This window comes from Nicotiana tabacum, chromosome 22 (genome assembly GCF_000715075.1).
Source record: "Nicotiana tabacum cultivar K326 chromosome 22, ASM71507v2, whole genome shotgun sequence".
NCBI classification, from domain to species: Eukaryota; Viridiplantae; Streptophyta; class Magnoliopsida; order Solanales; family Solanaceae; genus Nicotiana; species Nicotiana tabacum.
In genome coordinates, this window is record NC_134101.1 from 196,388,009 (window position 1) to 196,460,097 (window position 72,089).

At 37.5% G+C, this 72,089-nt stretch overlaps 2 protein-coding genes and 1 long non-coding RNA gene across 4 annotated transcripts; 1 reads left to right on the top strand and 2 right to left on the bottom strand.

The window, feature by feature from the left end:
- Nucleotides 1-19,522: 19,522 nt before the first annotated feature.
- On the bottom strand, nt 19,523-30,258 carry LOC107796092 (uncharacterized). 2 transcript variants are annotated; one of them, XM_016618821.2, is made up of 2 exons: nt 30,158-30,258; nt 19,523-20,405 (listed from the first exon to the last, which is right to left on the bottom strand). In XM_016618821.2, the coding sequence occupies exon 2, from the start codon at nt 20,392-20,394 to the stop codon at nt 19,648-19,650; it is 747 nt and encodes a 248-aa protein (XP_016474307.1). In that variant the 5' UTR covers nt 20,395-20,405; nt 30,158-30,258; the 3' UTR covers nt 19,523-19,647. The 2 variants fall into 2 exon arrangements, with proteins under 2 accessions (XP_016474307.1, XP_016474308.1); XM_016618822.2 differs by having other exon boundaries at nt 19,523-20,408.
- LOC107796093 (peptidyl-tRNA hydrolase, mitochondrial-like) lies at nt 28,250-29,143 on the bottom strand. The gene has a single exon (XM_075244747.1). The coding sequence runs from the start codon at nt 29,029-29,031 to the stop codon at nt 28,369-28,371; it is 663 nt and encodes a 220-aa protein (XP_075100848.1). The 5' UTR covers nt 29,032-29,143; the 3' UTR covers nt 28,250-28,368.
- Nucleotides 30,259-64,299: 34,041 nt separating the features above from the next.
- Nucleotides 64,300-67,446, top strand: LOC107791798 (uncharacterized). Its single transcript, XR_012705500.1, has 2 exons — nt 64,300-64,748; nt 67,174-67,446. It is a non-coding gene; the product is annotated as an uncharacterized LOC107791798 (long non-coding RNA).
- The last annotated feature ends 4,643 nt before the right edge of the window (nt 67,447-72,089 follow it).

Here is a 72,089-nt window from a genome sequence, read left to right on the forward strand (position 1 = left end):
TGGACCGGTGTGGGCAAAACGGGTCGGGGTTGTTTACGGGTTAGGGTTGGTCGTTAGGGACCGTTGGATTGATTTGGGTGGACGGCTGTGATTTTTGATGACGAAACGACGCAGTTTCGACATCACACTACGTCGTTTCGCCCGTCTTCATGGCTGGCTGGTCTGGATCGGGTGAAGGTGAGACTTGGGCCTGATTTTGGCCCAAATTGAAATGGCCCAGTCAGGTTTTGCCTTATATTTTCTACCCTTTTCATTTTCTTCTTTTAATTAATAATTTAACAAAATTCTAAAATAAAAATGTAAAACCAAAATTAAACTACAAAAATGTTAACTCTTATCAACAATTATCACACAAGTAAAAATATTAAAAAATAAAATCACACGATGGCACACTTTAAAGGCATATTTTTATTTTTTTTAAAACCAAATTATGGTTTAATTAATTCCTAATTGCACAATCAAATCCTAAATATGAATGCAACATATATTTTTCTATTTTTATTTTAATTAATTAAAATAAGATAAACATTCACAGAAAAACACAAATAATTATCCAAAAATACCCCGTAAATCCTAAAAATTGCACACCAAGAGAATTTTGTTTTATTTTTGATTTCTTTTGGAGTAATTTTCGTGAAGCAAAAATCACGTGCTCACAGAGACCACGTTCTTTCCATGAGTACTCGACTCCAAATGGTCTAAATCTATTCAATTCAATTGCATAATGTAAATAATACTTCAAGTAACTGATTCTACAAAGAAATTCTAAGCTAATACGCAAAATTAGGTAAAATAACCAAAACACTCCTCGCGCCCACGCTTCGGAATTGGGTAAAATTTATATTTTCAGAAACCTCGTACTCTCACGAGTCTATTTATAATAAGAACACTGAAATCGGAGTTCAATTGTCCCCTCAAATACCCATGTTAAGGTCTCTTAATCTCAAGCTCTAATTACCCATTTTTCCCAAATTGTTCACCACCAATTAGGTCTTTAATCACATATAAACAAGTTATGAAGTTAAAAATGTTACCTCCAAGTGATTTCCCTTGAATCACTCTTCAATCCTCTTCAAAGAGATCCAAAATCGCTTAAAATGGTGGAAGATAACCCCAAAATCGCGGACCAAATGACTATTTAAACATTCTGCCCAGGCATCCAATCCTTCTTCGCGAACGCGGTCAAAGCCTCGCGTTCGCGAAGCACAAATTTACTTTGACTAAAATTCCTTCATCGCAATCGTAACACACAGATCGCGAATGCGAAGGCTTAGCTCTCATACTCAACGCGAATGCGACGTCCCCTCCGCGAACGCGAAAGACAATTTGACCTTAACCCAACCGCCCAACTTTCCTCTTGGCGAATGCGACATCACCTCGTGAATGCGATGCACAAGACCCCAGCCCCTTCGCGAACACAGAGACTCCCTCGCGAATGCGAAGGCTAAATCCTCAGCCTCACCTGCTAACCCTTAGCGAACGCGAGGGCCTACTCGTGAATGCGAAGGTCATTTTTCTGCAACACCCAACAGCAGTTTTCTGCAGTTTCTCACAACTTGAAATGGTCCGATTGACCACTCGAAACACACCCGAGGTGCCCGGGACCTCAACCAAACATACCAACATATCCTCAAACATCATCCAAACTTGTTCAAATCTTCGGAACGCTCAAAACAACATCAAAACACCAATTTAGCATCGAATTCAAGCCTAAGAACATCAAAAACTCTCAATATATGCTTTCAATCAAAAAGTCTATCAAACCTCGTCTGAATGACCTGAAGTTTTGCATACCCATCACATTAAACACTACGGAGATACTCCAACTTCCGGAATTCCATTCTGACCCTCGGATCAAAATCTCACTATCGAATCAGAAACTTCAAAAAAATTCAACTTCCGGCATTTCAAGCCTAAATTAGCTACGGACCTCCAAAATACAATCTGAACACGCCCCTAAGCCCGAAATCACCCAACGGAGCTAACAGAAGCTTCAGATTCTATTCCGAGGTCGTCTTCACACTATTCTGACTACGGTCATCTTTTCAACACTTAAACTCTCGTTTAGGGACTAAGTGTCCCAAAACTCTCCGAAACTCAAAACCAAACATCCTGGCAAATCAAAATATCAGAAATAAACTCGGGGAAAGCAATTAATAAGGGATTTCAGGTTTTTATTCTTAAGACGACCGGCCGGGTCATCACATCCTCCTACATTTAAACATTCGTTCATCCTCGAACGAGCATAGAGACATACCTGAAGTAGTGAAAAGATGAGGGTAACGACTGCCCCAACACTGAACTTTTACTGATGCAATGTTCTTTGACCTCAGCTTTCTAACCTGCCTGTCCAATATTGCCCCTGGCTCCTCAACATAGGATAGATCCTTGTCCAACTGGACTGAACTGAAATCCAACATGTGCGACGGATCATCGTGATACCTCTGGAGCATCGAAACATGAAATATCGGATGAACTCCTGCCAAGCTGGGAGGTAAGACAAGCTCATAAGCAACCTCCCCAACACGCCTTAATATCTCAAAAGGGCCAATAAACCTCGGACTCAACTTCCCTTTCTTCCCAAGTCTCATAACGCCCTTCATAGGCGAAACTCGAAGCAGAAACCGCTCTCCAACCATATAAGAAACATCACAAACCTTTCAATCTGCGCAACTCTTCTGTCTTACGGAGTCTATCGTGAATCACCTTGACCTTCTCCAAAGCATCCTGAACTAAGTCTGTGCCCAATAATCTAGCCTCACCCGGCTCAACCAGCCCACCGAGAATCTACACCGCCTACCATATAAAGCCTCATACGGTGCCATCTGAATGCTGGACTGATAGCTGTTGTTGTAAGCAAACTCCGCCAATGGAAAGAACTGATCCCAAGACCCTCCAAACTCAATCACACATGCACAGAGCATATCCTCAAGAATTTGAATAGTGCGCTCGGACTGTCCGTCCATTTGAGGGTGAAATGTTGTACTCAACTCCACCCGAGTACCCAACTCATGCTGAACGGCCCTCCAGAACCGTGATGTGAACTAAGTACCTCTATCTGAAATGATGGACACTGGAATACCATGCAGACAAACAATCTCCCTGATATAAATCTCTGCCAACCGCTCCAAAGAATAAGTAGTACACACAGGAATGAAATGAGCGGACTTGGTCAGCCGATCCATAATCACCCAAATAGCATCGAACTTCCTCAAAGTTCGTGGGAGCCCAACTACAAAGTCCATGGTGATCCGCTTCCACTTCCACTCCGGAATCTCTATCTGCTGAAGCAACCCACCCGGTCTCTAGTACTCATACTTCACCTGCTGACAGTTGAGGTACCGAGCTACAAATCCAACTATATCTTTCTTCATCTGCCTCCACCAATAGTCATGTCTCAAATCCGGATACATCTTCGCGACACCCGGATGGATGGAATACCGCAAACTATGGGCCTCCTCTAGAATCAACTCTCGAAGCCCATCAATATTGGGTACACAAATCCGACCCTGCATCCTTAATACCCCATCATCACCAATAGTCACATCTCTGGAATCACCGTGCTGAACCTTGTCCTTGAGGACAAGCAAATGAGGGTCATCATACTGCCGCTCCCTGATATGATCAAATAAGGAAGACCGAGAAACCACGCAAGCTAGAACCCGACTGGGCTCCGAAAGAACCAATCTCACAAACTGGCTGGCTAAGGACTGAACATCCATCGCCATAGGCCACTCCGATGCTAGTAAATAAGCCAAGCTCCCAAACTCTCTGCTCGGCGATTCAAAGCATCGTCTACCACATTGTACTTGCCCAGGTGATACAAAATAGTGATGTCATAGTCCTTCAGCAACTCTAACCACCTCCTCAGGCACAAATTTAGATCCTTTTGCTTGAATAGGTACTACAAGCTCCGATGGTCAGTATAAATCTCACAGGGAACCCCGTATAAATAATGGCGCCAAATCTTTAGGGCATGAATAATGGCAGCTAACTCAAGGTCGTGAACAGGGTAGTTCTTCTCATGTATCTTCAACTATCTGGACGCGTAGGCAATCACCCTACCGTCCTGCATTAACACCGCTCCGAGGCCAATCCTTGAGGCATCACAATAGACCGTATAAGACCTCAAACCTGTAGGCAATATCAAAACAAGGGTTGTAGTCAAACCTGTCTTGAGCTTTTGAAAGCTCACCTCACACTCCTCCGTCCACTGAAACGGAGCACCCGTCTGGGTTAAAATGGTCATAGGGGCTGCAATCGATGAAAACCCCTCCACAAAACAACGGTAGTAACTCGCTAGGCTAAGGAAACTGCGGATCTCGGTAGCTGAGGATGGTCTGGTCCAACCCTACATGGCCTCTATCTTCTTTGGATCCACCTGAATACCCTCACTCGATACCACTTTGCCTAAGAATGCCACTGAATCCAACCAAAACTCACATTTCGAGAACTTAGCATATAACTTCTTCTCTCTCAAAGTTTGAAACACAATCCTCAGGTGTTGCTCATGATCTTCCCGACTCCGGGAATACACCAAAATATCATCAATAAAGATAATGACGAATGAGTCAAGATACGGCTGAATCACACTGTGCATCAAATGCATAAAGGTTGTTGGGGAATTGGTCAGCCCAAATGACATAACAAGGAACTCGTAATGACCATACCAAGTCCTGAAAGCAGTTTTCAGGATATCTGGCTCCCAAATCTTCAACTGATGGTAACCTGAGTGCAAATCGATCTTAGAAAACACCAGTATGCCCTGAAGCTGGTCAAACAGATCATCAATATGAGGCAAAGGATAATGGTTATTCATTATAACCTTGTTCAACTGGCGATAATCAATACACATACGCATAGAACCATTCTTTTTCTTCACAAATAAAACAGGAGCACCCCAAGGTGATACACTAGGCCGAATAAAACCCTTATCAAGCAATTCTTGTAACTGATCCTTCAACTCCTTCAACTCAAGAGGAGCCATACGATACGGAGGAATATAAATGGGCTGAGTGCCCGGCAATAGATCAATGCCAAAATCAATGTCTCTATCAGGAGGCATGCCTGAAAGATCAGCTGGAAACATATCAGGAAAATCTCGTACTACTGAGACTGAATCAATTGAAGGGGTATCAATACTGACATCTCTCACATAAGCTAAATACGTGTCACACCCTTTCTCAACCATACACTGAGCTTTAAGAAAAGAAATAACTCTACTGGGAGTGTGACCTAAAGTACCCCTCCACTCAACACGCGGTATACCTAGCATAGCCAGCGTCACAGTTTTGGAATGACAATCAAGAATATCATAATGGGGCGATAACCAGTCCATGCCCAAGATAATATCAAAGTCAACCATGCTGAGCAACAATAAATCGGCTCTGGTCTCAAAACTACTAAGAGCAACCAAACACGACCGATGAACGCGGTCCACAACAAGAGAATCTCCCACAGGAGTAGAAACATAAATAGGGGAACTCAAAGAATCCCAAGGTACACCCAAATACATAGCAAAATAAGAAGACACATAAGAGTAAGTGGAGCCTGGATTGAATAGAACCAATGCATATCTGTGACAAACCAGTATAATACCTGTGATGATAGAATTGGAGGCAACAACCTCAGTACGGGCAGGAAGGGCATAGTATCTGTCCTGGCCTCCCCCTCTAAGGCGACCTCTACCTCCCCTACCTCCACCTCTACCTGGCTGAGCAGGTGGGGTAGCAACTGGAGCTGTAACTATAGCTTGGGAATCTCTGCGGGGCACGCTGTGGCTGAGAAGTCTGTGGAGGTGCACCCCTCCCAAGTCTGGGGAAATCCCTCACCATATGGTGTGTGTCACCACACTCAAAACAAGCTCTGGGAGGACATGGTAGTGAGAATTGTGCGGTACGGGTATTCCAAGGCCCCTGAACACCTAAAATACTATGTGAATCTGAGATGCAAACTAAGCTGGCTGACCCACAAAACCTCTACCATGCCGTACTCTTCCTCCAAAATAAGGACCAATGGATCTCTCCAGTCTACGAGGTCTCCTTACTTCCCTATACTCTCTCTGTTGACCTCGTCTGTCCTCTTTCTCCTGGACCTACCTGTCCTCTACTCGGCGAGGTCCTCACCACCCGCTGAACTGGTACCACAAGTTGTGCCGCCATGACACCTGGAACCTAAACAATAAGAACTCGCTGCTCTGGAGAGCGGGCGGCGGGAGTCTGTGCTCCTCCCCTGCCCTGAGATGTAGTTGCAACAAGGGGAAGCAACCCTGTCTGAGCCAAAGTGGTGTACATGCTCATAAACTGTGCCAGAGCCTCCTGAAGTGCTGGAATAGTAGTAGCAGTAGGCGTATCAGGTGCCTGGACTCCGCTTGGAACTGCTGGCGGCACTTCGGTGGCAGCTCACATAAGTGCTCTGGCTGCACCACGTGCGCGTCCTCGGCCTCTACTCCGGCCCCGACTTCTAGCAACTCTCGCAAGGGCACGGATGCCTGATAATCTCTGGTAGTGCGTGTCCTCACCATCGGTGAGAGAATAGAAGATAGAAGTTTAGAATTGTGATATCAAAAAGCTCGCACGACAAGGAATTCAAATGAAGTAGAAATTTTTCTAACAGTTACATAGCCTCTCATAGATAAGTACAGACGTCTCCGTACCGACCAGCGAGACTCTAACAAACCGTCTTGTGATCCATGACTCCTATGAACCTAGAGCTCTGATACCAACTTGTCACGACCTCAATTCGCCCTCCGTGAACTGTCGTGACAGCACCTAGTCTCTACGACTAGGTAAGCCTAACAAATGCGGAACATAAACGAAATTTTCGAAAGAAATAATCAAAAGCCAAAATAACCGAATGAAAACAATAGTTAAAATGTCGCTCGGCATATACAACATAACATTCTTAGAATGAAGTACACTATCCCAAAACCCGGAAACTCACGCAACCACAAGCCTTTGAATATCCAACAATGTCTAATTCTAGAATATCTAACAAGAAAAGAAATACAGAAGGGCAAATGTTTAAATGCTAGAATGGAAAGGGACTCTTCAATCTGCGGACGCGACAGATGTACCTCGAAGTCTCTAGAGCAGTTGCCTCGCCTCACGGGTGGTAGGACTGAGTCGATGTACCTGTTTATGCACATGAAAAAAACATGCGCAGAAAGGGCATGAGTACACCACAGCGGTACTCAGTAAGTGCCAACCCTAACTTGGTCAGGTAGTGTCGAGGAAGGTCAGGGCCTTACTGAGTTTAAATAAGATATAAGGATTGACAGTGTAGAATAAAATAGTATAAATAAGTGCAACAGTAAGAAATAACATAGAATTGAAAGAACAACAACAACTAGAGCAGAGACAAAATAAATCACGGGAAAGAAATACAGCTCAACAGAGAGATAACAACAGGGGCATCTTCTAGGATAACGTCATGTAGTCCCAATTACAAATCTACTGGATCTCCCGAGATACCGTCCCGTAGTCCATCATATATATCCGAAGGATCTCCCAGGATCACGTCCCGTAGTCCAACTATTGGTGCGTGAGGATCTACCGGAATCCCGATTCGTAGTCCCAAATATAAATACCCAGTACTGGGAAAATCTACCAGGTGCAGTCCCATAGTTCCATATAAATGTGCAGGGGGATCTACCGAAATCCCACATCCGTAGTCCCAAATAAATAGACAAGGGGGATTTACCGAAATCCCACATCCATAGTCCCAAATAAACAGACAAGGGGGCGGGGGAGGGGGAGCTACCGGAATCCCACATCCGTGGTCCCAATTTAAATACACAGTAGCAACAGGAAAATATTCAGAAATGGCAAATTTCATATTAAGGCAAACAAGTAATTCTAGCCTAACATGCTGCACAGAATTCAGGTAAGACAGTTTGAGCAAATAAAGTAATTAAATCACTTAGACATGTTTTCCTAAGCTAACAACATGCTTAATAGTGCAAGTAATAAAAATAGGAAAGGAAACATACTAATAATTACTTAATGAAAACCGAATTTCCAACAACTAGCACAAGTACACACTCGTCACCTCACGTACAAGGCATTTCAATTACCAAATATACCAAATCCTAAGGGGAAGGTCCCCCACACAAGGTTAGGCAAACCACTTACCTCGAACCGACTCAATAATTAACCTGAGACCACGTTCTTGCAATGTTAAATACCCATGTTAAGGTCTCTTAATCTCAAGCCCTAATTACCTATTTTTCCCAAATTGTTCACCACCAATTAGGTCTTCAATCACATATAAACGAGTTATGAAGTCAAAAATATTACCTCCAAGTGATTCCCCTTGAATCCCTCTTCAATCCTCTTCAAAGAGCTCCAAAATTGCTCAAAATTGGTGGAAGATAACACCAAAATCGCGGACCAAATGACTATTTAAACATTCTGCCCAGGCATCCAATCCTTCTTCGCGAACGCGGTCAAAGCCTCGCGTTCGCGAAGCACAAATTTACTTTGACTAAAATTCCTTCATCGCAATCGTGACACACAACTCGCGAACGCGAAGGCTTAGCTCTCATACTCAACGCGAATGCGACGTCCCCTCCGCGAACGCGAAAGACAAATTGACCTCAACCCAGCCGCCCAACTTTCCTCTTGGCGAATGCGACATCACCTCGTGAATGCGATGCACAAGACCCCAGCCCCTTCGCGAACATAGAGACTCCCTCGCGAATACGAAGGCTAAATCCTCAGCCTCACCTGCTAACCCTTCGCGAACGCGAGGGCCTACTCGTGAACGCGAAGGTCATTTTTCTGTAACACCCAACAGCAGTTTTCTGCAGTTTCTCACAACTTGAAATGGTCCGATTGACCACTCGAAACACACCCGAGGCGCCCGGGACCTCAACCAAACATACCAACATATCCTCAAACATCATCCAAACTTGTTCAAATCTTCGGAACGCTCAAAACAACATCAAAACACCAATTTAGCATCGGATCCAAGCCTAAGAACATCAAAAACTCTCAAAATACGCTTTGGATCAAAAAATCTATCAAACCTCGTCCGAATGACCTGAAGTTTTGCACACATATCACATTAAATACTACGGAGCTACTCCAACTTCTGTAATTCCATTCCGACCCTCGGATCAAAATCTCACTATCGAACCGAAAACTTCAAAAAAATTCAACTTTCGGCATTTCAAGCCTAAATTAGCTACGGACCTCCAAAATATAATCCGAACATGAACCTAACCCCAAAATCACCCAACGGAGCTAACGGTACCATCAGATTTCCATTCCGAGGCCATCTTCATACTATTCCGACTACGGTCAATTTTCCAACACTTAAGCTCTCATTTAGGGACTAAGTGTCCCAAAACCCTCCGAAACTCAAAACCGAACATCTCGACAAATCAAAATATCAGAAATAAACTCAGGAAAAATAGTTAATAGGGGATCAGAGCGTTAATTCTTAAGACGACTGGCCGGGTCGTCACATCTATAACGATTGAGGCAATAATAGCAAATCATGTGTAATAAAAGATTTGACTGATCTTTTCCATATTCGTAGCTATTAATGACCTTAATTTTCAATCAAGTGGTTATTCTGTTATGTTCAACCTCGAGATTAATAGGTACGGTATCTGCACAAGCGATCTAAGGGTGTTGCTCACATCTTTGTTACACGTTATTCTTCACTGTCATTTTAACTCCCATGACACTAGTCATTGCGGTATTAGTCCATGTGGTGGATTTATTTTCCACTAATACAAATAGTCCTCTCACTTTTTGGATATTCTCAATTGAATATTCGAAAAGTGGAGAGTAACTAGCACTAATCCTGCAAGTAATTTTGTCAACTAGTATTCCATTTTGCTCCACTTATTTGAAGATAATAGAAGCCCAAGGTACCTGATTGGACATTTCCTATAGAGAAACCAGTCCTAGTTAGTAGAGGTTCCTTTGTAAGATCATCCACTCTAACTAGAAATATACTTGATTTATCAAGGTTTGCCACCATTCTTGTAACGTCACTGAAATCACTCAATATTTTCATTACTCTGTTTATAAAATCAACAGTACATTTACAGAATATCATTAGGTCATTAGCAAATATAAGATGAGCAAGCTTATTAGTTTTATACATGGGATGGAATTTGAAGTCCAGGCACACATTCATTTTAGGAATCTGGATAAGTATTCTATCACAAGAACAAGTAGCAGAGGTGAGATATGATTTTCTTATCTGAGCGCTCTTACCTACAAAGTAACCATAGCCTACTCCATTGACTTTCACTGAGAATTTAGGAGTAGAGATGCGGGTAGTTACCAAATGTCTAGATTTTCCAAGAAAACCAAAGCATGTCGGAGCTTTCCTTAAAATATCATAAGCTTTCCTTAAAATATCATAAATTTTCCAACAAATTGGCTGACATTTGTTGGAACATCCACCTTAGGAATCAGAGATGTTATTATGGAATGGAGTTATGTTAGTAGTTTTCCATTACTAAAGAAATCCAGGATTAATTTAGCTATATCATTTCCTGCATTAGCTCAGATTGCTCTAAAAAAATCCACTCTCATATTCATTTGTCCCTGGACTCCTGTTACTGCTAATATTGTTGCTTTGACATCTTTAACAGTATAAAATTGCAATAGATCTATTTGTAGTTTAACTAAAACGATAGTACCATTATTGAGAAAACCTTCATGAGCCTTCACCCTTGATCCTCCCCTATTACCCAGCAAGTCTACATAGTACCCATAAATATGTCTGCTATAGTTGCAGGGTCAATCTGCTACACATTATGTTTATCATGTAACTGAGTAATAGCCTACTTTAGTTTTCTGTGTTTGATTACTGAAAATATATATTTGGTATTGTCATCCCCAAGTGTGATCTATATTGCCTTACTCCTCTGCTGCAAAAATATTTCGGCTAAGCATGAAGACTGTTTAAACTTGTGATATTTCACCTTCTCGACCTGTTCATGTATTGGATCCAAAGTATTGCCTCTCTGTGCATGAAACAAAGTCTCTCTGTCTTCATCGGCTTCTGTGACTATGTTTCTGAAATGCTGACCATTTAGTTTCCTCAAGCTATTCATTAGTAATTTCAGCTTCTTTACCACTTGTAGCATCTGACATCGTACAATTTGAGTTCCCAAACCTGGTAAAAGTCTTGCCTCCAAGTGACCCATATCCTCACATTATAGTAATGCTCCAAATTTGTGGTATATTGCCAATCCCCAAACACAGCTTAAGCTATAGATTCTATCTTATTTACTTTAGTCTTAGTTTTCAACAGTCCTATCAAATCAACATTCTGAAGTGCAAATGAGCTTAACCTCTTTTGCTTATTAGGGCCATTAAGGCCCCTAACATTCCATCTAATGAGACTAACTATTTATCGAGAAAGGCATAGGTTGTCCTCCCTCATTCCTGACTGAACTTTTTTGATTCTGCATAATTGTCCCTGCTTTGTCCAACACTTGAAAAGAATTTTGAGCTATCACTTGCTGTTGTTGTTTAATTTGGTTTCTTGCTAGCGTTTAACGGAGTGACCCATCCTGTACTCAATGTAATTGACTTCCATCTTGTGTAACTGCATCCTATTGCTTGCTGAAGACTACATTAGTATCCCTTTGGCTTTGTCCGTGAGTCGGTCCTTCTGTACATCTATGATTTATGGTTTTCCCTAGACTATTAGTTGGTTTACTAGTACCTTCCTGTTTTCTTTTCTGTGTTGCCTCAGGCTGAGTATCTTGATTTTTTGGTGATTTGAGTTTTTGGCAGAGGTGGACCGAGGATTTGAGCACGACAGAGGCAACATTATATACTAATTACTAGTGATAAAATTTGACGGGCAACTCTTTAAAAACTCAATGATTATGATTCTTATCATCCAAGTACAAATAAAAAGAAGTTCTAAAGAAATAGAAATCATAGAACAAAGAGAGAGATTTTTTTCGCAAAATAGGTGTTACGGAAGGGGAAGGTATTTGATTTAAGACTGTTTCAAACTTTAAAATTTCTAGCTTTTTGTCAATTAAAAAAGGGGTCTATGATCAAAAGGGTGTTCAAACTTCAAAAATTATTAACAAAAAACTTACTAAACAAATCAAGATTAGCGGTGTGTTAATAGTTAAAAAACTGAAGAAAAGCCTCAAACTCTTAATTAGTTGTCATTGCCGAGTTAGAGTTGACGAATATCCGCTACTTTGTCAAAGTGATTGTTGAAGAAAATTGTGGAAGAAGGATTTACATTTTTCTACTTCTGAAGCGTGATAAATTGGATTTGAGGCTTTTAATTTTAAGGGAGGGATTTGGAAAAGAATAAAATTAAGTAAGTTGACTATTATGTATTAAAACTAAACTAGGATTTGCATTTTTCTACTTCTGAAGCGCGATAAATTGCAATTTGAGGCTTTCAATTTTAAGGGAGGGATTTGAAAAGAATAAAATTAAGTAAGCTGACTATTATATATTAAAGCTAAATTAGGAGTTGCATTTTTCTACTTTTGAAGCGTGATAAATTGCAATTTGAGGCTTTTAATTTTAAGAGAGGGATTTGAAAAAGAACAAAATTAAGTAAGTTGACTATTATATATTAAAACTAAACTATAATTGAATTCAAAAAAAGATAAAAGTAAAAAAGTGAAGCAGGAGAAAGTGGTGAAATTGGGTTTTGAACCCACGACCTCCAGCAGCTGGAAACTTAAACGCCTCCTCAAAACCACCCTTCAAGTTCGCATGTTTTTGTTTGGAGACACACGAAAAATATTTAAGGGGTCCCAGATATATGCAGAGATATATATAAAATATATATACAGGGGTTTTGCCAAGGCTAACGGGGTCCCGTGGCCCCTCAACCATCAACGTAAGTCTGCCTCTGGTTTTTGGGGTCTCTTCTTCCTACCGTCCTCAAAATGACCTTACCTTTGGCAAAATTTTCATAAAGTAGGCATCCAATCATATTGTACCTTCTGCTCTATCAGTGCTCCCTTTTCATTCATGAACAAAACTGTATCAGGTAGCCTTATTTCACTATGTGTCAATTCAAATCAAAATATATTCACACTTAAGTACATGTTTCTTCTTTTGCCCAAAATTGTTCTTATTCTAATTTTGTTTTTGCATTAGTGGGGGATTGTTGATATTATAATATTTAAATGCAAACTCAAAGATTTTTTTTGTAGTCCCTTTTTCTTCTTTATTTCTTTGTCTTTTGTGAAAGACAAAGTGTCCCTCATTGGTTGTGGAAAGTCTTTTTCTTCTCTTTATATTGAATTGCTCTTTGTTGGGCTTGTAAAGAGCTAGTAAAAGGGAGTGGCTTCGCGCACATGAGAATTTAGTCTTGAAGGAAAAACGGGTCGATTTGCCCCCTGCACAGGAGATATGCATGAGGCCTAATCCAAATCTGGTTTTTATAACGGGTTTCTTCTTGTAACGTCTAATACAGCCATGATTTAACTCTTGTAACAGCTGCAGTTAATTGGGTAACGACTCCATTTTAATTTTTATAAGAACTACAGATTACTTTCTCCATCTGTAATTGTTCAACAGTTTTGCCTACAAAAGGCAGTCTTTTTTGTGAATAATCTCACATAGAAAAAAAACACCTTCATTCTCTTTTCTACTTCATCCGAATTCTGGGCAATAGTTTTGTGCAAATTCCAAACTTCCAGCCACGAGTGCACGTATTTGGAGGTACTGTGGAACCTTGGGGAACGATCGGTCTTAACGATTTGCACACAGTCGGGCCGAAAATTGCTTTTAAGGTTGTGACTTGCCATGACACAATATTTTTGATAAGTTGTTCTTGTTTCCTTCTTGTTCTTAGTCAATATTATCTACTCACACCCACCTCAACCTCTACCAGCAATCTTACAAAATTAAGCCCCGCTTTCTTCTCTGTATCATGATCAACTATTAGTGATTTTCTCACCAAACTACCAATTTTACTTAGCCCTTTGGGACTCCAATATTTGAAGTCGAGACCTGGAAGTTTGATCCAAATACACAGTATACAATTCCTCCCTTGTGAATTTCATGTTAGGAGACCAAGCAAGGACTATGAATCACTTGTTGTCAAAGTGATATATCCCCTCTTGTGTGACTTCATTCTGCACTACCGCAGAGTCAAAAGCGCTAGAATAATTTCATGATCGTTTCTACCTATATAACCATGATGATGCTCAAAATATTGTGGATCTTAGGTTTTATTTTTATTAAGCATGCTCCTAATAACATATAGCCATCCAATCACAGCAATTTTGGGCATTTATGTCAAATATTGACGTAATATATGCGATAAGATATTAACTTGAATTAGATACAGGGCCGGCTCAATGGTAAAGTCACTCAAGCAATTGCTTGAGGCCCCCTATCTAGGGGGCCCAAAATTTTCTGATATTAATAAATTTTCTTATCTATATTATATTAAAAGTGAGAAGCTCATAGTTAAAAAGTTAGATTACCAAAATACCCCTCTAAATAATTTAAATATCCTATAAATGGCTATAAACAGCTACAAAAACTCACGCCTACGATGAAGTCATTTAATGAAACGGTGGCAACTTTTTGTTTTGAAGAAAGCAACTCTTTAACCTACATCAGAGGGGCATGAGGGATCGAGACCTAGATGAGTATCATCCGTCTAACAGAACAAAGTAACAAGTATGATTTTTACCTTCTTTATGTTATTATTTGCAAAAACAAAAAAAAAATGTCCTCATACTAGATATGTAATTTCATGTATCTTGCATTGGAAATCAAAGAGATAATTTAATCCGCGCAAGAAGAGTTATCATAATTCCATTTCTCTATGACCAAACAGTATTGATGGGTATAAGTTCGCGTACTTACAAATTTGAAATATATCAAGTCATGAGGAGCATAAATATTAGATCAAATTTCAAGTTTCTTCATTCACATTTAATTATTTATTGTTATTTTTCTCTCTTCCAATCCACCATGAATTACGTGTCACAATTCCCTTTTGCATTCCTTCCATATAATCGTGTTAGAAATTTATAGAATAAAGATATAATATTACTACATAAAAGAAAAAATAATTAAACAATTAATGTGTTTGCCTGAATAAATTTATACAGGCGATTCTATTCATATGATATGAACTACATATTCCACGGACTAACTTCCTTCATTTTTTTCCTTAAAGTAATTGATGTTAACAACCATTGTTGATAATGTTATATGGATATCTTGTCAATCTTGTGAAACATAAATTTAAAGGACATGCATATTCTTCTAAATATCGAATTATCCTCATTGCTTCTCTTTCTCCTTCTTTTTATAGTATAAGCATATACTTTTATGGTAACACATACTGATATAATTTTAGTATTAATTTTAAATAACTTATTTGAAAAGTGTCTTTTTAGTTGTGTCCTTAATTTCATAAATTAGCAAATTTTTGGAATATATAAATATAGATTTACTATTAATTTTAAATAACTTATTTGAAAAATGTATTGTTAGATAAGTTGATGAATTTGTCTTATTATGTTTTATTTTCTAAATTGATTGATTAGTTATTCAGTATTGGATGCCTTTTTGTTGAATTGTAGTTGTTGCAGTTTAGTTTAGTTAATCATGTATGCGATATGTCTTAATGCTTGTAAATATTTCGGGAATAACTATTAGCGAAGCTTTTGCACAGATGGAGAAACAATCTAATATTTATGATGTCGTACATGTTAAGTCTTATGACAAGGTATTTTCAGCAAATCTATTCTAAGATAATATTGAATTGGCAACTGAAACATCATGTGTTTGGTTCATTGAATTAATGGATAAGAGGGTAGAGGCGAGCAACTGATAGTGTTTATAAATGCACTGGGTGGTGGGTGCTATGTTCTTCCTGAGTCTTTATCCATTAGGACAATATATCAAAATGGATGAAAGAAACATATATCAGGTATATCATCTATTTGTGAGATACGCAAACACAACTTTTAGGTTCTAAATTTTTTCAATTTAAAATTGAAGTTGAAGTAATAGATAAAATTACCAATAAATACTTGAATTGCAAATAATGTGTGCTCAAATACCCTTAAAAATTCTTAAAGCATGTATATGATAATTATTCAATAATTTGCAATACAAACTTTATAATAATGATACAAGATAACGTGCAACGCACGTTGAGAGAGACTAGTCTTAATAAATACCTGTATTTGTATTTGATGAATTTTTAAAAAAATATTTAGTATATAAAAAAGTATATCTTTCATAAATAAGGAAACTATGGAACCGATAAATATAATTTGGGAATAGGAATAGTAACTTACTTGCCTTTATATATTATCATTATTATCATAGGGCCCACATTACTTTTATTAATTTCTCTTTAAACTAATTTTTACTTAATCTTTTATATTCCTTTTAGCCTTTCCAGACTTATAAGTCCACTGTCTCATAAAATATTCTGTCAAATATGATAGCAGAAAGCAATTACGAACTCTTTTTTTGTCAATCTTTCCCGATATTGCACCAAAAATATTGAAACAACAAAAGTAATATCAAGTTATCTATGACAATATGTTAAACCAGGTTCAATTGTTCTATACTTTTCTTATTACTTTACTTTGTTTGTAAGTATATGTATTATCTTTTTTTAATTTATTAGAATTTTAATATGTCAACAAGAAAATATGAATCCGCATATTAAAAATGCCAAAAAAGAGAGAGAAGAATTGGAACTTTAATACAATCCCCAAAAATAGGAAGAATTTATGGTAGATAAACAAACCACTAATATAATTGAGCTAGAAGAGAATGGAATCCAAGAAGAAGAAGAAGAAAGTTTGTGAGAATTTAACATAGATCTTTTAGAAAATCAGAAAATCCTACAAAAATTGAATAATAATCCTAAAAAGTAAAAATATATATAATCCTAGTTAAGAAATCGATTATAAATAAATTATTAAAAAATTTACATCTCAAAAGGCTAGAAAAATAAACTTCAAAATAAAATTTTATTAAATGAGTTTTTAAATATGAAAAAACTTAGGGCCCCTCGTTGAAGTTTGGTTTTAGGCCCCGGATACCGTTGAGCCGCCCTGATTAGATAGTCAGTTTCACATAACACTACGGGGAAAAAAGTTCTTCTTAGTATGTGCAAAATCTTGTTCAAATAATCGTGGTCAAATTTTAATATAATGTACTCTGGAAAAGGGGGGAAAATGGTGGGGGTACGATGAGGATATTCATTTTCTTGAAATGCTTGAAAGCATAAAATTTCTTCCCTTCTTCTCCCCTTACCAAAAATTAGCTTCAGCCTGGTTAATCCTTATAAAGTAGCAGATCTTTTCAATGTTCCTGAACTCACTTGCATTAAAGTAGGTTCTAGGATTTCTAGAACATGGTGCACCATTAAAGAAAGCAGAAAAAAGAAAGAAAGTATAAAGTAGGAAGTGATCCATGTTCGTCTAGTTAAATAACTAAACCTTCAACCAGTTACACCATTCAACATTTTGAGAGCATGGATGCCAAAAGATAATATTAGATCAATTTTAGAAAATATTTACATAAAATAACCTAATTTGACGGAGATACCATGGGTTCACATACACCATAAACTAAAAAATAAATCAGCCCATGCATTAAAGTATTGTGCTTCACCTTGAAACACCTCATTGCGACATGTGGTATTAACAGTAATGTTGCATAATGGGACAAAATAACATTCTAGTGTACACCTGAGTTTCATAGGGAGAGCATAGAAGAAAACACAATTATGTTCAACTTTTCTGGTACTACAGTGTATGGTGAATAATGAATTGTGGAAGGCGGATTTTCTCTGATGCGGGGCGGTGTGGGTTTGCTCTTATGCGGTTGTGGGATGGTGCGGGGCGGGTTGACTGTTTTTTGTAAAAATTTCAAGCGGAGCGGTGCGGGTTGCGGGTTGAAACCATTAAAGCAATCTACTACCTTTCTTGCTCTTCCCCAGTTTTGACATAAGCTTAAACACTTCATCCAGTTTTGTTTGTCTATTAAACTCTTTTCTTTATCTTTATTTTTGTATGTTACTTGGTGAGATTATCAACTCAATTTCTGCATGACCCAATTGCACTAGTTTAGTTTATGACAATTCTTTTTTCAGTTTGTGACAATTGAATTGATAAATTCTTGGCCTAACAGAATCGTCTTTTTATTTTCCTTTTAATTAAAAATGACCAAAAAAACAACTGAAAAGGTGTATTATCGAAAAGAATTTGAAAAGGTAACAAGAAGAGAGTTATTGACTTTGTAAATACAACTGGGTCAATAAAAACGACAAGGAGGATTGAGTACATTTGATAATATTTGAACATTCTTCTTTCGAATTCAAGTAGGGTCTTTTCTCGAGTCCCCAACACAAAGGGAAAAAAAAAGTACTAAGTTGCTCGAGTAACATAATTGATAAGCTCTTCATTTAAAAGAACAATGAAATGTTTAACCGAATTGTTTTAGTTAAATAAAAAAAATGGAAGAAGAAAAAAACTTATGCGGGTGCGGGGCGGGTGCTGGGGGTGGGGATTTCAAATTTTTGTGGGTTCAATCCAAACCCGCTCTACCCCGCCCCACTGCCATCCCTAATTCTAATATTTAGAAACATTCAGAAGGTTCGACAATATTTTATTATCATTCATAATAGTACTCGCGATCCGTAAAAATAGCACGGTATAGCCAGTTTTCGGACCGGTCATTCAAAAATAGCCAGCGTTTACGAAGTCAATGAAAAATAGCCATTATTTTGCTGCAACAGAGACCGGTCCAGCATAATATACTGGAGTTCGGTGCACCTGTGTATGAACTCCAGCATATTATGCTGGACCAGTATACTTTGCTGACTCCAGTATAATATACTTGAGATTGGAGCACCGGTGCTCCAAATTCTAGTATATTATACTGGACAATTATACTTGCTGGAACTCCAGTATATTATGCTGGAGTTCCAGCATAGTTATCCTGGAACTCCAGTATAATATGCTGGAGTTCAAGCATATTTATGCTGGAACTCCAATATAATTTACTGGCATATTTTCCGGGTTTTGAATAGTGTTTTCGCTCAGATTTATCTTTACATGAAAAGCGGCTAAATTTCGATTACTTTTGAAAACGGGGCTATTTTTGAACGACCAATTGAAAATCTGGCTATTTTTGAATTTCACCATTGCGATCCCGATCAAGATTCACGGGCCTGCCTTGTTGAGGGTCAACACTTAGGGTTCAAAATGCAAGAGGAGTTCATGAAAATGTTCAAGTAGAATAGCCATCAAATGAGAATTGATGTTGAGATGAAGTCTTTATAAATACTACTTCATTATCCAATATTTCATCAATTTGCCCAAAATAGCCATCAAATGAGAATGGGCGTTGGGATGGAGTCCTTATAAAGGTACTTCATTATCCAAAATTTTATCCATTTGCCTAATGTTCAACAACATTCTATTTTCTTTTTTGTTAATCTTTCTGTTAAGTGGTTCAATAGCATTCTGTTCCGTTATACTTCTACAGGCAAGAGGCACCAAAAAAGATCTGAGAATTTACAAAAGATATCGACAACTTCTGTTACACATGCCTGATCAGTTTGGAACTAACTTTTAGGGTTGAAGCAATCCATGTAGTAGCATCTCACTGACAATGGTCATCGCATCTCATGAGATCACATATGCTCAAAACAGAATGGATGACAAAGGCAGTCAATAGCATGTATCAGCTTTCTCCGAGGACCAACAGCATGTGAACCCATCTCCTTGAGCTTTTCCATGGTCAGATTTGCCAACTGATACTTGTTGATGCTCTTGCTCTGAAAGATGCTCACAAAATGATCAAGGCCCCTCGAAACCAACCAACTTCTCAATCCTCCAGCACTTTGAAGCTTGCGCTCAAGATTAATTGCTCTCATTCTTTTATTTATCATCGCACTCCTATCAGCAGTGATAATTGATCGCTTGGCAATCTTTGAGGCAGAGCAAACACCAGCCGTTCTATTAGTTCTGAAACTAGGCATTGGCCGGGTTTCTACGCGCTCTCTTTCAATTAGCCTAGATGGTCTTGGCAACTGAGAAATTGATTGAGGAACTACTTTGGCAACTGTTGGTATAGCAAGTTTAGGTGCCAAAGACATTGGCTCCTCCATTTTACAAACTACGTCTCCTTCAGTATGCATCTCAACTTGATATGTTTGAGTATCAGTAGGTTTAATTGTTGGTACATGTAGCAGGGTTTCTCCAGCGTCATGCACCACGGACTGCTTAAGTACAGGTAGGGGAGGGATCAAAATGGTGACTTTCTGCTTCTTGACTATTATCCAGCTATCTTCACTCAGCTGGTCCACCAATGAGGTACCCGAACTACCTTTCTTAGTTTTCGGAACAGGCACAGCTTGTTGATGTTTTTGCCTTGCCATTAGTTGCTGACCTGCTGAATGAATATGGAATGAATAAAAAATAATTCTGGACACTGAAAATGAGCATGTATTGACTTGTTGTACCAAGAGCAACCAAATAGAAAACTATGGAGGGGCAGAAATATGTCAACGACCTCAATTCCAAATACAATCCCCCTTCCCCACCCTGTTAACAAAAAGGAAGGTAGAGAGAACAGGCAAACCTAAGAAATTACTTGAAACAGGATCTGGAACAAGGCTGTCTGAGAAAACTAGCACAAATCAAAGACGTGTAGGACCTAGTACTACGTCTAAACCCACCAAAAGCACATTATAAACTACATTGCTTCGACACGGCAATTTAGGCGCCGCACCTGTGTCGAGACGACACTAGTATGGGTGTGGGTATGGAATCCGTATCGGATATGGTCAAACAATTTTGAGTACTTTGACCACGATAGACGGAAAAATTCTAGATGAGATACAATTTGATTCCCGAAATCAGAACGAAAACTAGGGTAAATTTGAAAAAAATATCATACCTTATCTAGGAAGTCAATCATTTACTTATCTATAACTTGAGAATAAAAAAGAAATTCACACTTTACAATCTATACGCAAGTAATCCAAAATATTTCTCCTAATTTAGAGATATTTTTATATTTTTGAATTATTTTTAGCCGGATCACTGCACTGTAACCGTACTAGGATCCATATCCCGAATTTTAGAATTTACATCTCGAAGGATCCAACCTCTAGATCCGCACCCTTGTCCGAGCAACTTAGATTATAAATATATCGGAAAAGGGCCAAAACTATCCCTGATCTATTGGACAAGGTATACAAATGTCTTTCATTCACCTATTGAGCCCTAAATTCCCTCACTGTTATCTTCTGGTTCAAATATAACTTTGAACAATTAAAAAGGTCCAAATATGCCCCTCGTACTAACGAATGAAGCCACATGAGGGTATAGTTGGACCTTTCTAATTGCATAGGGAAATATTTGGACCATTTTAATTGTTCAGGGGTATGCTTCAAATTATTACATATATTGCTAAATATATATATACTTTATTCAATTGGCATAAGACACAAAGAAATATCAAGAAGTATATGTTAAGAAAATAATAATAGCATATCATATCTCTCTAAAAGATTGTCTCCGATAAAACTAAAGTAAAAAGTGGAATGTATTAGTTGTATGCTCTTAGGATTAATTGACCTAACTCCAACGATTAGAAGCTAATGAAGAATAATGAATGAAGTAATTAATAAGAACACTATAATTGAAAAAATTAGTTTATAAAAAGAGCTAAACACAGTCCAAGTTATCACATATTGGTAAGTTTTGTTGTCTTCTAATTAAATTTATCGTTTTTCCTTATTTATTAGAAAAACTTTATCTCTCTCGAATGAGTATTTGTAGTACTAGTCATTTGCTTATACAACGAGTGAATTGTCAAAAATAATTTTTTTTCAATCTTCTAATAAAATTAATTTTTGTTTTATAGAGCGGTGGTCAATTGGGTCAATTGGGGCATCGTGTTAGGGCAATTGGGGCACTCCGAGAGTCACCGCAACTTTAGGTATTGTAGGCGCATCAAGGTTGAGGAGGTCGTGGGTGCGATGGGTAAGATGAATCAGGGCAAAGCGACCGAACCAGACGAGATTCCAATAGAATTTTGGAGATATGCGGGTAGAGCAGGTTTGGAGTGGTTGACTGGGTTGTATAATATTATCTTCAGAACGAAGAGGATGCATGATGAGTGGCGGTGGAGTACAATGGTTCCGGTGTACAAGAACAAAGGTGATATCCAGAATTGTAACAACTATAAGGGTATCAAGTTACTAAGTCATACTATGAAAGTTTGGGACAGGGTGGTGGAAGGGAGGATAAGGAGGGCGGTGTCTATATCGGAAAACCAGTTCGGGTTCATGCCGGGTCGTTCTACTACGGAAGCTATCCACCTTATCAGGAGGTTGGTGGAACAATACAGGGATAGGAAGGGATTTGCATATAGGCGTATGACAAGGTCCCCAGGGACGTCCTTTGGAGATGTCTGGAGGTGAAAGGTGTGCCGGTGGCTTACATTAGGGCGATAAAGGATATGTATGATGGAGCTATGACTCCGTTAGAACTGTGGGAGGTGACTCAGAACCTTTCCCTGTGGTTATGGGGTTACACCAAGGATCTGCGCTCAGCCCGTTCTTATTTGCCCTGGCGACGGACGCACTGACAAACCATATCCAAGGAGAGGTGTCATGGTGTGTGTTGTTCGCTGATGATATAGTCCTGATTGATGAGACACGAGGCAGTGTTAATGGGAGACTGGAGGTATGGAGGCAGGCCCTGGAGTCTAAAGGTTTCAAGTTGAGTAGGACTAAGACGGAATATATGGAATGTAAGTTCAGCGACGTGACAGGGGAAGAAGATGTGGAAGTCACGCTTGACTCACAGGTTATCCTCAAGAGAGAAAGTTTTAAGTACTTAGGGTCAATTATCCAGGGAGATGGAGAGATCGACAGAGATGTAATGCACCGTATTGGGGTGGGGTGGATGAAATGGAGGTTAGCGTCTGGAGTCCTGTGTGACAAGAATGTCCACCGAAACTCAAAGGTAAGCTCTATAGAGTGGTGATCAGACCGGCCATGTTGTATGGGGCTGAGTGTTGGCCAGTCAAGAATTCACATATCCAGAAGATGAAAGTAGCAGAAATGAGGATGTTGAGATGGATGTATGGGTAGACTAGGATGGATAAGATTAGGAATTAAGATATTCGGGAGAGGGTGGGCGTGGCTCTGATGGATGACAAGATGCAGGAAACGCGGCTTAGATGGTTCGAACACGTGCAGAGGAGAAGCCTAGATGTCCCGGTTAGGAGGTGTGAGCGGTTGGCTTTGGCAGGTACGAGAAGAGGTAGAGGGCGGCCTAAGAAGTATTGGGGCGACGTAATCAGACAGGACATGGCGCCACTCTAGATTTCTGAGGACATGGCTCTTGATAGGAAGGTGTGGAGGTCGAGCATTAGGGTTGTAGGTTAAAGGGTAGTCGAGCGATTTTCCTCTTTGACCCGGTTTCCCCTCTTTGTACCGACGAGTATGATAGTATTTTGTCTAGCACTGCTAGTGATTTATATTGTGTTTCATACTTTTGCATAATATTTGTGTTACTGCTTTTTCATTTATTCGCCGTCTCTCATGTTGCTGATATTATTTTTCAGGTTTTGTTGTCATAGATCGATTGTCTCTGAGCCGAGGGTCTCCCGGAAACAGCCTTTCTACCCTCTCTGGGGTAGGCGTAAGGTCTGCGTACACTCTACCCTCCCCAGACCCCACTGGTGGGATGCTATTGGGTTGTGTTGCGTGTTGATAGAGCGGTGGTCAGACCGGCTATGTTGCATGGGCCTGAGTGTTGGCCAGTCAAGAGCTCTCACGTCCAGAAGATGAAGGCAGCAGAGATGGATGTGCCGGCACACCAGATTAGATAGGATTCGAAATGAAGTTATTCCGGACAAGGTGGGTGTGGCCCCTATTGAGGACAAGATGCAGGAAGTACCGCTTAGATGATTTGGACATGTTAAGAGGAGAAGCACAGACGCTCCGGTAAGGAGGTGTGAGAGGTTAACATTGGAGGGCCTTAGGAGAGGTAGAGGTAGATCGAAGAAGAGTTGGGTGAGGTGATTAGGCATGACATGGCGCAACTACAGCTGACCGAGGACATGACCCGTGATAGGAAGGTGTGGAGGTCAAAGATTAGGATAGTAGGTTAGGTAGTCTAGATTATTCATAGGTAGTGTCAGTACGTACTCTCGCATTTGGTTGGTAGTAGGCTTATTTGAATACCTTTCTTTTTTTTTTTTTTTTTTTTACATTTCGGTCATATCTTGTTGTGTATGTTGCTTTTACATGATTTTTCGGTGTTGTCCTGTCTTGTTTTCTTGTTATTATTATGGTATCTATGCTTGCCTAAGCCGAGGGTTTATTGGAAACAGCCTCTCTACCTCCACAAAGGTAGGGGTAAGGTCTGTGTACACACTACCCTCCCAGACCCCATTATGTGGGATTATACTAGGTATGTTGTTGTTGTTGTTGTTAGCTTCATGTGTTATATTTTCTTGAATAATAATTTTAATTTTGTGGTCTCTGTTTTCTCGTCAAAGGAGATATCTAAGCTCTATATATATACATATGCATCTTTGCTGAAAAATAAAATGTACATATTCAGTAGCACATGAAACAATTTGAAACATATCCCTAAACAATTAAAAATGGTCCAAATATACCCCTAAGAAACTAAAAAGGTCTAGATATACCCCCACATGGCTTCCGCTGTTAGTGCGAGGAGCATATTTAGACCTTTTTAATTGTTCAGGGCTATATTTGAAGGTATTTAAGGCTAAATAGGTAAAAACGAAGAGCAATTTTAGATCTTGTCCAATAGATTATGGGCAGTTTTGGCCCTGTCAGTGAATATAATTTAAAGCAACAATCAACAAAATGTATTCTAAAGCACAAGCTTCATAGTGTCTCTAGGTTAAGAACTTCTACGGGTCGTGGTCAATCAAAAGGATGCTCATATCAAACTAAAAAATAAAAATTATGCATGGGTAGTAGGATGATTCCTGATTCTGGATGCCTGGACCTAATGAAAAAGGGCTGTCCCCTCACATTTCCAAGAGTACTGTCAAATAAAATTATGGATCCTTTCTATTACTTTTGCACCACTAGAGATATAGAAAACATTGAAAGAATTTATTGATGGGATTTTACTACTATACTAATGCTTAGAGGTTTGGAACGTATTTCCAACATTTCGCTTGAATTGTTGAAGAAGACAGCATCACAATGATGATTGATGTTGTGTAAATACTGAAACAGCAGACAAACCATATCTGCAGCTATTGCTACTATTAGTCTAATTCACTTTATTTTACCATAATCACAGGCTGCACCACTCAAATTATGAAGTTTGACCGTATGGCTCCTCAGAGCTGCCGAGCCTACCTCAGAAAATTAGTGTACTCCATCATGTACCAACACATTTTAAATGTTTTCTGATACTAAAGCATCAAAAGACTACAGTGCAAGAGGTAATTGCATTGAGCATTCTCCCAGTAGTCAGTACTCTGCGGAATGACAGTCAAAAATCTTCCTCAGAAGCAAAAAGTAGGAAGATCAAACTTATAATGCCAGATCCTTCCTCAAACATTTAAAATGCCAAACCACAGGAAGTTGATGGCTGCATTATAGGCTAGATACATCAGGTACAGGATGTTGGTATCCACAATTCATATATTCCAAATAGCAACTCCGGTACCACAATCTACGAAACCAACAATGCACAGACTCCATCCACAACTTCAACACTTAATTTGTTTAGTAGCTCGTACGAAAGGAAACCAAAATCATACAACAATCATGTCTCTTGTGGCTCTATCCATAGAGGCCATGATTAACAGAAGAAAACCCTTGGTACATATTCAATAAACAACTTGTAGTCAGATTTCCAATTCATCAAGCATTGCACCAAACTGGGATAGATAGTTGCATCTGTGCCACTTGGCCTCTTGTTCTTAAAATGAATCAGAATTTACCTTCAGCAGATGTAATGTTTTAGTTTGGGTGCTTGCTTTTTTCTTCAGTCTTGACATAATTTTCCTTTGACAATTGACATAATGTTCAGTGTAGCTTCAAAAAAACAGACGGTTAGTCCACTGATAAGATGTGTTTGTCTTCTACTTATCCTAAACCTTTACTCTGTAGAGCACTTTTTCATAGTTCCAACTTTTTAGTTGACTACCTCATTTAATTTCTTCAATTAATACATAAGTAGCATGTACCATGGAACATCAGTGTATACTATTGGTTTGTTCATCCAAAGGTAAGCATGTCCAGACTCTAAGACCTATTCCTGTATAACTACTGCTGTGAGAACTCCCATTATATCTCCTCCAACCATTCTCACACTTGTGATCGCTCCTTCAAATATATCATTTATGTCATTTATATATGAATTTATGTCTTCTTAATTACACCCCTTGGGATGTGACCTTTCCCCGGACCCTGCATGAACGCGGGATGCGTTGTGCACTGAGCTGCCCTTTTAATTACCCACTAAAAGACTTCTCTTGCTACACTTATCATCTACCCTTTATTAGTCCATGAATATCATAAGGAGATCCTTCATCCCTAGTAAGAGCCTGTTTGGATTGGCTTATTATAAGTGCTTTTAAGCCAAAATAGCTTTAAGTTATTTTGTAGTGTTTGGATAAAGTAAAACAAGTGTTTTTAAGCACTTGTTTTTTAGTTAAAATAACAAAAATAAGCCAAAAGCCAAAAGCTAGAATTCCTAACTTATTGGCTTATGCTTAAAAGTCACTTAAAAAAAAAGCCCATCCAAATGGGCTCTAATTTCCATCAACCTTCATTATAAAATATAACCTCTATAATAAACCTGCCTGCGATCCAATCCAAGTTGGCTCTCTACCCTTATAATATCCCTACGTCAAATGTATATCACTCTTTCCAAGAGCTTTGATGTATACCATCTAAGTTTAATACCACGATTTTGCAATATCTCCTTTGGTTTATGAATTGGAATCAACTCTTTATCCACTTATTTAGCATCTTTGCACACCATAATAGAGCATTGAGTAGTTTGGTAAGACATACGTCTCCAAGCTTTACAAGGGAATCCTGAACCTCGCTATAGATTCCATCTCGACGACATGCTTTTCTACCTCCAATGTTGTTCATGGCATGATTTACTTCACTCTATCTAATTCTACAAGTTTGGTCAAGGTTTCTATTTGTACCGAATGTACGAATATTTGTAAAGTTATCCTCGTAACTTGTATTGAATAATTGCTCAAAATAGCATTTTCATCTTTCTTTGAACTTTTTGTCTCCTGTCAAAACTTGTTGAAATCATCTTTACTATACTTAACTTGGTCCATGTCTTTACCCCTTTTTTGTGTCATCGTGTTAGCTTATACATTTCTTTCCTACCTTCGTACATCCGTTACTTTTGGTTTAACTCATCTAAGGATTTACCTAACTTCGTTAATCACCTCTTTAGACTCTTTCTTTATTCTTTTATACTCTTCCAGGCTTCTCCATTTTTTTTTAATCTCTCTTTTTACCTCCTCACTCTGCCACATGATTCTTGCAGTCAATGCCCTAAGCCTTTAAACCCACCTTGAACTCACTTGTTACCGTTTTAGTACATATGTATTGTTTCTTCACTTGCTATATTTGTTTTTTGATAGGGTTGTATTAGCTATAACATTTCCTTTATTTTCCTTCATTACCTTCAATTCGCCTGGTTACCTTGGTTACCTTCATTGGGTAGGGCCGTAGGGGTAAGGCCTGCGTACACACTATCCAGACCCCACATGTGGGAATATACAGGGTATGTTGTTGTTGTTGTACCTTCAATTTGCCTGGAGGAATCTTTTTTTAAGTCAATAATATATCCTTTTTGCTTACTTCTAATCCACGTATGAGAGTAGGCAAGGGGAGATATCAATAAACCAGATATAGGTACAGACATCTTCTCTAATAAAGAGACACAACGGTTTCTTCTAGGAGCGTCAGGGGATGCAGGAGGGAAGTATTTGGTACTAGGGAGAATAAGCTTGCAATTTCAATTTTACAAAAGGAAAACATCCAGACCATATTCGAGAATCAGGGAATTAAAAGAGTGGGTATTCATGCATCCTAGCAATCACTATGGACTAGGTCAACTTTGAACTTCCAGCTTGACCAAAATCATCTTCCATCTGTTTCAAACCCAAAACAGTTGCCTAAACAAGGGTAGTAACATTCACAAATAGATTTTCAGCCAGTGGTGCTTAGGCAAAAAGATCTGGCCATGGATTTTGGTATGTGATTACACCTGACTTCTCGTTTGATGTGGTAAAGAGGAAACGCTGGCCAGTCCAAGTAAAGAGATGCATGGAGGCTATTGAACACCTAGCTTGAAGCATGATGTCATCTTGGCAGTGACTGCAATCTTATGTGCTTGTACTTCTGCTCTATATTGAAGCATTTAGAACTTTCGGAGAAGCCTTTGGATAAGACCTGCTTCAATGCATGTACTCCTTCAAGTAATGCAGCATCAATTCGTTCTCTAGCAGTTGCGTTAAATTTTTGAAGCATGAATGCTTTGGTGTCCATTTGACCAGGAGGTCTTCCAACACCTATCCTTAACCGAGGAAATTCTCGATTTCCACAAAAATGATAAATCATGCTCTTCAATCCATTATGGCTGTGATGACCTCCCTTAGGGTGAAGACAAAGAACTCCACATGGTAAATCCATATCATCATGAAACACAACCACACGAGTGAGAAGGATGTTGTAATATGCTGCAAGTGGGCCTGCAGATTCACCACTCAAATTCATGCAAGTTTCTGGCTTTGCTAGGAGAACTAGAACGCCACTGATAAAACCTTTTCCAAACATAGCTTTACAATGTGCTGTCTCCATATGAATCCCCAGCGACTCTGCAAATGAATCAAGCATTTCAAAACAAACATTGTGTCTCGTTCCCCTGTATTTATCACCAGGATCGCCCAACCCAAAAAAGAGCCATGGCCGAGGAGAACAAGTGCAGAAGTTGCGCCTACAAATCCTTCTAAGCATTTCATTCATCGGAAGTTCACAAGAAGTTACTGTTGTCGGCAACTATTGTAGAGTTCGCGGTGGATCTCTGAGCCTCTATTTCACCTGGAGGAATCTAACCTTAGGTCTCGTACACCACTAATGAATATTCATGCCAGAATTTTTTCAATCTCCTTGGCTCGAGAATATAGAAACATTTCCACGAAATTCTTGAATATTCATGATTAAAATATTCTTGCTTCGCATTTGATCACTTTTTTCTGATCAAAACATTTCTTGTGCTATTAAGTACTTCCTATCTCCCAATAAATCTCTCTTTCCTTTCTGCACTATCAGAAAAAAAAAAAAAAAAAAGCATACTTGACCATACTGGGCTTGTCTAACATGGTTTGTGGAATGGGGGTTTAGTCTCTTTATATGGTTTTGGGCAATTCTCACCACATGAGTTAGCTTTTAGGGTTGAATTAGCCCTAAGGTCCATCCCTTTACATGGTATCACAGACATCAGACAGATCATAATTTTTGGTTTATCTGATATTGGGGCCACCTTATTATTTGTCTATGCTCTAGTTGGTGCGGGGGCTGAGTTTGTCCCACATCTATCGTGGAACGGGAAATTGGTCTCCTTAGGTAATTCTCACCTCATGAGCTAGCCTTTGGGATTGAGTTAGCCCTAAAGTCCACTTTCCTTTAATGAAAAAAATTCTACCTCTAATAATTTGTTAGGACAAACAAATACGACTTTACATCAACATGAATTTGGCATTATACCAACTAACTATTCCACTTTTTACATTTCAAATCATTATTTAAAACAGTACTACTAAATCCATTAGAATGATATATTCAAAAGTTTAACTCTTTAATAAGTGTTAAAGTTTTTAGTGCTTGGCATTGTTTAAACTACCACAAGCATGGGGCATCACTTTTCACCCTAAGTCTGCATTTGATTCAAGAAAGTTCATACACCTCCACAGATCAACAAATTAGAAATAATAACAATAACTAATGAGAAGTGCTCTAATCTTTTCAAAGTTCAATCTGGATAAACCCATTTTAATGGGACTATTTCAGATTTGCCAAAAGTCAGAGCAATGTTCTAAAAGCAATCTACGACTAAAAGGAAAAAGAAAAAGGAGATTTTAATGGGACTGACCTTACGAAGAGGTCGGCGATTAGTGCTGGTAGAGAAGGAGGGAAGTGTCACCGGAACTCTATTTGGTACGCACAAAAGAATTTTGATATCAAAACAAAAAATCTCAATATGTTTGGGTTAGGTTTTAAATAGTCTCTTAAGAATACCGCGGAGATTTACAAATGGTCATTCAAAAATAGCCACGGTTTTTTAAAAAAAAGACAGTTCGGTGTATTAAGCTCCCGCTATGCGCGGGGTCCAAGAAAGGGCGGGAGAAATTCAAAAATAGCCAGATTTACAACTGGTCATTCAAAAATAGTCCAGTTTCAAAAGTAATCGAAATTTAGCCACTTTTCATGTAAAGATAAATCTGAGCGAAAACACTGTTCAAAACCCGGTACGCCAGTATATTATACTGGAGTTTCAGCATAAGTATGTTTGAATTTCAGCATATTATACTGGAATTTCAGGATAAGTATGTTGGAACTCTAGCATAATATGATGGAGTTCCAGCATAAGTACACTAGAACTCCAGCATAATATACTGGAGTTCCAGCAAGTATAATTGTCCAGTATAATATACTGGAGTCAACAAAGTATACCGATCTAGCATAATATGCTGGAGTTCATACACAAGTGCACGAACTCCAGTATATTATACTGGATCGGTTTCTGTTGCAGCAAAATAGTGGTTATTTTTCATTGACTTTGTAAACGCTGGCTATTTTTGAATGACCAGTCCAAAAACTGCCTATACCTTGCTATTTTTACAGAAGGGCCGGACCACAAGGGCCTATCGTACGCAATCTTACCCTACATTTCTGCAAGAAGTTGTTTCCAAGGTTTTAAAAGTAATTGAAATTTAGCCACTGTTCATGTAAAGATAAATCTGAACGAAAACACTGTTCAAAATCTGAAAAATACTCCAGTATAATATATTGGAGTTCCAGTATAATATACCAGTCCAACATAATATATTAGAGATTGGAGCACCGATGCTCCAATCTCTAGTATATTATACTGGAACTTTCCGCATGTTGGAGTTCCAGCATAATATGCTGGAAATTCATACACAGTTGCACGGATCCCTAGTATATTATGCTGAAACTTTCCATATTGCAGCAAAATAGTGACTATTTTTAATGACTTTGCAAATGGTAGCTATTTTTGAATGACCAGTCCGAAAACTGGCTAGCCCGTGCTATTTTTACAAATATTCCCATCAATTTTGGAGCCCATTTAGATGGGCTTAAAAAAGTGATTTTTCATAATAAGTTGGGGTTGTTCAACTTATTGCTTTTGACTTTGTTTTAAGTAGTTTAAAACTTATTTTAAGCATTTTTTGACTTTAACAAATACTGAAAGAAGCTAAAAAAGCTTATAAGCTGATTTGAACAGCTTAAAAGTCAATCCAAACACCCTCTTGGTCAGTTAAGTTTGTCAAAATTGAGTATTTTTTATATTTGTCAAATATTTAATAAACTTTATCAGTTAAATTTAAGAAAAATTATAAATAAAAAAAGAATTCGACGAGAATTTGCATTTGGATATAATTTTATCTATTATTTCAACCTTAACCTGAAATATAAATTTTGAAGGGAAAAAACTAGTTAGAGATGCATTTCAAGTGAAATATTTTTCTCCCAAAATAACAATTATTTTCTTTGTAAAATTCAAATCTCAACATAATTTTCACTTCCAAATATCCTTTTAAATTGCCCCAAATACTTTATTTTTTTATTTCAACCAAATGTTATCCAAACGACGTAATATATAGTAGATGAAATAGTAATGTTTGGTTTTCTTAATTTCCTTTCCATTCCAATCTACCAAATTGACTCCAATTTTTTTGAAAAGGGTAAATACATATAAGTTAAAAAATAAACTATTTGAAGTTTGAAGTCTTACTACTAAAGACTTTTGGTTTAACTAGTTTAGCTAATTATAAATAGAGTTTTTTTTTGAAAAAATATGTAATGGAGGAAGAATTTTTTGGAATAAGAAAGATAGCTTTAGTAACGACCCGATTGGTCGTTTTGAGCATTTATACTCCGCTCGATTGTTTGAGGGCATGAGTAGCTCCATATTATGTATTGTGACTTATATGAATCGTCGGCTTTGATTTTCAGAATTGATTTGGAAAAATGATTATTAGCTAGAAGCTTTAAATTTGAAAGGGTTGACCAAGTTTGACTTTTTAGTATTTGACCTCGGATTGAATTTTTGATGGTTTCATTAACTCCTTTGAGTGATTTTGGACTTAGGAGCGCGTCTGGATTGTGATTTGGAGGTCCATAGTAGAAATAGGCTTGAATGGAGAAAGTTGAAATTTTAGAAAGTGTGACCGGGAGTGAACATTTTGATATCGAGGTTAGATTCTGATTTTGAAAGTTGAAATAGGTCTGTAATGTCAAATGTGACTTGCGTGCAAAATTTGAGGTCAATCAGACGTGGTTTGATAGGTTTCGGCATCGGTTGTGGAAGTTTAAAGTTTCAAAGTTCATTGATTTCGAAGTGAGGTGTGATTCATCGTTTCGATGTTGTTATGTATGTTTTGAGGCTTCGAGTAGGTCTCTGTTATGTTATGGGACTTGTCGGTATGGTTGAACGGGGTCCCGAGGGGCTCAGGTATATTTTAGTATGATTTCAGAGTATTTTTCCTTCATTTTTCACTGTTGTATTCTGCTAATATCTGGTGTCGCATTTCTTCATCACGATCGCGAGACTTAGTAGTGCGATTGTGTATGGGAAAAATGGAGCAGACTAATTCTCCCTCAACACGTTCACAAGTGTTGGTTCGCGTTCTTATATGTTATGGCAGTCAAGCATCGCGTTTGCGATGTTGAGAACGCGTTCGCATTATGTTTGGGTCCAAGCTAAGGCAGTGTTGGTTATCTCTTCGCGTTCGCGAGGTTTCTTCCGCGAACGCATAGTTCTGTCAGTTGTGTATACCGCGATCGCGAGCTGACTTATGCGATCGCATAGGGCAATTTACAGGAGCATTGTTTTTCTTCTTCGCAAACGCGATGGTGCTTTCGCGATCGCGATGCATTAAGTTGACCAGTGGTTATAAAGTACTCTATTTCGAGGTTTTTGGCCATTTTTACATTTTTAGAGCTTTGAAGCTCGGATTGAGGCGATTCTTAAAGCAATTTTCACCATATGAATGGGGGCAAGTGTTCTCTACTCGGTTTTAGTTATATTTCATGAATCTATCTTCGATTTTAGCTTTTGGTTGATGAATTTTAAAGAGAAAATTAGGGGTTTTGGCCTAAAGTTTCATAATATGAATTTTTGAGTTTTGAACATTTATTTGGAGTCGGAATTGAGTGAAACTAGTATGGTTGGACTCGTAATTGAATGGGTTATCGGAATTTTGTGAGTTTTGTCGAGTTTCGAGGCGCAGGCCCCGGTGTGATTTTGGCTAGTTTTGGGTTTTGATTTAAGGATTCGATCTTTATCATGGTAAATTGTTTCTTTGGACTTTATTTGATGTATTTGAGTTGCTTTTGGCTAGTTCTGAGCCGTTCAGACGTCGTTACGTGCGAGATGGTATTTTTGGAGCATCACTTGGCTTGCTCGGTATTTGAATTATCTTGTTCGAGGTAAGTAACTCTTCTAAACTTAGTGCTGAGGGTATGAAACCCCGAATTACATGCTATGTGACTGGTGTTGAGGTGATGCACATGCTAGGTGATAGGTGTGTAAGCGTGCACCATGTAAGTTGTGACTCTGTTATTTCTGTGGTACTGCGTAGTTACCTGATCTTACTTGTAACCATGAAATTCCTACGTACTTGAGCTATTGAGCTGTGATACATGTTAGAAATCATGCCTAGGCTACATGCTTATCCTATTGGGGCCCACTAAGGTCATTTTTGCTGTTGAGATATCTGCTTTCATTACTTTACATACTCAGTCATACTCATTCATATGCATATCATATCTCAGTCTCTGTTATCATTTATTGATACATCACATTATCATTTTGGGCTAGTTTTATGGCATTGTGAGCCCGAGAGACTGAAGAGTCTGATGACTGAGTGAGGCTGAGGCCTGAGTGAGAGTGATATTATGGGATCGGGCTACACGCCGCATCATATTATATTGATTACATTTTATGGGATCGAGCTGCACGCCACATCGAAACGGTGCTTGGGCTGAAGGAGCCCCTCCGGAGTCTGCACACACCCAAGTGAGCGCAATTGATTATCATGTTATATTGATTATATTTTATGGGATCGAGCTGCACGCCGCAACGATATGGCGCCTGGGCTGAAGGAGCCCCTCCGGAGTCTGCACATACCCCAGTGAGCGCAATTGATGTGTGTGTGTGTGTGTGTGTGTATATATATATATATATATATATATATATATATATATATATATATATATATATATATATATATATATCGGGTTGCACGCCGCAACGAGTATTGTACAGTGCTGAGTGATTGAGTGTGCTGAGTATTGAGCACGGTAAGAGAGAAATGCGAGACATTGAGATTGAGTACTCTGAGAGTGTGAGTACATGAGTCATCACTGAGAGGCATTGCATTTGACATGCGTACTTGAGATACATGCATAGAGATGCATCTCCTTCTGCTGCCCAGTTTTGATGACATTCATGATTTTACTTGTATCTTGACATGTAGGCATAGAGATGTACTTTCCTCATGCTATCTGAAAAATGAAACATTTACCTATTGAAAGGTTTTTGGAAAAAACTACAATTTTCAAACTTACTCATATTTTCGACAATTTCGGTAAAGGATTTGGGTTTTCACTGATATACTTGAAAAACGGAACTATTTTCGGGAATTATGAATAAGCTGCGCAATTTGAATTCCGAGTTACTTCTTTTATTGTTTGCTTTACATTGTTATGAACTGTTGTTGGTTATTGGTGTTGGACCCGACCTATGTTCCAACTCGTCACTACTTTCAACCCAATGTTATGTTTATTACTTATTGAGTACATGAGATCGGTTGCACTCATACTACGCTTTTGCACCTTGCGTGCAGGTGTTGACTGATGATGTTGCTATGTTTGACGGGAGCTGGACTTGAAGACATACCTGCGTTCCAGTTGTAGCTGCCTCTTGTTCATGGTTGCCTTAGATTCATAGAACTTTGTTTATGTACTTTTCAAACAGATGATGTAATTATTTCATACCAGCTTTGTAAACTCTATTATTAGAAGCTCATGATTTGTGCTACTAGTTCTTGGGGAATGTATGGTTTAGATATCTCCTTTTACGTAATTGCTTCATTAATATTATTGAAATTGGATAATTATTAGTTGGCTTACTTAGCAGGTTGGGTCAGGTGCCATCACGACTAGTGGATTTTGGGTCGTGACAGATTCGTATCAGAGCTCTAGGTTCATAAGTTCTACAAGTCATGAGCAAGTGTCTAGTAAAGTTTTGCGGATCGGTATGATGACGTCCATACCTATCTTTGAGAGGCAATAGGATATATTTCCCATCTTTCTTTCCTTATCGTGTGACATTGATTCAGCTTGAAGCGTAACTCTTTGAATTCTTTCCACGCATTCGTAAGCGCACATGAGCGCTCGGTATCTGTTGTGCATCGACGGCTTATGATTCTATAGATGAGGTGTGAGATGTGATTTCAGTATGGTGATGATGGGTCAGTTTGGAGGACTTGAGGTCGGGTTTTGGCTGTAGCTTGAGCACAAAGATGTTGATTGTGTGAGCATATGCTTTTGGATTTATATGTCCGGTAGTGTCCCTATTAGTGGAATTTGTGGCAGGATGGCTACGTGATGAGTATGATGTGACTGCAAGATGTGTTCATATGGTTTGAATGTGACGAGAAGTGTTTTCTTGAGGTGTAGAAAGGACTATTGGGTGCTTGATATCCATCTTGATTTGATGTATAACCTCGAGTTACGAGTATATTGGAGGATCTTTCATGTTGTTTAACTGTGAAATGAATTAGGTTCTCATGCCTTGTTGGTGAGTTTAGACTCAAGAAGATTAAGTAATTGCGTAGTAGTTGTGCGGTGAAAGGGTATAAAGAGATATTAGTTTGAGGCGAAGTAGGTAGGTTATAACCTGCAAGGTAATCTACGGATGTGTGATTTTATGATGTTGGGTGGAGGCTTTCTTTTCTACCGGTGGGTTATATTTGTGGAATTTGAAGTATTATATAGTCTGTGTTACACAAGCTTATGAAGGATTTAGTTGAATTTCAATGCGGGATTTTGGCAGCAATAGAGTTTGGGTATTGTAAGTTATCAAATGCTTTATTCCTTGGCTTTGAGCCAAGTGGGGGAGTCTGTTATCGACGGGTTGATTGCACGGTTATATTTTGTATTGGTTTCAGTTTGAGGTATATTGGTGAATCAGTTATGACTTGCAGAGGTTCAGTTCGAGAATGACTCGAGTAAGGAAATTTTTGGATATAGGATGTATTACACTCAATGGGTATATGGGAATCATGGAATGAATCGAGTTTGTTATTTGTGACGGATGTAGTGTGCTGGGAGTAGGGGTCTACTCAGTTGCTTAGGGTTGTGAATTACTTCTTAGGGTGTTGGTGTGTAAATGGGGTACAGGTTGTTCGGTCCGTTTGGGCGGTGCAATTGAGATTTGAGTAGAGTGGACGACTCTCAATAATGGTTCTAATGAATTCAAGATTTATATGTGACAATTGAGAATTTTACGGATTTGTATATGGCTAGAATCAGAGAGTTATATTGGATGGTGTCGGGGAATTGTGGCATTTCTGTATCCTTATGGATTCTACATTTCAGGATCAGGAAGGTAAAAGGAACAACTTTAAATTCACGGAAGGTCTCTTCAGAGTGGGTATCTTGATTGTGGTACTTTTGGGTGCTTAAGAGAGCATTCAACGGCTTATAGGCTTTAAGGCATGTGGTTTTATGCTAGGGTCTCGTGTGGTGAGTGTCACACCTCCTCTTTCCGGCCCCGCGAGGGTGCGAAAGGAGTTTTCTCCAATTAAAGGACAGTCGAAACGGGATTTGTTTTTCAGAGTCGCCACCTGGGAATTTTAAGGCGTCCCAAGTCACCAGTTTTAATCCCTGAATCGAGGAGAATATGACTCCATTTGTTATTCTGCGAACCAGAAATCTGAGTAAGGAATTCTGTTAATCCGGGAGAAGGTGTTAGGCATTCCCGAATTCCGTGGTTCTAGCACGGTCGCTTAACCATTTTTATATTTTGGCTTAATTATCTTGATTTGTTAAATACATTTTTATTTGTTGCCCAATTTTATTACCGCTTTTGTTTAGATTGTTTACAATTATGTAAACGAATCACGCGTACGTATATTCGTATTATATACCCTTTGTAGAGAATCGTGTCACGCATACGTGTACACAGAAAGGTTGATAATATTATTTCTTGTTTATTTTTATTATAAAAATAGACTTATGTTCGAAATTGTGCTTAAAATTAAGAACGTTCGTCGCTCTTGTATGATTAAATAATGGACTGCACATCTCGGGTTATATGAAATTAATATTGATATTCTCCGAAGAACCCCCTTTTTATTAAATGTTCGTTCGAAGTTGCGCGAACGCATAATCTGAATCGCTTTTAGAAATATAATTAGGTTACGCGAACGCATCCCTAATCACGCAAAATATTCTTAATAGTAGTATAGATTTTTCACAAATTGTTTATTACTTCCATGCATTTTATGTGAAAGTCATGAGAAATCCCTATTTGAAATGCCTCTAAATTTCTTGAAAAGAATTCTCAATTTATTAAGTGTTAACCACAAATTCTATTTTTTTTTTGCGTGTGAATTATATTCCTCCAAACCATTCGAATTTAACGAGTAGAACAAGAATAAACAACGTGTGGCTAGTACTACCATTTTTTATTGTGAATACAACGTTAGTATATCCAAAAATCGAATCACATATAAAACAAGAATTAATTTGATAAACGAATTAATAATTTTCGAAGAATTTTCAATATTTATATTTAGTGCAAACACTATTTCTACATATCCTTGACATAAAATGTTGCAATTCATGCTTATACATCCCATCTCATTCTCATATACTTGTTTTTAGTCCAAAGTTATAATTATTTGGTTAATTTGTTTACAATGGTAGATAAGAATCAAATTGATAAGAAAGAGAATTATTATACAAATTAATTCAATAAAATTGCATTACATGCAACATAGTTGTATGTCTGAACTATTCATAATATTCTAACATCGCAGCGAACTATATCAACTCACCTTTCACTGATGGTTATACACATAACCGCTCTTACGCCATATGCGAATAAAATGCAGCCAACATCATCTAACCTTAAACAATAAATGAAATTTTTACAAAATAGGCTAATAATGTATTTTCTTGATATTTCCATACTACTCTATACCTTACGAACATTATCGCAAGAGTTAATTAATGGCCAACCTTCTGCCATGTTCCACATCTCGGCCATTCAAATAATAAATGTCATCTTTAAACTTCAAAATAAAATTATTGTAGAAGCTACTACCACACGAATTCAATTGGCTAATGGTTTATCCTATCAAGTATAATACTATGTTAACCAACTAAAAAAAAAACTGAAACTTAAAATAGTACACTTAATGAATAAGAAATATAATTGTAATTCCAAAACTTCATTTTTCTTCTAATGTTGAAGCTTTTCACAACAAGAGTCTCAAAAATATGTACCTGGAAATGAGAGCAGAAGGGGTAAATTTCAGCAGTATCAGTAGCAACAAAACCAGCAGAATATACAGGACCCGTGAAACCCAGACACACAGTAGCAGGACTTTTTAAGAAAATTCAGATTTTGAACCAACAATAAGATCAAACAAATCCGAATGGATTCAAGGGAAACAGTATTTCTGATTTTTAAGACTTAGGACAAGGAAGACTGAAAAGCTCTCAATTTCAAAACACAGAATCAGCTTCAATACTAGTTTCCGATGTAGAATTCTGTTCTACTGTTTCTGTTTTTCTTTCTTTCTATCTTCTTCTTATTTCAGATTTTTGTTCTCTGGTCCTCTGTTCAAAGTCCCAGCTCTTCTATCTTATACAGGTCTGTCCCCCTTCTCTTAAGTACTGCCTGGACCACTTCTTTCTTTTTTTTAAATCAGAAAATCCTACTAAAATTCTGTTTTATTACTTTAAATCCCATTAAGTAAAACTTTTCCTGGTTTTCAGCACTTCCATTACCCTTTGTTTCCCATTATTTCATTAAGTAATAGTCATTATCACTCCACTATCAGCACATTACTATTATCATATTACCCTACTGTTTCTATCCCAGAAATACCCCTGAAATCCTACTGTTATTACTGCCCTTAATACAAAAATCAAAATCTGATACAAAATAGATTTTAAAAATTGTTTAAGCTTAAATATCAACCTGGTTTCTGATTAAACAGCTATAACCAATTCCCTTAAGTCCTGGACTGAATCTTAAATGAGAATGCAACCTTCTAACACAATTATATCTAATCAACCTTTGTAGAATTAAATTTAAACCCAACATCACAATAACATCACACAGAATTCAACAGAATATTTTAAACTGTATTTGAAATAAGTATGAATGCAGGGGCATTGTCAGTATATTGACAATGCCCTGAAACTTACTGCCCAGAAACCAACATACACAACATCTATTTGACGAACTTATTGAATTACAAACAAGCATGATTTAACTGACAAATACTAATCAACTGACTATCTACAACAATTGTCAACAAACAAATTATAGATAGATAAACATATTATTTCAAACAGCATTTTCAGAAACGGCGATTCATAATATAATTAATCGACTAACTTAATCGAGTCGTTTATATACATTGTAAATAATCATAACCAATATAAACAATTCCCTTATTTGATCAAATAGACGGGTATGAGACAGAATCAAATAAACAAACAGGAAAATTACATAGACTACTGAAACAAACAACAATATACACATAGAATACAAAAAGAAATAGGAAAAATACCTCTGAATCTTCAAATTTATTCGGACACAGACTCAACTTGGATTCGGACATTTTTGAGGCTGAACAGACTTTATTCGAAGTATTCTCAATTGAGAATACCTCGATTAAAGTCTCTTAGACCTCAATCCCTCATTTAATTCAGGCAAATTCCATGTTTTGAAATTTTTAGGGTTTCTGATTTTTGGATCTTAAATTCGAACACTTCTGGATATATTCGAACCCAGCCAATGGTATTTTAGGCATGAGGAAGGTCAGGTGGATAACTGGTGTGAATTTGAGGTAGGTTGGGGTAGGGTTAGGTTTCACTCGAATCTTCAAATGAAGATTCGAGCAGTTCCAGGAGGATTCGAACCATGCTATTAACAGATCCGTGATGAGGATGGACAGGGGAGACTGTGGTGTTAATTTGGAGGCCATCGGAGAAAATTGGATTTTCAGACCAACCTTCAATCGAAGATTCGAGACTATGTGATCTGATTCGAAGGAAACTAATACCAGATCCGTAAAGAGGGGGTTGTGAGGAGTCGAGGGTGTTAAGGTGGGGTTGTTTGGACCACCGGAACCGCCGTGAGGCGATTTCCGGTGGGCGGTGCACGGTGGTGGATGGTGGAATTCATCTGACCTCTTTGAAAGAGATGATGAACAGGACACAGGGGGTGGGGTATTTGGTTTGGGGGCTGGGGTAGGATTTAGGCTTTTATAGGGGTGGGGTGGATTGATCTTGACCGTCAGATCAAACACGATCCACGGTCAAGATCAATTAACTTAAACAAACGATGTCGTTTGATTTAAGTTGGGGGAAAAGGGTCGGCCCGGGCAATGGATCGGGTAGGGGTTATGGGTAAGGGGTGTGAAATATCAACCGTTGGATTGATTTAATCCAACGGCCCTTGATGAAATATGACCAAACGTCGTCATTTGGTATGATTGAATTGGACCGGACATGGGTGTTTGGATTGGGCTGTGGGGAAGTTGATTCGTTTGGGCCTGGACTTCAGCCCAGGTCCAAAATTTTTACCTATTTTCCATTTCATAATTTTACTCCTAATTATTAAATTCCTACTTTTAATTATAAAAACAAAATTACCCTTACAAAAAATATTAATTACCTTTTAACAACTATTAACATATAGACAAAACATTAATCACACAATGACATAATTAAATGACCAACATAAGGTAAATGCATATTTTTGTGATTTTCTTTTAATTATCTTTTAAATGCATAATTAAATCCTAGATATGCACGTAGCATGTATTTTTATTTTATTTTCGTTTAATTATAACAAAACAAATATTTACGGACAAAACACAAACAATTAATAAACGCCACATAAATTCTAAAAATTGCATACTGAGAGAATTTTGTTTTATTTTTGATTTATTTTAGAGTATTTTTCGTGAGGCAAAAATCACGTGCTCACAGCTGCCCCTCTTTGTGCGGAAACTCGAAGAGTTTTCGTGCAAAGATAAAGTGAGCGGATACGAGCTATTTTTGCCTGTTCGAATACTCTGTGGGAAGCATTTTTTGAAAGATTTGACCGAACCTCTGCTTCAAAGGTTTCCTACATATCCTTGGCTATAAAGGAATCAAATCAATATAGTTCGGAAAGTTTTGGGTAGCTGGGACTACCATGGGACTGTGATGCTACTGATGTTTTGTGCTGCTTTTACTGCTTGCTGACCTCCTTATTACCCCCTGCTTTAAAGGTAAAACAAAAGCTAAACTAGACTATGGTATATGAATTACAAAATCTTATCTAGATCCTGCCCTTGCGTTTCTTGTTGTCTTGATGTCTCGGTGACTCTCGGGCATCTTTTGCTTCTGACTTGTTCCGCATTTCCTTTCATTGTGTCTCGTATTTCCTTTATTTGTTTGGGACTCTTGTTGTTTCTTACTGGGGATTTGGTTGGGCTCCTCTGCTTTATTGATTTTACGTGTGCTTCTTTCTCATGTGGGCGGGCTTTTGACTTCTGATACTTCAACCGTATTCCCTTATTCTCCAGGTGGGCGCCTAACTGCTGATACTTCAATTGTGTTCCCTTATTCTCCAGGTGGGCGCCTGACTGCTGATACTTCAATTGTATTCCCTTATTCTCCAGGTGGACGCCTGATTACTGATACTTCAATTGTATTCCCTTATTCTCCAGGTGGGCGCCTGACTGCTGATCCTTCAATTGTATTCCCTTATTCTCCAGGTGGACGCCTGATTTCTTCTTCAATTCTTCATCCTCATTCTCCAGGTGGACGCCTGATTTCTTCTTCAATTCTTCATCCTCATTCTCCAGGTGGACGCCTGATTTCTTCTTCAATTCTTCATCCTCATTCTCCAGGTGGACGCCTGATTTCTTCTTCAATTCTTCATCCTCATTCTCCAGGTGGACGCCTGATTTCTTCTTCAATTCTTCATCCTCATTCTCCAGGTGGACGCCTGATTTCTTCTTCAATTCTTCATCCTCATTCTCCAGGTGGACGCCTGATTTCTTCTTCAATTCTTCATCCTCATTCTCCAGGTGGACGCCTGATTTCTTCTTCAATTCTTCATCCTCATTCTCCAGGTGGACGCCTGATTTCTTCTTCAATTCTTCATCCTCATTCTCCAGGTGGACGCCTGATTTCTTCTTCAATTCTTCATCCTCATTCTCCAGGTGGACGCCTGATTTCTAATACTTCAACTGCTCATCCTCATTCTCCAGGTGGACGCCTGATTTCTAATACTTCAACTGCTCATCCTCATTCTCCAGGTGGACGCCTGATTTCTATTTCCTTCAACTGCTCATCCTCATTCTCCAGGTGGACGCCTGATTTCTAATATTTTAACTGCTCATCCTCATTCTCCAGGTGGACGCCTGATTTCTGATATTTCAACTATTCATCCTCATTCTCCAGGTGGACGCCTGATTTCTAATACTTCAACTCTTCCTTATTCTCCAGGTGGATGCCTGACTTCTAACACTTCCATTGCTCTCCCTTATTCTCCAGGTGGATGCCTGACTTCTAACACTTCCATTGTTCTTCCTTATTCTTCAGGTGGACGCCTGATTTCTTCTATTTCCTTCACCGGGTGTTTCCTGACACAAATGTTGTTTTTGCCCCTGTTTCAAATCAAAGAAAACTTTGTTAGTTTAAAGCAGGGTGGTTAGCTGGGGCATTCTTGCCGATGGTGAGGTTTCTCTTTGTCTGGTTTTACTGCCTTGGAATGGTTGAGAGGACTGTTTTGTCCTTGTAATTGATCCTTAACTTATAGGATCCCAACTGTTGTTTTCACTTCAAACCCTTTCAATTGTAATCATATGTCTCTCCTGACATTGCTGAACCACTTTTTGATTCCACTTTTCTTACACCTATGTCTTATTTTTAACCTATTACCTCCTGCCTATCATGGCCGTATTTTATCCTACGCAATCTTGAATCTTGGTAGTATACCTTGACATTCCTTCTTATTTGTTTGGAACAAAACTCATCTCAAAAGCTTTAGAAGAGTAAGATTATTAGTGACGAAAACATGACGATTTCGACAATCTAGAATGAAAAGAAAAATCCAAATTTGGATGACTGTTGGAGAAAGAATAAAGGACTTATCTGATTGGAGTCACTGGCACCAATGATCATGGTATGCATTTTGGATTAATCAACCCAGTCTTTTTAACCAATCTCCTTTCAATTGTTTCATTTTGTTTTCCCAAAATTTCTACAACCCAATTTTCTTTTGCCAATTTACAAACCTTATTCGGATTGCAGTATCTAAAAGAGTTTTCACCGGCAAACCTTCCTCATTTGTTTATTTCTTTATTCCTTTTCGCCTTATGGTGCCTGCGAATGTTTTCACCAATAAGACTCTCTCATTTCACTTTCTCTCAATTCCGTCGTCTTATGGTGCCCGTGGGTTTTCACCTATAAGACTCTCTCATTTTCATCGCTTTTCTTGCTTGGACCAGGGTGTTATCAACCATCTTCATTTGCTCGACTCGACATTTTTCTAAGATTGATCGAATGGTCTTTTTGGTATGTGGTTGGAATCAAAAGTTAAACAATTTTGATATGGGTTTACAATTACAACTCCTAGAATCTTTTTCTTATTACCAATACAATTCCTGCCCCAGTTTCTTGATTGGGGTCTCTTGATGTTTCTTTTTCTGCACATTATGCATATCGTGCATAAGGCTGCTTGGTGGGCCGGGCCTGAACCGGACCGGACCGGGCCCGCGGTCCTAACGGGCCTGGTGGGCCTGGTGGGCCGGTCCTGGTGGGCCGGTCCTGGTGGGCCTGAGAAGCCCGTGACGGGCCGGTCTTCATAGATTAGCCCACGAGCCCGGGACCGTTTAGCCCGGGACCGTTAGCCGGGCCTGGGCCGGGCCTGGCGGGCCTAACGGGCCCAACGGATTTTTTTTAAAAAAACAAAATTGTATACACATAACATACAAAATATATAAGGTAATATATACACCTAACATACAATATATACTACAAGAAAATATATAAGTAATAAGTTATAATATATATACATAAGATACAATATATATACTACAAGAAAATATATAAGAGAATATATATACATAACATACAATATATACTACAAGAAAATATATAAGAGGATATATATATACATAACATACAATATATACTACAAGACAATATACAAGAGAATATATATACATAACATACAATATATACTACAACAACATATATAAGAGGATATATATATACATAACATACAATATATATTACAAGAAAATATACAAGAGAATATATATACATAACATACAATACTACAAGACAATATATAAGAGAATATATATACATAACATACAATATATACAACAACAACATATACAAGAGAATATATATACATAACATACAATATACTACAACAACATATATAAGAGGATATATATATATACATAACATACAATATATACTACAACAACATATATAATATACAAGAGAATATATATACATAACATACAATATATACTACAACAACATATATAAGAGGATATATATATACATAACATACAATATATATTACAAGAAAATATACAAGAGAATATATATACATAACATACAATACTACAAGACAATATATAAGAGAATATATATACATAACATACAATATATACTACAAGACAATATATAAGAGAATATATATACATAACATACAATATATACTACAAGATAATATACAAGAGAATATATATACATAACATACAATATATACTACAAGAAAATATACAAGAGAATATATATACATAACATACAATATATACTACAAGACAATATATAAGAGAATATATATACATAACATACAATATATACTACAAGATAATATACAAGAGAATATATATACATAACATACAATATATACTACAAGACAATATATAAGAGAATATATATACATAACATACAATATATACTACAACAACATATATAAGAGAATATATATACATAACATACAATATATACTACAACAACATATATAAGAGGATATATATATACATAACATACAATATATATTACAAGAAAATATACAAGAGAATATATATACATAACATACAATACTACAAGACAATATATAAGAGAATATATATACATAACATACAATATATACTACAAGATAATATACAAGAGAATATATATACATAACATACAATATATACTACAAGACAATATACAAGAGAATATATATACATAACATACAATATATACTACAACAAAATATACAAGAGAATATATATACATAACATACAATATATACTACAAGACAATATACAAGAGAATATATATACATAACATACAATATATACTACAACAACATATATAAGAGGATATATATATACATAACATACAATATATACTACAAGACAATATACAAGAGAATATATATACATAACATACAATATATACTACAAGAAAATATACAAGAGAATATAAGAAGGCCAAAAATTAAAGTGCAAGAATTGTGGAAGAGTCTTAAATTTTAGTACTGTTCAAACCACAAGCACTTTAAGGAGGCATATAAAGCATTGTGTTGAGGGTATTTATCCAAGAATTCGTCTTTAAGGTTTTTTCAACAATTTGTGTTATTTCAAAATTATTAGACGTATTTATGCTTCATGTTGTACTTTGTTATTAATTTATTATGCATGACAATTTAGTGTTTTACTATTGTTTTGTTATTTTTCTTTTTCGTCAAGCACTTTAATAATTAGATTTCTACATATATACTACATATATATTTTTAATATAGCCATGATACTACAAGAAATTGCCTTAAAAAAAAACCCGCTAGGCCCGCGAAGCCCACGAGCCCGGCCCGTTAAGCACAGGACCATGTGGGCTTAGGCCCGTCACGGGCCGGTTCCACCCATTGAGCCCACGAAGACCGGGACCGCCAGGCCCGGGACCGCCAGAGCCCAGGACCGCGAAGCCCGGCCCGTTAGGCCCACTAAGGCCCGGGCCAAAATACAGCATTAATCGTGCACCCTATGACCGAGCCGTGAGGCGCCTACGTATCCTCTTTGAGGAATCAGGTCAAACGTAGTTCACTTCAATAATAGTGATTTTCTATTTTTCTTCTTTTTTGTTTTCTTATAGACTCTCTCTTTTTTTTTATTTGACTTTCATTGATTCCAAGAGAGGGTAAGAAAGAAATGAATGTGGCTCAAAGGGGAAACAAAAGGTATAGTGTTTGGATAACAGAATAAATTGCCTTTGTCATTCCAATCTTCGAAATAATGCTGAATACAAACATTTAATAACTATACCAAAGAAAAATCATGCATAATATCTCTTTACCGCGTCAGAATTGATAGCCATGTCTATGCATTTTCCTTCAATATCTGCTAAACATAGTGCACCATTGGACAATACTCTGATCACAATGAATGGTCCTTGTCAATTCGGGGCAAATTTGCCCTTTGCTTCAACCTGATGTGGAAGAATGCGTTTCAGCACATGTTGACCCACTTCAAACTTTCGGGGTCGCACCTTTTTGTTGTATGCCCTTGCTATTCTTCTTTGATATAATTGGCCATGACATACTGCTGCCAATCATTTTTCATCAATCAAGTTTAACTGTTCCAGACGGGTTTTGACCCATTCATCATCATCAATCTTAGCTTCGGCGATGATCCGAAGGGAAGGAATTTCAACTTCTGCAGGAATTACTGCCTCAGTGCCATATACCATCAGATAAGGAGTTGCTCCTACTGAAGTGCGAACAGTAGTGCGATATCCCAATAACGCAAATGGTAGTTTTTCGTGCCATTGTCTTGAACCTTCTACCATTTTCCGAAGTATCTTCTTTATGTTTTTGTTGGCTGCCTCGACTGCTCCATTCGCCTTGGGCCGATATGGAGTAGAGTTGTGATGTGTAATCTTAAACTGTTGACATACTTCCTTCATTAAGTTACTATTAAGATTAGCACCGTTATCTGTGATGATCACCTTTGGGACTCCGAATCGACATATGATATTTGAGTGAACAAAATCGACCACAGCTTTCTTGGTCACTGATTTGAATGTTTTGGCCTCGACCCATTTGGTAAAATAATCAATGGCTACCAGAATGAACATGTGCCCATTGGATGCTGCCGGCTCAATTGGTCCAATCACATCCATGCCCCAGGCGACGAAGGGCCATGGTGCCGACATTGTGTGCAACTCGGATGGTGGAGAATGAATTAAATCCCCGTGTATCTGGCATTGATGACACTTGCGCACAAAACTGATACAATCTCGCTCCATGGTAAGCCAATAGTAACCAGCTCGGAGAATTTTCTTTGCCAACACATATCCGCTCATGTGGGGTCCGCAAACTCCCGAATGTACTTTAGACATGACAACCGTGGCTTGTTTAGTATCTACGCATCTTAATAATCCAAGGTCTGATGTTCTTTTATACAAAACTCCTCCGCTTAAGAAGAATCCATTTGCCAATCGCCTAATGGTTCTCTTTTGATCCCCTGTGGCTTGTGCTGGATATATCCCCATTCTGATATATTCCTTGATATCGTGGAACCATGGTTCACCGTCAAATTCCTCTTCAACCATGTTGCAGTAAGCGTGCTGATCGTGGACTTGGATATGCAGTGGATCCACATAAGCTTTGTCCGGATGGTGCAACATTGATGCCAGGGTAGCCAATGCATCGACAACCTCATTATGGATCCTTGGAATATGCCGGAACTCCACTGATTGAAACCGCTGACAAAGATCATGTAGACATTGTCGGTATGGTATGAGCTTCAAGTCTCGGGTTTCCCATTCTCCTTGAATTTGATGTACCAGAAGATCCGAATCTCCCATGACTAAGATTTCCTGGATACCCATGTCTGCGGCTAGCCTTAACCCCAAAATACAAGCTTCATATTCAGCCATATTATTGGTACAATAAAATCGAAGTTGAGCCGTAACAGGATAGTGATGCCCTGTTTCAGAAATAATTACGGCTCCTATCCCGACTCCTTTCATGTTAGCGGCCCCATCAAAGAAAAGTTTCCAGCCAGGTTTTTCAATTTGTTCCATCTCATCGATATGCATTATTTCTTCATCGGGAAAATAGGTTTTCAATGGCTCGTACTCCTCGTCGACCGGGTTTTCGGCTAAATGATCGGCCAATGCTTGGGCTTTCATCGCAGTCCGAGTCACATAGATGATGTCGAATTCTGTGAGCAATATCTACCACTTTGCCAGTCTCCCTGTTGGCATAGGCTTTTGAAAAATATATTTCAACGGATCCAGACGCGAAATGAGGTAAGTAGTGTAGGATGTCAAATAGTATTTCAACTTCTGAGCTACCCACGTTAGGGCGCAACATGTCTTTTCTAGATGAGTATACTTAACCTCATAAGCTGTGAATTTCTTGCTAAGGTAGTAGATGGCCTGTTCTTTTCTGCCGGTGAGGTCATGTTGCCCCAATACATAATCAAATGAATTTTCCAAGACCGTCAAGTAAAGAATCAGAGGTCTTCCTGGCTCTGGGGGGACCAGCACGGGCGGGTTCGACAAGTATCCTTTTATCTTATCAAACGCTTCTTGACACTCATCGGTCCATTTGACTGCGGCATCCTTTTTCAACAATTTGAAAATAGGCTCGCAGGTTGTCGTGAGCTGAGCAATAAACCTGCTGATGTAATTCAACCTCCCCAACAAACTCAAGACTTCAGTTTTGTTCCTTGGAGGTGGCAATTCTTAGATGGCTTTGATTTTTGATGGGTCTAGCTCGATGCCTCGCCGACTGACTATGAATCCCAGCAACTTTCCAGATGGAACTCCAAATGTGCATTTGGTAGGGTTAAGCTTGAGGTTGTACCTGCGAAGTCTTAAGAAGAATTTCCTCAAATCCCCAACGTGGTCGGCCTGATGCTTTGATTTTATGATCACATCGTCCACGTATACCTCAATCTCCTTGTGTATCATATCATGAAACACCGTGGTCATTGCTCTCATGTAAGTTGCCCTGGCGTTCTTCAAACCGAATGGCATTACCCGGTAGCAATAAGTTCCCCATGGTGTGATGAATGCCGTCTTTTCTGCATCTTCTTCATCCATTAGAATTTGATGATACCCGGCATAACAATCCACGAAAGATCCTATCTCATGCTTGGCACAATTATCGATCAAAATATAGATATTGGGTAATGGGAAATTATCCTTCGGACTTGCTTTGTTGAGATTGCGGTAGTCAACGCATACTCTAATTTTGCCGTCTTTCTTTGGTACAGGAACGATATTAGCTAACCAAACAGGATATCGAGTGGCTCGAATGACCTTTGCTTCCAACTGTTTGGTGATTTCTTCTTTAATTCTCACACTCATATCAGGCTTGAATTTTCTCAACCTTTGCTTGACAGGAGGCACCATTGGATTAGTGGGCAATTTGTGAACCACTAAATCAATGCTCAAACCTGGCATGTCGTCATATGACCATGCGAAAACATCTTTGAATTCTATGAGTGCTTTAATTAACTCTTCTCGGATACTTGGTTCGAGATGGACACTTATTTTAGTTTCTCGGATATTATTCATGTCCCCTATGTTGATGTCTTCGGTATCACTCAGGTTAGGTTTGGTTTTTTCCTCAAAGTGAATTAACTCTTTACTAATCTCTTCAAAAGCCTCATCCTCATTATATTCTGATTCATAATCACAATATATTTCTTGAATTATTATTTCGGAACCAGATTGATTTTTAAGACTGGGCTGAGGATTCCTCATGCATGCCATATCACTAGAGCCAGCGTAAAAAGAACTGTACAGAAAAAAGAAGAAAAAGAAAGAAAACTATCAGGAATGATAATGAAAAAGGAAACTGTATTTTATTAGATGATGAAAGATAACAAGGTTTGCATACTTCAAACAAACTGTAAGATAAGCATTGGGATTACAACCCTGAGATAACCCAAACAAACTGAAGGAAAATCAAAAATAAACTACCAAGACTCCTTTCGAATGGGGAGAGGAGTGGCTTTCCAATTATTAAGATTTGTTTCTGGCCCAACGAATTGAACTTCTGCGTTGCTACAACCTTCCCCGCTTTCCACCATATTCACATCGTCAAACAATTTCTCGAATCTTTCAATTAATTCCTCCTCAGGATTGACCAGGGATTTAGGAATTGTTGTTATCGGGTGATTTTTAGCACCGGTCTTGACAAAAGACTTTGATAGATGTGGGACTGGTTTTGGAAGAACCCATGCCTTTTGTTTCAGCTTTCTGGCCTTTCTCACGTCTGTGACAGTGGGTATGAATCCCAAACCAAATGTTCCCCAGTTCTCGGGGAGAGATACTGGTTGTATAATTCCTTGCAAAGATGAGCCCAAACCTTTGCTGGGTATAAAACCATTTTTTAACATTTCATAGGCTACCATGACTGATGCAGAGGTTATCTTTGGATTCGGAAGGTACTTCCCCTCTGGAATTTTCTCTACCGACACTGTGTCGGACACTTGGTATACCCATGGTCCCTGGTCATTTTCTATTCCTTCGACCGGTACAATGGCACTGCTGTGAGCATTTAAACTTTCTTCCCCATGCACAACTATTTCTTGTTGATCCCATTCAAACTTGACCGCCTAGTGTAGTGTTGACGGGACTGCTTTAGCAGCATGGATCCATGGTCGACCCAATAGCAAATTATAAGAAACAGTTATATCCAATACTTGAAACTCCATTGTGAATTCAACTGGCCCTATTGTCAGCTCCAGCACTATGTCACCAAATGAATCTCTGCTTCCACCGTCAAACCCCCGTACGCAAATACTATTCTTCTGGATCCTCTCCTTTTTTATTTTCAATTTGCTTAAAGTGGAGAGAGGGCAGATGTTTGCACTTGACCCGTTGTCAACCAATACCCGGGTTACTACGGAGTTTTCACATTTCACAGTGAGGTAAAGAGCTCTGTTGTGCTCAGTACCTTCCACAGGCAATTCATCATCAGAAAATGTAATTCTGTTTGCCTCAAAGATTCTGTTGGCTATTCTTCCCAAATGATTTACAGAGATTTTATCAGGAACGTGAGCCTCATTTAGGATTTTCATCAAAGCTAGACGGTGCTCCTCTGAATGGATCAGTAATGACAATAATGAAATTTGAGCGGGCGTCTTTTTCAGTTGATCCACAACAGAATAGTCATGGAGCTTCATTTTTCTTAAAAATTCTTCCGCTTCTTCTTCCGTCACAGCTTTCTTTATTGGTGTTGGATTATTTTTAGTTTTTCTTAACTCTTCGGGAGAAAAACATCTTCCCGAACGAGTCAAGCCTTGCACCTCACAGACTTCTTCATTGACTTCTTTTCCCTTGTACATTACTGTCACCCATTCATAGTTCCATGGAATGGACTTGTTGTTGATCACCGGTAACTGGGTTATAGGTTTGATAATAACCCGATCTATACGGGCTCCTTCCACGACTACAATGGGTTTGCTGGCGACCCCTGGTACTATCACTTTCGACCTTTCTTGCTTTGTGGCAACTTTGCTCGAAGATCCCTCCTTGACTACCACAGATGGTTCATCACCATTTCTGTTCTGCTTAGGTACCGACTTCTCCTATGTTAACTGCTTATCTGGCTTGGCTTCATGAGACCTGATCATCATGATGGTTTGTGACGACTTCTTTGTCTCCCCATCAGCCTGTACTATTTCTATCATATTGGCCTCCTGATGGGCTGGCATTGGATTTCTGTTGATATTGGGAGCTTTGGGGGTTTGAACCTCAATTTTATTAGTATCAATCAACTCTTGTATTGCATTCTTTAAATGCCAGCATTTTTCCGTATCATGGCCTGGTGTACCAGAACAATACTCATAGCTAATGGTGTAGTCCAGATTTTTTGGAGGAGGATTGGGTAGCTTGGATTGTATTGGTCTTAGCATGTCCAGCTGTCTCAGCCTGTGGAACAGACTAGTGTAGGACTCTCCTAATGGAGTGTAGGTTTTCTTTTTCTGCCCCCTTTCACCCCTGAATACTGGACTAGGCCTGAAACCTGGTCCGGAGTGGGCTCGCGGATAAGGGTAGGTACTTGGTATGACAGGACCACGCCAATTAGCGTGAGTAGGTGGCTGATTGTATGCTTGCACATGGTTGATGGAAAAATGAGGTTCCGAAGGGTGATAGTAGTGTTGAGGTGAATTGTGGTGGTAAGTTGATTGGTGAGGTCGATGTTGATTATAGTAAGGAGGTGAACCTCTGGATCCCGACCAAGTTCCTGAATCAACTACCGCTGCTTCCTCCCTTTTCTTTCTTCCGATTCCTCCTACCCCGCCTTGAATAGCTTGAGTAGTCGCCTTAATAGCCAAATAGCTCATGATTTTATTTGTCTTGAGGCCTTCTTCCACCATACCTCCCATCTTCACTACTTCGTTGAATGATTTACCTACCGCTGAAACCAAATGGGCATAGTAAGTTGGTTCCAAGGCTTGAAGAAAGTAGTCTACCATTTTACTCTCCTTCATAGGAGGATCCACTATTGCGGCTTGTTCTCTCCACCGGAAGCCATACTCTCTAAAACTTTCATTGTGTTTTTTCTCGAATTTTGTCAAAGATAGTCGATCTGGGATGATTTCCAGATTGTATTGGAAGTGGTATGCAAATGCTTGTGCCAGGTCATCCCAGGTGTACCATCTTCCATGGTCCTGGCGTGTATACCACTCCAAAGCTGATCCGCTTAAACTTTGACTGAAGTAAGCCATCAATAATTCGTCTCTTCCCCCGGCTCCTCGCATCTTGCTGCAGAAACCCCTTAAATGGGCTACTGGGTCGCCATGCCCATTGTATAGGTCAAATTTGGGCATCTTGAAGCCAACTGGTAATTGTACATTTGGGAACAAACACAAATCCTTGTAGGCTACACTGACTTGCCCACCTAACCCTCGCATGTCTCGGAACGATTGTTCTAGGCTTTTGACCTTCCTGAACATCTCTTCTTGTTCAGCATTTTTGGCTGGCTTGTCAATTTCGGTTGGGAGGTCAAAACGAGGAGTAGTTGAATGGATTTCGGAGGCTTTGAGGGTGGGCTCCGGGGGGTAATATTGGTTGTCCTAGGCCTGGAATGTAGGCTCACTAGGAGATTTGTGGAGTGTAGCTGTGGGAGGTGTCACAAAGACAGGAGTTACAGGTGGAGGAAAGTATGGAACTGGTTTAGGAGGGGGAGACTGCGGTATCTGAGAGGTGGTGCCTCGGTAGTGTTGGTAGATGGGGAAATTTGGGGATAATTCTGTGGTAAGATTATCCTGAGTTTGGGCTAGTGATGGAGCAGGGTTAGTTTGGTAAGATGGGGGTGACTGCCCTGTAGACCATGCCCGGTACATCTCAGCCATTTGCTGCTTGAGTTTAAACATCTCTTCTTTCATTTTACCGACATCCATCTCCTCTATCTCAATACCTGTGTCGACATCGGGGATAGACATACTTTCGGGTATTGGTCCTTTTGATCTCGTGTGATAATGATAATATGCCAGTATACTCTTTAGAGAAACTAACTGCTTGAATTCTGGAAATGAGCAAACTTGTTAGTTTTGAGAGTTTAACACATATATAATTACACGTTGAGATGCAATGCTCCTAGACAAATAACTCATTTCTATTATGCATTTGCTCGGCTGCTTGTGTCATCCCAGATTTTCTTGGGTTTTTTATTGTTACTCATTCTCATTTTATTTCTTATATTATTTTTTTTATTGTGGTCGAATCTTATAGAGATTGCCTACGTATCATGCCCCCGCATGAATCAGACCTTGCGTAGTTCGGACGTAAGGCAAACAATTTTATTTATTCTTAAAAATAATACAAAGATGGAACAGACATTACATTTGGAAAACATTATAAGAAAATGGTTTGAAAACACACAGACCCAAATCAAAATAAAAGACACAACTCTTAACATCTCTGAACATGCTCCACTTTCCACTGTTGTTGTTAATCATTGGATCATCTGCTCAATGTGGGGCTTGACCTGGATGACCTCCCAGCGTACAATACATTCTTTCTAACTCCGTTGCCAGATGACGGGAAAAAATAGGTGCATGCTCTATAAACCTTTCATAATCCATCCCTTGGCAGTTCACATAACTTTGAGAAGTGTAAACTGCTAAATCATGGATTTTTGCCCTGAAGTCTTGGAGACGTTGGTCTTGGTTTTGCAGTTGCTGTTGGCGAGTTGTGGCTATATCTCTAATACGGTCTTCACAATCTAAAGCTGACTCTAATTGAGCTCGGAGTCTGGCCTGATCGAGTCTTGCTTGTGCTCTTTCTCTGTCGATGTCTGCATGTTGATGCTCTCTGTTGTATCTTCTCGCCTCTTCCAGTTGTGCATGAAGTTGGGCTTCTGAATGTATCCAACGGTCTTTTCCCTTCTTGAATTGTGCCTTGTCTTCTTCGGACTGCCTTACTTGGCGTTCCTTATTAGATCTGGCTTCTTCGTTTAATTGTTGGATTCTTTCTTTAGCTTTGCTCAACGCCTTTTCGGTTTTTGCAAAAATGGAATCATAATCTTGCATTTTTTCAAAAAGATTGGCGATGATTTTTTGATCCTTCCAACTCCTCATTGGTGTTTCAGAAGCTTTCTTCATTTTTTGAAATTGAGTGTGAAGATTTTTATTCTCACAAGCCAGACTCTTCTTCTCGCCTTCTGCTTCTTGTGCTTGCAAATCTTTCTCCAAACTGAGGCTCCTCAAATTTTCTTTTAAGGCATGGATGGTTGCTTTATACCCCTTTTCCTTTTCTCCCCAAATCAACCGCTCTTGGATTTTATCGTTAAAGGTTTGAACATGGGGTCTTTTTGTTGGCCTTCTTTGATCGGGTTCTGGTACATCATCCACGCGGGACCGTTTCTCAAACCACCTTGCATATCCTGGATTTATCTCGCCCTTTGTAGTGTCTGGGACTTGAGTATCATCTTTTAAGTATCGATATCCATTCCACATCTGCTGAATTAAAGCCTTGGGAAGAGTGGTTTCAGGGTGTAACTCGATTACTTGCATACTCAAATCTTCATCATCAGGAACTACTTGGTATCTCCCTAGTTGTCTTAGAACTCTTTGTGGCGCATATGGCTGGATGCTTCTCAATCCTAATAGTAGTAAATAACTATTCGAGGTTGACATGTGTATCACTTCCCTCACCGGGAGCCATCCAAAAGTCCACTCAATTTGACTTGTCGTTAATGATCTTAGATGAGATACCCAGGCTTCGACCCCTTCTGGAGACTTATAATCTTTTACTCTTTCTTCATAAATCTCGATGAAATTATCATGGCTTGGACCATACTGTATGAACTTGGGGTGATGTTGGAGATGTTCAATCATCCACATTTGCAACAAAATTTTGCACCCTTCGAAGATCTTTGCCCCTGATTTACATAAGGTTAACGCCCGATAAATGTCTGAGAGAATGATCGGGACAAGGGTGTGATTTTCCTTGGTAGTGAGGACCTGTACGACTTTCGCTGTGCAAATATCAATTGTTCGTTCTTTGTTTGGGAAGACCATGATTCCTAGAAAAGCCACCATGAAGGCGAATCGACGGTGAATTTGCCAGGTGTCTTTGTTCTGTTTGTTAGTAAGGCCCTTTTCATGAATTTCAAACCCGTCCGGCTTTCCGAATCTTGAATATAGGAAGTTGAAAGAACAACACCCGTTGACAACATTGCTTTTTCTAATTTGATTACTGATGTTTAGAAGACCAAAGAATCGATGCACTGAGGGAGCTTTTGGGAATATAAGACTTTGGTTTCTTAATTCTCCGTCAAAACCGGCATATCCAGCTATTTCTTCTAATGTAGGAGTAAGCTCGAAATCAGAGAAGCGAAAGACATTGTGAACAGGGTCCCAAAAAGTTACTAATGCCGCAATCAAATCATCACGTGGTTTAACTTTCATAATATCTGTGAGAGTTCCCAAATGCTTAACGACCCATTTTTGACCATCTTCTCCTAACTCATGCCACCATATCTGAAGCCGAAATAGAAACTCATTTGTATTTGCGGATGGAGGGTTTTGGGTGGTGCTCATTCTGTATCTGAAATTAATTTTAACAAAATCAAGACTCATTTTGAAAACAGACACTAAAAAAAAATCAATTTGTCTATTTATTTAGCACTTTTTATTTTTTTTCAAAACAGACACTCGTAAAAAAAATCATTTTTTTTTATTTAACACTTTTTTTTCAAAACTTAAAACTATTTTTGGGAATTTTCTAAAACAACCTATTTTATTCCTCGGTTCTCACAATGATTTTTTTTTCAATTAAGCTGGTCAACAAGCAAATCCGAGGCAAATGAATGCACAAGTAGCAAGTAGGATGCATCAGGATGGTCTTTTCATTTCGGGTTCACCTGTCCTAGACAGACCCAACCCCTGTGTTGAGTCTCCAAGGCCAAATGTACATGATGCAAATAGACGTTCCTACTAGGGATCCGATACATGGCTGAGTTATTCTAAGTGAAAAACCTGAAGTAGATTGTTCTAAACCTGGCTCACCCAAACGGGCAGTTTGAGCCGAAGTGGGGGCAACGTACCGGGAGCACGAAAGTCTACCCGGCCTAGTTACTTGTCCCAACTTCGTCTTATTTGGTATGACTTTTAACAGAAAGGTGGGCCACGCGCACGTGTGCACCATAAATTTAGAAGACTCAGAAAGAAGGTGGGTTTCGTAACAGTTTTATATTCACAATTCAAATAATATTAAAGCGATAAAAAGCAATATTTAGCATATTAAGCATAAACATGTAAAAATCATATAATAAATAAAGCCAACTATAATAGTTATTTTAATCTCGAATTCTTGAACCCTGAACCAGTGGTTCTGGGTCACACTTAAATCCCCAGCAGAGTCGCCAGAGCTGTCACACCTCCTCTTTCCGGCCCCGCGAGGGTGCGAAGGAGTTTTCTCCAATTAAAGGACAGTCAAAACGGGATTTGTTTTTCAGAGTCGCCACCTGGGAATTTTAAGGCGTCCCAAGTCACCAGTTTTAATCCCTGAATCGAGGAGAATATGACTCCATTTGTTATTCTGCGAACCAGAAATCTGAGTAAGGAATTCTGTTAATCCGGGAGAAGGTGTTAGGCATTCCCGAATTCCGTGGTTCTAGCACGGTCGCTTAACCATTTTTATATTTTGGCTTAATTATCTTGATTTGTTAAATACATTTTTATTTGTTGCCCAATTTTATTACCGCTTTTGTTTAGATTGTTTACAATTATATAAACAAATCACGCGTACATATATTCGTATTATATACCCTTTGTAGAGAATCGTGTCACGCATACGTGTACACAGAAAGGTTGATAATATTATTTCTTGTTTATTTTTATTATAAAAATAGACTTATGTTCGAAATTGTGCTTAAAATTAAGAACGTTCGTCGCTCTTGTATGATTAAATAATGGACTGCACATCTCGGGTTATATGAAATTAATATTGATATTCTCCGAAGAACCCCCCCTTTTTATTAAATGTTCGTTCGAAGTTGCGCGAACGCATAATCCGAATCGCTTTTAGAAATATAATTAGGTTACGCGAACGCATCCCTAATCACGCAAAATATTCTTAATAGTAGTATAGATTTTCCATAAATTGTTTATTACTTCCATGCATTTTATGTGAAAGTAATGAGAAATCCCTATTTGAAATGCCTCTAAATTTCTTGAAAAGAATTCTCAATTTATTAAGTGTTAACCACAAATTCTATTTTTTTTTTGCGTGTGAATTATATTCCTCCAAACCATTCGAATTTAACGAGTAGAACAAGAATAAACAACGTGTGGCTAGTACTACCATTTTTTATTGTGAATACAACGTTAGTATATCCAAAAATCGAATCACATATAAAACAAGAATTAATTTGATAAACGAATTAATAATTTCCGAAGAATTTTCATTATTTATATTTAGTGCAAACTCTATTTCTACATATCCTTGACATAAAATGTTGCAATTCATGCTTATACATCCCATCTCATTCTCATATACTTGTTTTTAGTCCAAAGTTATAATTATTTGGTTAATTTGTTTACAATGGTAGATAAGAATCAAATTGATAAGAAAGAGAATTATTATACAAATTAATTCAATAAAATTGCATTACATGCAACATAGTTGTATGTATGAACTATTCATAATATTCTAACATCGCAGCGAACTATATCAACTCACCTTTCACTGATGGTTATACACATAACCGCTCTTACGCCATATGCAAATAAAATGCAGCCAACATCATCTAACCTTAAACAATAAATGAAATTTTAACAAAATAGGCTAATAATGTATTTTCTTGATATTTCCATACTACTCTATACCTTACGAACATTATCGCAAGAGTTAATTAATGGCCAACCTTCTGCCATGTTCCACATCTCGGCCATTCAAATAATAAATGTCATCTTTAAACTTCAAAATAAAATTATTGTAGAAGCTACTACCACACGAATTCAATTGGCTAATGGTTTATCCTATCAAGTATAATACTATGTTAACCAACTAAAAAAAAAACTGAAACTTAAAATAGTACACTTAATGAATAAGAAATATAATTGTAATTCCAAAACTTCATTTTTCTTCTAATGTTGAAGCTTTTCACAACAAGAGTCTCAAAAATATGTACCTGGAAATGAGAGCAGAAGGGGTAAATTTCAGCAGTATCAGTAGCAACAAAACCAGCAGAATATACAGGACCCGTGAAACCCAGACACACAGTAGCAGGACTTTTTAAGAAAATTCAGATTTTGAACCAACAATAAGATCAAACAAATCCGAATGGATTCATGGGAAACATTATTTCTGATTTTTAAGACTTAGGACAAGGCAGACTGAAAAGCTCTCAATTTCAAAACGCAGAATCAGCTTCAATACTAGTTTCCGATGTAGAATTCTGTTCTACTGTTTCTATTTTTCTTTCTTTCTATCGTCTTCTTATTTCAGATTTTTGTTCTCTGGTCCTCTGTTCAAAGTCCCAGCTCTTCTATCTTATACAGGTCTGCCCCCCTTCTCTTAAGTGTTGCCTGGACCACTTCTTTCTTTTTTTAAAATCAGAAAATCCCACTAAAATTCTGTTTTATTACTTTAAATCCCATTAAGTAAAACTTTTCCTGGTTTTCAGCACTTCCATTGCCCTTTGTTTCCCATTATTTCATTAAGTAATAGCCATTATCACTCCTATCAGCACACTACTATTATCATATTACCCTACTGTTTCTATGCCAGAAATACCCCTGAAATCCTACTGTTATTACTGCCCTTAATACAAAAATCAAAATCTGATACAAAATAGATTTTAAAAACTGTTCAAGCTTAAATATCAACCTGGTTTCTGATTAAACAGCTATAACCAATTCTCTTAAGTCCTGGACTGAATCTTAACTGAGAATGCAACCTTCTAACACAATTATATCTAATCAACCTTTGTAGAATTGAATTTAAACCCAACATCACAATAACATCACACAAAATTCAACAGAATATTTTAAACTGTATTTGAAATAAGTATGAATGCAGGGGCATTGTCAGTATATTGACAATTTACTGCCCAGAAACCAACATACACAACATCTATTTGACGAACTTATTGAATTACAAACAAGCATGATTTAACTGACAAATACTAATCAACTGACTATCTACAACAATTGTCAACAAACAAATTATAGATAGATAAACAGATTATTTCAAACAACATTTTCAGAAACGGGGATTCATAATATAACTAATCGACTAACTTAATCGAGTCGTTTATATACATTGTAAATAATCATAACCAACAGAAATAATTCCCTTATTTGATCAAATAGACGGGTATGAGACAGAATCAAATAAACAAACAGGAAAATTACATAGACTACTGAAACAAACAACAATATACACATAAAATACAAAAAGAAATAGGAAAAATACCTCTGAATATTCAAATTTATTCGGACATAGACTCAACTTGGATTCAGACATTTTTGAGGCTGAACAGACTTTATTCGAAGTATTCTCAATTTAGAATACCTCGATTAAAGTCTCTTAGACCTCAATCCCTCATTTAATTCGGGCAAATTCCATGTTTTGAAATTTTTAGGGTTTCTGATTTTTGGATCTTAAATTCGAACACTTCTGGATATATTCGAACCCAACCAATGGTATTTTAGGCATGAGGGAGGTCAGGTGGATAACTGGTGTGAATTTGAGGCAGGTTGGGGTAGGGTTAGGTTTCACTCGAATCTTCAAATGAAGATTCGAGCAGTTCCAGGAGGATTCGAACCATGCTATTAACAGATCCGTGATGAGGATGGACAGGGGAGACTGTGGTGTTAATTTGGAGGCCATCGGAGAAAGTTGGATTTTCAGACCAACCTTCAATTGAAGATTCGAGACTATGTGATCTGATTCGAAGGAAACTAATACCAGATCCGTAAAGAGGGGGTTGTGAGGAGTCGAGGGTGTTAAGGTGGGGTTGTTTGGACCACCGGAACCGCCGTGAGGCGATTTCCGGTGGGCGGTGCACGGTGGTGGACGGTGGAATTCATCTGACCTCTTTGAAAGAGATGATGAACAGGACACAGGGGGTGGGGTATTTGATTTGGGGGGTTGGGTCAGGATTTAGGCTTTTATAGGGGTGGGGTGGATTGATCTTGACCGTCAGATCAAACACGATCCACGGTCAAGATCAATTCACTTAACCAAACGATGTCATTTGATTTAAGTTGGGGGAAAAGGGTCGGCCCGGGCAATGGATCGGGTAGGGGTTACGGGTAAGGGGTGTGAAATATCAACTATTGGATTGATTTAATCCAACGGCCCTTGATGAAATATGACCAAACGTCGTCGTTTGGTATGATTGAATTGGACCGGACATGGGTGTTTGGATTGGGCTGTGGGGAAGTTGATTTGTTTGGGCCTGGACTTCAGCCTAGGTCCGAAATTTTTACCTATTTTCCATTTCCTAATTTTACTCCTAATTATTAAATTCCTACTTTTAATTATAAAAACAAAATTACCCTTACAAAAAATATTAATTACCTTTTAACAACTATTAACATATAGACAAAACATTAATCACACAATGACATAATTAAATGACCAACATAAGGTAAATGCATATTTTTGTGATTTTCTTTTAATTATCTTTTAAATGCATAATTAAATCCTAGATATGCACGTAGCATGTATTTTTATTTTACTTTCGTTTAATTATAACAAAGCAAATATTTACGGACAAAACACAAACAATTAATAAACGCCACATAAATTCTAAAAATTGCATACTGAGAGAATTTTGTTTTATTTTTTATTTATTTTAGAGTATTTTTCGTGAGGCAAAAATCACGTGCTCACAGCGAGTTTTGGTTAAGGATTGTGGTATTATGGCGAGGAGAAGTATCAATTTGAAGGTAATTCGGGAGGAACTCAGAGAATTAGGACAACTTGGTAATAGGTTTGATCAGCACGGTAATGGGTATGATCGGTTCTTTGGGTACTTATGATGTGGTAGGTTTCTACAGGTGTTTCGTGGCAATACTCTTGGGTTTTTGGTGACCTGCGTGGCTTGGTTAAGTTAGTGAGATTTAGTTCTGATGGCTTGATTATGTGCAAATAGGTTTCGAAGAGTTCTCAGTGGTTTCTACCACAGTTTGACGAGTATATTTCCTACTGGCATGAGGAGTTGGCTACAAAGTTTGCATGTTTAAGATAGGATTCAATTAGGAGTTTTCAAGACCCTCATGGATAATGGAATGTAGTTTTAAAACTTGCTTGGATAACAAGACTTAGCATAAGACATACCTTCAGAAGACATAATTTAGCTTTAAAATTGTCATTTAAATAGGAGTTGTTAGGATCCTCCTGGATAACGGGATCTAGCTTTCAAATTCTTGATAATGTTTGGTAACATGATTCAATTTAACACTCACAGATGCGCCCAGCTACCAAATTGGGGCAGAAAATTTCCATTGTTTTGTCTATTTTGTTGAAATCAAGTACCCACTTGGAGAACAGGGATAAGCAGTTCGAGTTCAACAATCAGGCGCCCACCTAGAGAGTACGGGAATACAATTCAAGTTCAGCAATCAGGCGCCCACCTGGAGAGCACGGGAATACAATTGAAGTTCAGCAGTCAAGCGCCCACCTGGAGAGCACGGGAATACAATTCAAGTTCAGCAGTCAGGCGCCCACCTGGAGAGCACGGGAATACAATTCAAGTTCAGCAGTTAGGCGCCCACCTAGAGAGCACGAGAATACAATTCAAGTTCAGCAGTCAGGCGCCCACCTGGAGAGCACGGGAATACAATTCAAGTTCAGCAGTCAGGTGCCCACGTGGAGAGCACGGGAATATAATTCAAGTTCAGCAGTCAGGCGCCCACCTGGAGAGCATGGGAATACAGTTCAAGTTCAGCAATCAGGCGCCCATCTGGAGAGCACGGGAATACAGTTCAAGTTCAGCAATCAGGCGCCCACCTGGAGAGCACGGGAATACAGTTCAACTTCAGCAATCAGGAGCCCACCTGGAGAACAAAGCAATTCAAGCGTCGGTAATCAGGAGCCCACTTGGAGAACAAAGCAATAATTCAAGTGTTGGTAATCAGAAACCCACCTGAAGAACGAAGGGAAAGCAGCAATGTTCGAATGAAGACGTTCAAGTTCAGCAATCAAGCGTCCACCTAGAGAAAAAGGAAAGTATCTCAGATTACAATTCAAGTCAGCAACAAAGGAATTTCACGTGGAGAGTACGGGTCGACAAAAAAACAGGAACTGCAAGATCAAGTTTGAAGATATAGATAGGATTCTTGTAATGCATAGATCATAGTTTAATCTAGCTTCTTTTATTTTGTCATGGTGTAATAAGGAGTTCAGTAAGCAGTAGCAGTAGCAGCAATAGTGAAATCACAGCTTCACGGTAGTCACAGCTACCGAAACTTCCTGAACTACACTGACCTGATTCCTTTATAGCCAAGGATATGTAGGCAACATCGGAAGCAGGGTGCGATCAAACCTTTCAAAAATGCTTCCCACGGAGTATTCAAACGAGCAAAAATCGCTCGTATCCACTCACTTTATCTTTGCACGAAAACTCTTCGTGTTTCCGAGCAAAGAGGGGCAGCTGTGAGCACGTGATTTTTGTCCTATATGAATTACTCCCACAAATTCAAAATAAAATAATTTTTCCATTATTTGCAATTTTGTGGATTTTTGTGGCATTTTCTGTCAATTGTTTGCATTTTGTCTATGCATTTTTACTTTAATTAAATAAAAAATACCAAAATATCATGCATTGCATTTAGAATCTGTGTTTACATTTTTAGAATTAACCAGTAATTATTTGTCATATAGAAATTCGAAAATCACAAAAAATAGCTCATTTTTACATTTTTTGTTTTTTAATTTTTAGCTTATTGATTTTTCTCTTTTATAGAATTAAGTATTATTTTTAATTTTTATAATTAGCTAATTAGTTTAATTTCACACTTTTGGATAATTTAAGATTTTTAATTTGTAGGATTTTAATTAAAAGAAAAGGAAATATTAGAAAATAAAAGAAAGAATTGAAAAAAAAGGGTTTGTCTTGTAAAATTAGGCCAATTCCTAAAGGCTCAAATTAATTTTAAACTCCAACCCAATTCCAATACCACTATCCGAATACCCATTCCCCTTTACCCTACCCCTACATATAAAATATAATTAGGAAACCTAAAGGGGGAGAAAAAAAAATCCATTAGATCCTTCGCCTAGAGAGAGAAACGGCGCACCTCCCCCTCTTTCTTCTTCTTCATTTTTTTTTTTCAAAATCATACACACGACTTACACACAGTAACAACTAAATTCAAAGCTAGAAATCTTCAACTAGAAGTCCGAAAAAGAATCAAAAAAAAAAAAAGTAAAGAAAGATGAGCGAGGATTTTGAAGTTAAAGAATGGTAGGATTCAATTGGGACTCTCAAAGGTTTTTAATCAATGTGTGTTCATCATGAAATTTCCGGGTTCCAAAGAGTAATTCGAGTGCAAAGCCTCTGAAGATTGCTGTTTGTTATTGTTCCTGTTCTGCTGTTCATCATGCTCTGTTTGTACTCGGCTCTTGTTTAAAGCCTGCTTAGCTACTCTCAAGCCTTTATTTGGCAAGCATCTCAGTTTCAGTTGCAAGTCTAGGTACATACCTCTTCACTTGTATCTTTAGTTCTGATTTATGTTGAAGTGTGAGTTTTCTTTCCCTTTTCTTTTCTTGGAAATTAATTGCTGCAGTGTTTAAGTTTACTGTTTGGTTAGTTTAGAACACAAATTAATTGTTTAGCCTCAATATGGTAACTGCACAAAATTTCATTGTTTTGCCTATTAAGGAGAGATTGTTAGCAGTGTTTTTGTGACTAAAAATATGTTGAACCCCACATGTTTTGGCTAAAATTTGATTTGTGTATCACATCAGTAGTTATATGCTGTTAAATTCGAAATTGAATTGTTGAAATATGGGTGTTTCCTTTGTGTGCTAAAAATGCAGATTAGTTTGAGATGCCAGGACTAAATGAGATTCCATTTTGAAACAAAGGAAAATGGCCTTTTTTTTATGGAATATGCATTTGTGCAAAGTTGAATAGCTACAAGTTAAAAACAGAACTTTCGAAGATACATATAGAGGACTTTCATTTCTAATTAGAGCATGAATGTTGTCCTTAATTGATTTTAGAGACCATTGATGTATTTTATAATTCTTGTGTGGATGAATTTGAACCCAAAGATAATTGTAGTGTATTGAGAGATCATTTGCTTAATGTAGAATTACGGTGTTAAATTGGTCATTTAAATTGTACTATACGGTGAGTATGATATAAACATATGGATTTACTGTAGGCAACACATAGGCTTATGGGTATAGAGTCATGTTAATTGGAGTTCATGAACTCTAATCTTAAAACCAAGCTTTTGGGCCTCTTCAATATGGATTCATAAGCCCAGATGTAGGCAGACAAGACTAAATTAACCCCCCCCCCCCCTCACGATTTAATTGTTATGTCAAATCAAAAACTTAGCCAGCAAAATTAAAGCATGTTAGCTGGAGATTTGGATGTTGGCTTCTTTCAATTTCTAGGAGTCAATTGTCATCTTAGAATATGAACGTTATCTTCGCATCGACCCAGCAAGGTTTGGTTCCAACAAGCTCATTTCCATAATATGATGCTCTCATATAATCCAAAATTAATTTAGGAAATAATTGATGAATATCGTAGTGTGCTTTAGGTGCGCTATCGAAATTGATTTTCTTTTATTTATTAAATTTGGGTGTGCATTTCATGTGACGCAATTTCAATTCTTAACAACATTAAATAAAACGTGTCGCGAACCGCGGATGCAATTCATGTGGCGTGGTTTAAGGCGTGTTTTAAATAACGTTGAATCTTCCTAAAAGCGGTTTTCAAAAGTTAAAATGCACACAGGTTTAAACATGTTTTAAAATCAGATAATAGACCAATTATAATAGTTGAGCAACCGTGCTAGAATCACGAAACTCGGGAATGCCTAACACCTTCTCCCGGGTTAACAAAGTTCCTTACCCGGATTTCTGTGTTCGCGGACTGTAAAACAGAGTCAATCTTTCCTCGATTCGGGATTTGAATCGGTGACTTGGGACACCATAAATCATCCCAAGTGGCGACTCTGAATCTAATAAATAATTCCGTTTCGATTGTCACTTAAATTGGAAAAACTCCCTTATATATCCCTCCCAGGGTGTAGGTAAAAAGGAGGTGTGACAGCATGTTATATTAATTACATTTTATGGGATCGGCTACACGCCGTAGCGATATGGCGCTTGGGCTGAAGTAGTCCCTCCGGAGTTTGCATGCACCCCATTGAGCGCAATTGATTATATATATATGGATCGGGTTGCATGCCGCAACGAGCCTTATGGCTATATGTATATGGAACAAGTTGCACACTGTAACGAACCTTATGGCTATATATATGTGGATCGGGTTATACGCCGCAACGAGTATTATACAATGCTGAGTGATTGGGTGTGCTGAGTATTGAGCACGGTAAGAGAGAAATGCGAGATAGTGAGATTGAGTACTCTGAGAGTGTAGGTACATGAGTTGATCACGGAGAGGCGTTGCATTTGACTTGCGTACTTGAGATACATGCATAGAGATGCATTTCCTTCTACTGCCCGATTTTGGTGACATTCATGCTTTTACCTGTATCTTCACATGTAGGCATAGAGATGTACTTTCGTCATGCTATCTGAAAATAAAACATTTACCTGTTGAAAGGTTTTTGTAAAAAGATACAGTTTTCAAACTTACTCATATTTTCGACTATTTCGATAAAGGATTTGGGTTTTCACTGATATACTTGAAAAGCGGAATTATTTTCGAGAATTCTGAATAAGCTGCGCAATTTGAATTTCGAGTTATTTCTTTTATTATTTGCTTTACATTGTTATGAACTGCTGTTGGTTATTGGTGTTGGACCCGACCTATGTTCCAGCTCGTCACTACTTGCAACTCAAGGTTATGTTTGTTATTTATTGAGTACATGAGGTTGGTTGTACTCATACTACGCTTTTGCACCTTGCGTGCAGGTGTTGACTGATGATGTTGCTGTGTTCGATGGGAGCTGGACTTGAAGACGTACATGCGTTCCAGTTGTAGCTGCCTCTTGTTCATGGTAGCCTTAGATTCATAGAACTCTGTTTATGTACTTTCCAGACATATGTTGTATTTACTTCATACTAGCTTTATAAACTCTATTCTTAGAAGCTCATGATTTGTACTACCAGTCCTTGGGAAATGTATCAGATTCAAATATTTTTTTACTTAATTGCTTCGTTAATGTTATTGAAATTGGATAATTATTAGTTGGATTACCTAGCGGGTTGGGTTAGGTGCCATAACAACTAGTGAATTTTGAGTCGCGACAATTCTAAAGAGAGAGAGCCAAAAATGAATCTTTTGTGTATAATTCTTCTTAATGTTGAAACCAACTAATAAAATGCAAGCAAGTTCCTAATTCATATAGATATAGGAGAATCATATAAATTATCATACTTGCATATTCATTGTTTGAGTCTCCATTAATTATTTCAATCATATCCCATTATACAATCATATGTTTCATGCTGGGTTGAGTAAAAGTAATGAGATTTCATACTAAGAATAGTTACTATTTTCATAAGAAACTGTCATTTGTCTGATGAGAAATAAAAAGGAATATTGAGAGTTTGACTGGCTAAAACTAAAACAGCTACTTTCAAAATACATAAAGAAAAACAACAATTAAGTAGAATAATCAGAATCGAAGAGGATTGCTCACATCTTTCTTTCATTCACGCCGTTACTTTACTTCCATTTCATGTTTTCATGTTTTTATGTTATTATTATTATTATTATTATTATTATTATTATTATTATTATTATTATTATTATTATTATTATTATTATTATTATTATTATTATTATTATTATTATTATTATAAGCACGAAGCCCCCTAAAGAAATATTATTTTCTTTTTTTACCCTTTAATAATAAGTTTTACACTAGACAAAATAGTCATTTTATTATTTTTCTAAGAACATTTAAATTTTTCCCTAATTCTTGGGTTTTTGAAATCAACTAAATTTTATTTATTTAATCCTTCCTAATTTAAATTAGATGGACAGTCCTATTATTAAAATTTTAAATTCTATTTAGATTCTACCACTTCAATTGGAATAAACACATCAAATTGAGCACTAATGTAAATATTCGAACTTACGAAAGTTACATACCTTACATAAGTAAAAGTATATAAAAATTGTTACTAAACATGTAATATATGAGTTCTAAAATAAAAGCACACTCATAATACTGCATATTAATAGGAAGATACATAGTGCAACATTTCTTCCTAAATTGAGTTGTTAGATAAATAGGATACAATAATTATTATTTTTAAAAATTTATACCTTTTTTTTTAAATATTTCTTTTACAATAACATAAAAATAATTTTCAATTTATGTAATTCTTTTTAAATTTTATACTTATTAATACGTTTATACCATAAACACTAGTTATATTAAAAGTATGAAGGCCTTTAGCGAAATGCCGTTCGTCTTTTTACCTTAAAAATTAATTTCATATTGGACAAAATTGTTATATGATTATTTTTCTAATATTTAGATCTTAAAAACAATTTCGAATGCAACTATATATTTATTTACTAAAATATTTCCTTATTTAAATGAAATACGTTGGAAGTCCTAAATTTTGGGACATTACAATCTATTAAGAGTGGAAATATGAAAGAGGTAAGGGGAATAAAACACAATCTATTTAGATTTGATTATAAATAGAATTCTATTTAAGGTGAATGTCTATATTTTAGAGAGATCTTAGGGTTTGTTACTTGGTGATTAAGTCACTTTTTCCCTATAAATAGAGAGGTTCTATTCCATTGTAAATCACCTCAAATCAATATGAATTCTCTCTCCCTACTTTTTTTTGCAATACTGTTCTTCTTCTTTTATTGTTTAATAACACGTTATCAACACGAGACTCTAACTAATTGAATAGAAATTTTGCGATTGAGCATAATGATTGTCAATTGTTCCATAAACTTTCTTCATGATTAAATTCTGTATTTAAGGTAAGTATTTTACTTTATTTTTCTCTTTCAAATTTTTGAATCCTATAATTTGATTTTATATACAAGCAAAGACAACAAAATTTTGATTATAACTCTAATAGAGTTTGTAAAAAATTATAACCACTCGAAGTGGTAAAATTTCTCTATCTTGCCATGATCAAATTCATGTATGATTGTGGGCAAAGAAGTAAAAACTCGTCCCATTGAATTTGCTTCATTCTCATTCCCTTAAGAGAATGTGATAGCAATATATGATACGTCTGAAAAAAGATAAAATTATTACCATAAAGGTACCAATGGATGTTGACGTGACAATAGACGAAATTACAATCGTCTCATTGTGGTAATTAGAATAATAAGGATTCTCAAAATAATCCTTTACTCTATAAAAGTAATATTTGTCATCGATTTGACATAAGATTTTGTAAAGCACATATAGATGATTATGGTCCATTCATGATGTGAATGTGACAACATCTGATTTATGAATATATATTCATTCTTGGAAGAATATGAACGTGCTAGTGGTAGTGAATATACCACACTCACCTCTAGAGGGAGGTTTAAGATGAAATAAGAAAATAATGTCATGCCATAAATGGTCATTGGTCACGTACTTATTGTACGCCAAAATATTTTGGCAATGTGATTATTAAAAGAAAACGGTAATGCAAGAAACATATCTTGCATATAATTTTGATCATAACCATAATGGTATAACTTTCTCTTTAAAAGAGATATTCACCATATGGATGTTGATGAATATGTGGTAGTATAAAATTAATTGAGAACTCTGCAAGAGCCAATTATACTATTTTGAAAAAATACAATTGATTACCAATAAGGCATTATATTGTAGTAAGTCTCAAAGAAACTTATTTAGTTTCTAAAATTCGCGAAAACGGTTGGTTATATTGAGACTATACATAAAGCAAAGATTTAATATCTTCTATTACTATAACTTGTAGCGGGGTAATATGTATGTGATAAATTACCCGCTTTATTCTCCAGTTTGTACTACACAAACAGAAGAATGCCACAATAAAATAGTAGTTTATTGATATGAAAACCCGTATCAAAATAAACTTAGAGTTTATTGATGATTGCATACGTCATGGTGTAAACGTGAACTTTATTAATATTGATAATTTATTCAGTTGTCATAATTGGTTTAGCCATGTTAATTTAAGTATGATGTGAAAAATAAAAGAGAATTCACATTGGTAAATATCAAAGAACTAGAAAGTTCTTTACGAATTCTCTTATGTTGCTTGTTCTTATTAACAAATAGACCAACTAAAATTGGGATTGAATCCCATAAATGCTGGAAATATCAAAGGTGAATATGGGCCCATTCACCTGCCATGTATACCACATAAGATGCATCTATGAGATGGTTATACGTGCGATTGTTATTAACTCGCAACCTGGTGTTTACGAGGTAACTTGCTCAATAATTTAATTTAAAGCATAATTTCCAGATTTTCTATTCAAGAAAGTTTATCTTGATAGATTGGTTTACATCACAGCTGATTTAGCAAAATAATTTATTGAGTACCTCCACTTAATAGCTAAATTGTTGGTGATGAGAACAAAGTTACCTATATCAGTTTGATATAGGTTATATACGAAAGTATATTACATTCTCCCCTTACAAGTGGTTCAGGGTCAGGAACCAAATAATTCAATCTTATTATTATTGATGATTTAGCAAAATAATTTATTGAGTACCTCCACTTAATAGCTAAATTATTGTTGATGAGAACAAAGTTACCTATATCAGTTTGATATAGGTTATATACGAAAGTATATTACATTCTCCCCTCACAAGTAGTTCAAGGTCAAGAACCAAATAATTCAATCTTATTATTATTGATGTGCGGTGTATATTTTGATTAATACCATAACACACAAAGATGGATTATCAAAGTTGAGGAAGAAAGTTAGTTTTTCTAACATGAGGGGGAGACAAGATAAACAGTTGAGAAAAAATTACGTGGAATGAATTATCATTTGTATATCTAGATCCTCGAATACGATAATATGAACTTGAAGTTCATAAAAAGATCATTCATTTGCAATATATCGCAAAGCATGCCAGACGCATTTGCTGACCCAAAGAAAGTAACTATATTCTCATTGCAAATGCTCCTATTAAGTCCTAGAAGGAAAAAGTCTATGGTACGCTTAAAGCATATAGATAAATCGATTTAAAATAAAATTCTTGATAAAGAAGATGAGAAAATGATCATAATAAAAGAGGCAAGTGATCTAGAAGATCACCTGACATAATATTTCATAAAATCCCATGAGAGATTCAGGTACCTGAATATATGAATGGGGAGATCTCTATATTATGTCTATATGAAAATAAGGAGGTTGAAACCGGTATAAAATGTTCATCGATGTGATGACCCAAAAGGTCATCACTTGTTTTTAAATTGAATTCTGCATTTCGAGGCCTTAAAAACCTCTTTTAGCGTCACCTCTATTTGCATGCGCAGTCCGGGCACGTAGCCGGAAAGTTTATATGTGAAAATCTGTGAAAAATGATAAATTTTGACTATAAAATGAATTAATTTGACTTCGGTCAACGTTTTAGATAAACGGACCCGGGCCCATGATTTAACGGTCCCGAAAGGTCCGTAGAAAAATATGGGACTTGGGCATATGCCCGAAATCGAATTCCGAGGTCCCAAGCCCGAGAAATAAATTTTTTAAAAAATTGTTTCATGAAATTATTTAAAAGATTTAGAAATGAATTTTGATTAGAACATGTTGGTATCGGGCCCATATTTTGGTTCTGACACCAGGTACAGGTCTTATTAAGTGATTTAAGATAATTCTATAAAGTTTGGTAAGAAACGGAATC

Excerpts from the sequence above, each read along its gene's own strand:
- LOC107796092 (XM_016618821.2), bottom strand. The coding sequence starts at position 20,394 with ATGGCAAGGCAAAAACATCAACAAGCTGTGCCTGTTCCGAAAACTAAG.
- LOC107796093 (XM_075244747.1), bottom strand. The coding sequence starts at position 29,031 with ATGAATGAAATGCTTAGAAGGATTTGTAGGCGCAACTTCTGCACTTGT.